The following is a 72,089-nucleotide window of genomic DNA, read 5'->3' as shown; positions in this document are numbered from 1 at the left end:
ATCGAAAAAATCCGATTTTGACCAAAGTTAACACCCTTATACAGCTTTACAAGTGCATTTTAGAAATTTTTCTTACTACTCTATCAAAACGGTCCGTCGAACAAAATCACCAGTAAGTTTTTGATTAGACAGGTGTGCGTTCGAAATTAATGTTTTATTTAGAGCGCAGTTGAAGCATGATACTTGACTTTTGCATTTTAAAATTTAACTTGAGCCATTGTATAGAAATAATTTTATAAAATCAACAGTAGGTTCTCTACAGTGCAATCTAGACTACAATATATTGTGGACGAAGTCACTGCCGAGATCTGCCCAGTGCTCCACAGTGGGTCACCGACTAGAGCAGGCAATCACTCGACGATTTATTTGAAAACTTGGCGTTTTCGTCGATTTCGAAGACAATAAAAGTATTGGAATTCTAGAACATGCGTTGATCTACATTGAATTCCGGGCAACGTTGCGTTTTCCTTCTAGTTACTTATATATGGATAGATACTTTTTATATATATATATATATATATATATATATATATATATATGAGCGATTTAATGACCGCAAGTTCCTCTATTACAATGGAAAGACAATTATTCGACAAGATGTGCTGAACAAAGTGCACTTTTTTACTCCGTTTCTGAAATGCATTTTTTCTTAGGGGTTGTTCATTTATTTGCTTCGTAAAACACAAAAAATGTATATTGCAATTCATCAAAATCGAACCATACAAGTTGTGACCAGAAGGAAAATAGTAAAAGTCGACTTGCTCTTAATGTTCCTCTTAAAAGTATCCGTTCCTGAGGAAAAAACAAGAGAATATGAAAACAAAGAAATGATCTTAGAACTTAAAACGATGCCCCATTGTTGTATTCGTAACCGACCTCTTCGTTTCCGTACATTGCAATGAGGCGACCTCTAGCGACGATTGCTCTTTACTTATGACTTAATGGATTCACCTTACGTTTTGCGAAAATATTTCAATGGAGTCGATGGGGCCGATGCGGAAACGAGCTTGTTGCAACGACGTGTTTTCTTCTTTTCTTTCTCTCAACATTGTCGCATCTTTGAGATACATTTGATTCTAGCCATTAACTAACAAACGATGCTTACTTAGCCGCGATGTCTGGTCGGTGCATGGAAGACGACAATAAATCTCGCATTTAATCGCCGACAAAAAGGTTTTCTTTTTTTCGTTTTTGACATGCGTCCAAGCATTTCGACAAGAGATTCTGTTGTCGCTTGATTAGCCCTCTCTGACTGTCTGTCACGCATGTTTGAAATAGAATCTTCAATTTTAAACGCGCTGAGTGAATGTGCCTATTTTATTTCAGAAGCGTCCAAGCGATACATGATAACCCCCACCCCTGATTGGAAGTCTAAATGTCTCACGAATCATATTCAGTAAAAAAAATACACGGTTTATATACTTATATTATGAACTAGCGGGAACTATCATTATAACTGCACAGTCCGACTTTTCCTCGTGTCTTACCCTTCGCTACGATTGAGACATCTGCGATTCATGTTTCAGAACAGCACGAGGAAATGAAAAGACTAACGATTTGAAAAGTGGACGGATTTATGCAAGTTGCTCTAGACAAGGCATGAAGCCACTTGATATAAGGAGCTACGACGAACGAAATACTATTATTACAAAAACAGGAGTTACCGATTTGCCTTAGTTTTGAAAAAGACTACGGATATAAGTAGGAAGAAAGCAGCCAACGGGAAGAGAGTTTCACAAGCCTGTAGTTTTTGAAAAGAAATTATTGGAATAGGAAGCTGGATTACAATGAGGTATCAAAACAGCGAATTGATGGAGACCACTATACCAACGAATCAATTTAACTAGAATAAAAAAGTAAAAAATAAATCAGACAATTCTAAAGAAAACATGTCATAAAAATATTTATAGAAAGGGCTGAGATTAGCAACATTATGTCTGTAAGAAAGAGAGAGAGGGGGGGAGAGGTTGCAAAGTAGAGCCAATCAAATTACAGATACATTTCAACATCTTATTAAAAATCTTCAAACAGGATAAGGATTCACCAACTCAGCTATACATGGTTTGGTCGTAGGTTTGGATAGATAATGAATAGAGTTAGCTGCGAGAAAGCTTTTAGAACGACCGAGAGAATCGGATTTACGAGAATCCGAAAGAGCAATTGATATAATATGTGAACTTTTGTTGATGTTCCGGTTGTAACAGGATCACTGACGCTTGTAGCATCCTTAACAAGATATGCAAATGACCAAGCCGGCTTCAAGAAGTAACGTCACGGCAAAAAGGACGTGTGACCGTAGAAGCAGAGATGTTCAAAGAAAAGATGTTCGTCAAAGCAGGTGTTCGGAGAAGTACTTTTGGAAACATGACAAGCGAAACACGTGTTCGAGACACGTGAGTGACATCACAGCAGGAACGAAAAGTCACCTGAGGCCGGAGGAGAAATGAACTGTTTAAACATCTTTTTTTAAAAAAAAATACGTTGTTGAAAAGACCAGAAAAAAGTGAGTCGAGTTTTTTTTTTTCTGTTTCCTTGCAGCGGGATCTACAACGTGTTTGGTCTGTAAACTTTAAGGATGCCGTTGAAAAAAGGTATACAAAGTTATAGTGTGGCCTTCTCTCTTTCAGCTGGTGGTGGTGCCTTCCAAAATTGCGGATCATTTAGCGTCCTTAAACCCTAAATTCATTGTCGATGTCCAGACATTATCTACACATTATAAGCTTCTGGTACACCGAAGGTTGAGCTGAAGCTTATTTCCTTTTATCCTGAACTTACAAAAATTATACTTTTCCAATATCTGACACCAGCATTTATATAAGAGGATTTGTCGGTTGGTTGAGTTGTCGGTAAATCGCACTGATTTATTTTACAACTAGCGGGGGTACCCGGCGTTGCCCGAGTGTTTGTTTCCGGGACGGGGGGGGAGTTTTAAAAAATGTTATGGTAGGTAAGTAGGAAGGATCAAACCCGGAGTCATGAGTAAAAGTAGGAAAATAAAGTGTGAAAAAAAACAAAAAAATAAACATCTGCAACGTTAACAGTTCGGCCACCAAGAAAAGTCCATTCCAGTTGTTTAGAAAAAAAAAAAAAAAAAAAAAAACGAATACGGTAGGTCGGCGCGAACGTGAAAATAAAATGTGAATTGTCCAGCACGCTAACCACTACGCCACAGAGCACTGCAGCTTAGTTTAGTGATTTTAAATAACTTTACATGAAAGAACTACGAAGCCAAACCGGTGTTCTCTTCTCAACTGTTCCTTGTGAACGATCCCCAAACGGTGTTAAGTGGTGGCAGGGGGATGAGGAATTTTTTACAGAGAAAAGATTTTACTACTTCCATTGATCTTAACCGATTTTGGCCGTGACTTCTCAGCAGAAAAAGTATAGAAATCTAAGATTATCGAGGAATTTGAGAAATAATAAGCCTATAACACAGCTCAGATATTGTTCTGCCGTTTGTGCATATTATATTTGCATGAAATATCTTGATTTTTAATCCTATTAATGTCAAAATCAAACGGGAAAAAATGAGTTCATTTTATTTATATAATAATAAATATATATATAAATATAATAATAATAATAAAATATATATATATATATATTTTGTGTACAGAAAGTTGTTAGTTGAGACAGGTCATTGGTACCGTCGGTTTCAAGCCCGATAATAAGGCCCGTTTAAGGTATCCTTATCAAGCTCTCTTCAGCCAATATTCGTCTATCTTATAACCGGAAGTGTGAAGTATATATACCTCGCGAATCCACGTTCAAATCTCGTTTTGTTTAATCCCCCCCCCCTTTTTTTTTTTATATATCTATCTATATATATATATATATATATATATATATATATATCGGGTAATGTAATACCTAATTTTCAACTTTGAATTATTTAAATTTAAGATCTAATTTCGAAAAAATTTTTTTTTTTTGTTTTTTTTTTTTTTTTTATATGAATCGATTTTAATTTGAACCCCATTTAATTTTAAAATCTCTTTCCTTATGTATAAAAACTTAAAAATCTGTATTGGTATCGGTTAAAAACTTAAAAATTTGTTTAATTATATCGAACATTTAAAAATTTCCAAAAATACGTTTAAAGTTTTAAAAAATATATTTTTAATTATATCGAATCACGTTTAAAAATTTCGAAATACGTTTAAAAATTATTTTTTAAAAATCCAAATCTTTCAAGGTTTGGGGAAGTGAGTATTTATCTATTCTAAGTGATTTCCCTATTTTATTAACATTATTATATTTTTCTATAGTTTTAAATTCGAAATAGATTATAAATTACATTTATAAAATATAATTTATATATATATATATATATATGACATTAATTAAAAATCTGTAATACAATTGCGATTAAAATCCAAGTTTACCGACTAATTATTTATGTATTTACAATTTGTTTTCCTTATATATATATATATATATATATATATATATATATATATATAAACAACATCTAAGTGTTGTTCTTTTCATTGATCCAATTTATTAGGAGCCCCTTCCTTCTATGTATGCAACTTTTCAAAGCTTCACTCCTCACATTTAAACATTTTATTTTTGGGTCATGAATGGACCGGAGGATGTAGTATTTCTCTGCGTTACAGAGTGAGCATTGACTTAATTCCGGGACGTATGCTGGTCTATGCTCTATTTTTCTCCATTTTATGGAAAAGGGTGTATTTTTTTCTTTAAGCTCCCACACGCGGGTAGCTAATGCTGTATTCATCCTTGTTTTAGCTCTAAAGGAGCTCATATGTGCATAATATCTTTGTTTAAATTAGCCTTTTGTCATACCTATATATATTTCCGGTATATTTGTGGATTGTTCCGTTACTGTGGCCTCATAGACAAGGGATTCAGCTTTACAATTACCCTCCAATGGACAGCTATTTTTGGTCCTGCAAGAGCAGCCTGCGTTATCTATCTTTTTTGGTTCTTTGGATATTATCGACTTTATTGATGGAGCTGTCGAGTAACTAACTTTCAACGTGTTTCTATTAAAAAGTTTATGTAGTCTATGTGTTCTTGGAAAATGTTTGTCTAGAAGGCTAAGAAAACAATGCCCTACTCTAGTTTTAGTGTTCAATGAAAACGGAGGTAAGAACCAGATTATTTTCCGTTTCCTCTTTCGTTTTATATTTTCTTTATTCTGGGTTTGTTGAAATTTTATGTTTTCATTGAACCCACTTTGATGCAGTGCGTCATTATAATATGGTGCTGCTTTCTCGAACACTTCAGCGTTCGAAGAAAGCCGTGAAATCCTTTGGCTAATGTTCGCTACCATATTTTTAAACACTGTGGGTGGGTGGCATGAACCCTTATTTATATACATGAGTTTTTCATTTAGTTTGTGAAAGGGTTTGTGTATTTTCTTCTCGAGATCTAGAGTGGCATCTAAAAAAATCTACTCTATCTAAATTTGTCTGTATTATTATTTTAAAGCCTAGTTCCTTAAAAAATTCAGTTAGGTCTTTTCTAAGCCTGTCTAGTGCACATCCATTGTAGTCACGCGATAGGCAAAGTCCATCATCTCTATATAATCCAAAAAAGTGATCTGGGAATTTATATTTCATGGTCTCCAGTAGAAAAAGTCCAACCAGATCGCAGATATCCGCACTGTCATACGCCCCCATCGCGACGTCAAAGGGGTCTTCGGGGTTTGATTTTTTGACCCACGTTTTATCGTCAAAAAATAAAAGGGTCTGTCGAGCTTGCATGATTGTTTCCTTATCGAGCTCACTAATCTTTCTATATTTTGATGCGAAGATCAACGATTTTTCTAGGATTTCCTTAGTGATTGAAGGGTAAAAATCGACGATATCCAGTTGTGTAAACTTACATTTGTGTGGTTCAGTTATGTTTTTAAACCAGTCCAGTACCGCGCTAGTGTCTGCCCACAAATTAAGATTTGATTTCCTTTTTATCTCTTTTACTATTTCTCTAATTATAGACTTGCTAGCTAGACCGATTTCGCTTTTAGCCGGGTTTATTAACCTGCAGGTTGGCCTATTATTAAAATTTTCCTTGTGGTCTTTTAAAGTTATAAACACATTTTTCTTTGCTAACCTATTTACTCTGTATTCTATACCTAATTTTGTAGCAACTTCTGTAGCCTCTTGGTTAATAGATTTATAAGTATCTTTTCTTGCTACCTGGTATTTTTCTGTAATTGAGTTTAGTACAAGTTGTTTTTTCTGTTCCTTTTCCATTTTATATAAATTTTTCGTTTTATCTGAGAAAACAATCGTCTCATTTTCTCTTTTTATTTTTTTGATATCAGCTGTCATTGTTTTTTGAAATTGATTTGATCTATGTTTAAATTCAAGCTTAGCGATAATGTCTAGTAAATCTTTTTCAAAATTTTCTAATTCTTCCACTTTACTCGGGTATTTTATAGATTTTAATCCAAAATTGTTTTTCACATTCTCTTGGATGCTTGTTTCGTTTATAACCTTCCATCGCATCCTCTGAATTACATCTTCAATTTTCGATAGTAGGATTCTTGTATACAGCTGGTTACTTGGTGTTGGTATATTTTTAGTGGAGTAATTTAAGGTATATTGTTCCATCTCCGGTTGTTTTTAAAGAAGGTGGTCTTTACTTCCTGTTTTGTGGTGTTCTTTCCCGATAGTGCTCAACCACTAGGCTATTGGTATTTACCGTAAATTCCTGGTGGGGGCGAATATGATTAGTTTTTTTTGGAAAAAGAATTCCAGCAGAGTGCTCAATTAAAAGGAAAATCCAAATTTTAAGAGCGTACTTATATTTTGTGTACAGAAAGTTGTTAGTTGAGACAGGTCATTGGTACCGTCGGTTTCAAGCCCGATAATAAGGCCCGTTTAAGGTATCCTTATCAAGCTCTCTTCAGCCAATATTCGTCTATCTTATAACCGGAAGTGTGAAGTATATATACCTCGCGAATCCACGTTCAAATCTCGTTTTGTTTAATCCCCCCCTTTTTTTTTTTTTTTTTTATATATCTATATCTATATATATATATATATATATATATATATATATCGGGTAATGTAATACCTAATTTTCAACTTTGAATTATTTAAATTTAAGATCTAATTTCGAAAAAATTTTTTTTTTTTTTTTTTTTTTTTATATGAATCGATTTTAATTTGAACCCCATTTAATTTTAAAATCTCTTTCCTTATGTATAAAAACTTAAAAATCTGTATTGGTATCGGTTAAAAACTTAAAAATTCGTTTAATTATATCGAACATTTAAAAATTTCCAAAAATACGTTTAAAGTTTTAAAAAATATATTTTTAATTATATCGAATCACGTTTAAAATCATGTTTAAAAATTTCGAAATACGTTTAAAAATTATTTTTTAAAAATCCAAATCTTTCAAGGTTTGGGGAAGTGAGTATTTATCTAGCTGTCCATTGGAGGGTAATTGTAAAGCTGAATCCCTTGTCTATGAGGCCACAGTAACGGAACAATCCACCAATATACCGGAAATATATATAGGTATGACAAAAGGCTAATTTAAACAAAGATATTATGCACATATGAGCTCCTTTAGAGCTAAAACAAGGATGAATACAGCATTAGCTACCCGCGTGTGGGAGCTTAAAGAAAAAAATACACCCTTTTCCATAAAATGGAGAAAAATAGAGCATAGACCAGCATACGTCCCGGAATTAAGTCAATGCTCACTCTGTAACGCAGAGAAATACTACATCCTCCGGTCCATTCATGACCCAAAAATAAAATGTTTAAATGTGAGGAGTGAAGCTTTGAAAAGTTGCATACATAGAAGGAAGGGGCTCCTAATAAATTGGATCAATGAAAAGAACAACACTTAGATGTTGTTTATATATATATATATATATATATATATATAAGGAAAACAAATTGTAAATACATAAATAATTAGTCGGTAAACTTGGATTTTAATCGCAATTGTATTACAGATTTTTAATTAATGTCATATATATATATATATATATATATATAAATTATATTTTATAAATGTAATTTATAATCTATTTCGAATTTAAAACTATAGAAAAATATAATAATGTTAATAAAATAGGGAAATCACTTAGAATAGATAAATACTCACTTCCCCAAACCTTGAAAGATTTGGATTTTTAAAAAATAATTTTTAAACGTATTTCGAAATTTTTAAACGTGATTCGATATAATTAAAAATATATTTTTTAAAACTTTAAACGTATTTTTGGAAATTTTTAAATGTTCGATATAATTAAACGAATTTTTAAGTTTTTAACCGATACCAATACAGATTTTTAAGTTTTTATACATAAGGAAAGAGATTTTAAAATTAAATGGGGTTCAAATTAAAATCGATTCATATAAAAAAAAAAAAAAAAAAAAAATTTTTTCGAAATTAGATCTTAAATTTAAATAATTCAAAGTTGAAAATTAGGTATTACATTACCCGATATATATATATATATATATATAAAAAGGGGGGGGATTAAACAAAACGAGATTTGAACGTGGATTCGCGAGGTATATATACTTCACACTTCCGGTTATAAGATAGACGAATATTGGCTGAAGAGAGCTTGATAAGGATACCTTAAACGGGCCTTATTATCGGGCTTGAAACCGACGGTACCAATGACCTGTCTCAACTAACAACTTTCTGTACACAAAATATAAGTACGCTCTTAAAATTTGGATTTTCCTTTTAATTGAGCACTCTGCTGGAATTCTTTTTCCAAAAAAAACTAATCATATATATATATATATATATATAGAGAGAGAGAGAGAGAAGATAAATATTCAAAGTTACCACGTTGGTAAGTTCTCTCCTCTAAAAAAATTGAGAATCTTATTTGTGTTTACATTTAAAACACATGGTGTATTTCTCTCATATTTTAAGCTGTCATTTTTACGACAAGCTGATGGAAGGAAGTTGGGGTTCATAAAACTTGGTTTCATGGTTTGAGTCGATCATATTGCCAAGCATAAAACGATGCGTCTATGGAAATATTTAGTAATTATATATTAAATAATAATCGTTGAGCTGTGGTAAATTAAGTTCTTTGTGAGGAATTAAATTGATGACGTTGCTAGATTTTCTATCTTTGGGACATCGGACACCGTTCGAATCTTTTGTATTATTATTAATATTTGCTTTTGTATTATTATTAATATTTGCGTTTAAAATGTGTATTTCGCATTTTAAAACTTGCTTGTCACCACAAGAGAAGATAGGAAAAGTGCATTGAGAACGTTTGTAAGTATGTAGAAAAATAAATTTCTGGAGCACAAAAGGGCGCTGGTTTTAATGGTGCCACTTCCGTCTTTATACATCTTCAATGTTCCAGTTTTTTTAGTTATAAATAAGAGGTTTTACTTTTGGAACGAATCTCGTATGTTGTAACATTTTCTGCTCACCACGCGGGATTCGACTCGTTTATCAATGTCTTTTTTATTGTTTTTTTTTTTTTTTTTTTTTTTTCATTGTTTCGCACGAATTTACTGTTCTTGGAACTTCATGATAAGATTTTCTATCCAAACTTTTAATTAGTAAACAAATTATGAATGTGAAGGGGTGATTAGATCCCTTCTTGTTAGGCCACGATTCGTTCAGTGGCGAGTGGGATGTTGTGTTGTCATGCTCAAAACAAACAATTCACGTATTCTACGCGTGTTAGTTTCGTGCTATCAAGACACGTATTTCATCATGTTTAGCCTCGTGTCAAGAACTCGGTTCACATTGTAATTCGTTTGGTTTGTTCTCACACAAAACTAGTTAATTGGCACAGGAAACAGTCGAAACATTTTGAGCACGAAATAATTAAAACAAAAAATTCTTAAATCGCGCCCATTTAATCTGCGCGATTAAGAATAAAAATGCTGTTCAAAACTTATACATGCAAAACTAATAATATGCTAAACTAATACAATGCTATTTTACGCTTAGGTTGGGACTGACTGATCGGCCGATACTTGAACATATCTATCACTTTATAATAAAGAGCAATGTGTATGTATATGTAGATATTTATATCCGTCTCGTCACACAAGTCTAGCTATCAAATAAGAAAAATGAAAACGCAAATCTATTTCAATAATAAACTGCTTTCTTTCTTCGTATTATTTGGAGTATTCGAACTACTATTCTTATCTTGTGTGTTATTTTCCAAACGTTTCGGCCGATGTAAGCTCCGACTTTTTTCAGGGAATTTTTCTGTCAAACTTGATCATTTGAACAGAATTTCGAACGGAACTCTTTATTTAATACGGGTGGAGGGGGTAATATTCTCTCGTTATGCCAGTCATGGTCGGATTGAAGTTCTAAGTATTTCGCAATTGTATTCTAAGTATCGTCCACAGTGATGAATTAAACCTCCAGTCTTTAGAAGAGTGCTACTTACAACTGAATTTGACCAATTATCCGTGTCATAGTGGATAAAAGTATTTGGTAATGGCTGTCTAAACGAGAGCCTACAGTCTCGTGGATTAAATAAAGGTTTCCGTTCGAAATTTCATGTAGATTCCTGAGTTTGACAAGGTACACCACAAGAAGGTTGGAGGTTACATCGGCCAAAATGTTGTGAAAACAATACTCAACATGAGAACAGTTGGTAGAATTATCCAAATAATACGAATTTTCAATCCTCGTCTCTAAAAGTTTTCTTTCTTTTCATGTATTATGTAATCCCTATTTTGAAGCACGTATTCACATCCTCTACCGATCCTATAGTTTAACTTCGTAAACAGATATATAAATGGTGCAAAATTGTTCTATTCGAGGAATTAATTTTCTATGCCAATTTTAGTTTTCTTTTTCTCTGATTAAAAAAAAAAAAAAAAAACTTTTAGGTTCCTTTCTTATTTCTATTTAAAACTTCACTGTCGCTCTTTATGTAAAGTTTGGTGTTAATTTTACGTCTACCTCCACCACAAAAACTTAAAGGAAACAAAAAATCAGAAGCAAAGGTTATTTTTTTTTTCTGCTTTAAATAACTTTTTTCCTTGAAATGCTAGCCTTTGGAATACTCTCCCTGCTCCCTGTTTCCACATCTGCACCGACATTCAGAAATTTAAATGTAACGTAAACAAACATCTCGTTGCTTCATTTCTCACTCATCATGCTTCTTATAAATGTGGCCCCTTACCCATAGCATCCCTTTTATGTGTCAGTGGCAATTTGTTTGATTTGAAATCAATTGAAGCAAAAAAATAAAAAGGTAATCGGAAATGATATTTTTTTTTTTATAAAAGTGAAAATGTGTGTGACGACATTCTCAACCTGAATACTCGACGAATCTTTTGATCTACTGACATGAAATTTGGTATATAGGATATTCAGGCAGGTGGAAAACTTTTTAATCAGTATTCATATGCAAATAAAAAAGGGTTGCTAAGTGGCCAAAATTGAAAAACTGTTACTGGAGAGGTTATCGGATTTTTATGTGTTTGTCAACAGCTCCAGGACTGCACATAAACGATTGTGAAACATGACAGCAAACCTCATGTTAAGAATAAATAGGTTTGAAAACACCCGTGTCAAGCTAGTATAATGGTTATCGTACATGACTTAATGTCTTTAGATTTTAGTTTCAATTTCAACACTAGTATTTTTTTAATTTTACTTACAAGAAGTGAACTGTTTAGAGAAAAAAAACATAATACTTGCATGCACGTGTCTTAGTTTCTGTATCAATTAAAATATAATATTTATGCGTATTTGAGGATCGAGCAGCGCCGGACGGCCTGCTAGTATGTAATAAAATCAAATCTCTTAATTATCTGGTATAGGTCTAAGTTTTTTTTTTTTTTTTCATGAATATTACTGCGAACATTTGCGAAGTATATTTTTACGTCAATTTTTGACGGATGGTATATACTAGTTTACAATAATATGTATCTATTCATTTTAGCGATTAAATGTTATTTCAAATTTTGGCGTAAAAGGCTAACTATAAGCGTAAAATTATATTTTAGCTTAGGTGTGGACAGACTTCTCAACGGACGAATCTTCTCAGAAAAAATCGTGAACACAAAAATTTAAGATTCAGAATCAATTTTAAACAAACAATAATTATTTACTAGCCGGACCTGTGGAAATTCCACAGGGGACTCATTCGTATATAATATATTGATGTTGGCATTCTGTAGATGTTCAGTGTAAATGGAGACGCTCTGATATTATTGCAGCTTTTTTGTTAAAACTGCAAAAGTATTTATCTAAGCTAGCACGAACTCCCGGCAAAGCCCTGTCATAAAGTACGCTTAAACATGATATTTTAATTCTTGCAGATTTCGTATATATTATTATAGAGTTAATGTTCTATCGATTTATATATATTATGTTGGGATTTCAAAAATATTATATATGTATATATATATATATATATATATATATATATATATATATATCGATGTGACTTGGGGGCATTAGCTTGAATCGAAAATGAAATAAAAACTTATGAAAAAAATATATGTATATATATATATACACATATGCATACACACACACACACACACACACACACACACACACACACACACACACATATATATATATATATATATATATATATATATATATATATATATAACTTAAATTCCTTCAGCCATAATCGAAACAAACTTATGAAGAATTCTTGGTAAAATTATTTATGACAAGAAATAGAAGTACAGAATAATTAAACGGTCCGATGTAAGCGTGACACAGAAAATAACACACACGCTATCGTATTAATATATATATGAACTGTCTATTTTATGTCGTTTAAATTATTTATCCGGCGAATTATATTCGTGCACTGTTTGCTATTGTTAGTCTATCTATATACAGTAGAACCATGGGATACGGCACTAAAAATTAGTAACACAATACAGTACAGTATATAATACACATGCATATAATCAAATAACATTATAAATAACACCGAAAGGCGGGGCTAATACCGTAAGCAGGGGCCGGAAAAAGAACATTGTATTTCACATCGTAACCTGAAAAAACGTATCCTAGGGCCACCATATCCCGGGGTTCTACTGTACTATTAAAACTTATGATGTTTTTGGAGTTTGCCTGTTCCATACAAACTGAAATATGCAATTCCTTGGCAAAAAGTGAGTAGGTAGAGTACGCATTAATAAGGCAGTATGACGTTTTGTAATTTTTTAGATCAGGATTGGTTATTCGTATTATTTGGATTCATCGGATATTGTTCTTATCTTGAGTGTGATTTTCACAACGTTTCGGTCGATGTAACCTCCGACCTTCGTGTACCTTGTCAAACTCAGGAATGTTTCTATCAAACTTAGAAATGTGGACAGAAATTCGAACGGAACCTTTTTATTTACTTCACGGGATAGCGTGCTCTCGTTCCGTCAGCCATGACTGGATAGAGGTCCTAAGTAATTTGCAATTGTATTTTTCGGTCACTCATATTGAGGATTGAACCTTCAACCTCCAAGAGGACATCTCTTTTTACAACTGATTTTTCCAAGTTCTATAACCACTGCGCCACGGGAATTTCCGAGTTCGACAGAAACTTTCCCGAGTTCGACAAGATACACCTAAAGAAGGTCGGATGTTACATCGTCCAAAACGTTGTGAAAATCACACTCAAGATGAGAACAGTAGTCCTATGAATCCAAATAATACGAATATGGCAGTAATTATTACGAATATCAAATCGTCGACTTTTTTACACTTTCGATACTAGAGTAAACACTTCACGCAAGTCTAAAGATTCTGTTTATCTTGATACGCGTTTTATAAATTAACACAAGCCTAAAAGAATACCACAAGACATTGGATAAATACTTTTTAATTAAGTTAAATCTTTTGGATAAAAATACGAAAAAGTTCAGATACCTCCGATTTTTTGTGAAATTCGAACAATATGTAATAAACATCAATTAGTAAATATTCATTAAATTTCAGTTTCTGGGGAAAATTTCTTCCTACTTGAATATTTTTTTTTTACACAGTGATCACCACTTATCAAGGCCCGGAAGCCACTCAGGGATAAGGGTTATTACAAGTACATTACGTTAGTGTGGAGATTTGATGAAGTTTTTACTTAAGGGGCGGTTCATTAGGAATTTGTTAACATTGGACTTGAAGACATCCAAGTTGTAGTCCGGTGGGAAGCAGGCAGACAGAACAGAGTTCCACAGGCGTGCAGTTCTAAGAAAGAAGCTTTGTTCATGGAATCCGCGTTTTGATTTAGGCACAGATATAGAGTGGGGTGAATTTTTCACAGTGGATTCAGCTAGACGGGTGTTTTTCGTGAAAGATTGGCGAGGGGGGACCAGAGATTGGAGTTCAGACGAGCATCTGCCATGGAAATAACGATAAAACAAGGATAGGCTCGCAACGTCTCTTCTGTGGGAGAGAGGTTGCAGGGTAGAGAAAAGAGCATCCCCCACTAAGCCACGAAGTCTATTTTGTACTCTGTCAAGGCAGGATAGGCTGTTTTTAGCAGCTCCTGTCCAGATATGGCAGCAGTATTCCATCCTTGGACGTACTTGGCTTTTATATAGATAGAGAATTGCATCAGTAGTGAGATATCTTCTGGAGCGGTAGAAGGATCCCACCATCTTTCCAGCGACCTTGGCAACAGACTTGATGTACGTGTTCCATTTCAAATCAGGAGTAAAGGTCAAACCCAGAAGCTTGTCAAAACACGGGACCTCACCCAGACGAGAGCCATCCATCGCAATTGCTGCCAGCTGGGGATCAGAGCGTTGATGATGTAAGGATAGGAGTTTGGTTTTGGATGCATTAAAGGTAACCAGCCACATCTTCCCCCACTGAACCACGCGCTCGAGCTCAGAGGAGAGAGAATCAGAGAGAACTTTGTCATTTACAGCCTTTGATGTGTTGCTGTAGATGGTCGTGTCATCAGCATAGATGTCAACGAATGATTTAAGTATGTGTTTAGGGAGGTCATTGATGTAGATCAAGAAGAGAGTTGGGCCTAGGATTGACTCCTGGGGGACTCCTGCATTAAAATATTTCAGATTTGCATTAAATACGATCCATAATCTATAGACACCAATTAGGCCAGATGTCTTGCATTTCAAATTCTTCTTAAGACTCCTTAAGCTGAAGCGTTAAAGTTTAGGCATTTTATAGAACCAAAGACATATACATGGATTTTAATCAAAATTAGAATAAGGATTCTATGATTAAAGTTTAGCACCATTATATATATGATCCTCACAAGTGGGGCATAAATGTAATACTAAACTTCTGTTTGGTAAGTTAATTCTAGCCACCATATGACAAACATTCCTTCTAGTGGCGTAATATTTAGATAAGGAAAGTAAATTAGAAATGCGATAAAACAGTATGTCGGCATTTAAAGTCGGAAATGATCAGGAGAAAATCTGTGTAAAAAGACGTCAACTGGTTTTTTAAAAAATGTCTGCGGTTGACGTACGAAAGTATGAAGTCGTACAATTTGGCATTGATGGATTACTTTCCTATAAGACCGAGGTCGAGATCGCAAAGGTCATTTTATGTAGAGCGGGAAAATGAATAACCGTGTAAGCTTGCCAAAAACGTATTCCTAGAAATGCCAATATATAACAACGTGGGTTATGTTATCGGTAAATGATCATGTTTCTCCCTCTTTCACGCCACACACGTTGACTCAGCTGTTTATCCGCAGGTTCTTTCTGAGGTCAGTTTTATTTCCTCTGAAACATTCCTCGTCAGACGCTTCATAAATGAGCGCAATTTTATCATTACTAAATATACTTGTGCTTTCTTCTATGTTCGATGCAAAAATTAAGTTACATAAATTCGCAAAATCGATCAGTATCTGATTGGTGCAGATTACAACGAACGGCTCTGGACTTTTCATTGGAGCTTCAGATTGAGAGTCGGCTCTCGGCTTTCAATGCAACGCGGAATGATTTTACATACAGCACATGTTTTTTTTTTCAAAATAGGCCCCCACATGCGTACTACCTGTCCATTTCGCCCCTTAACTTCGGTGATGTTGCGGAAACCAGCGTGTTAACGCGATTATAGCAATTTATGATTTGCAAATATCATTTCATTCAAAAGCGATAAATACAGTGAAATCTAATAATATACAGGGTAAAATTCGCAAAACAAAATGATATAAATATATGTGTGTGTCTACGTGTGCGTGTATCAGTATATATAATTATTTGTGTGTGTCGGTGTATGTTGTTATTTGTGTGTGTCGAAAAAACTACGAAATAAAATCCAATCTACCTTTACAAAGGCGTCTTCGATTGTCCTTCCAACCAAACACCTACGCAACATTCCAGTCCAATATAAAACTACGATAAACGTGTCACAGAATTATTTACATTTTTGAATGACTCAAGGATTTCGAAGCGATAAGTATTTCACGACGAGAGATAAGAGCGTATGCCCATCGCGCAATTGCCTTGACAGGAGCACAAAATAAAGAAATGAAGACAATAACCCTCAAGAACTCTGTATGTACAGAGTACAAGTTGAGAAGCATCAGAATATGTTTCCGTCTATTATACCCTTAGATGATATTACCGAAGTACCCAATAAAAGTATAATTTAATAGCAAATCTACAAATAACAAGAGTTTCATATATATATATATGTATATATATATATATGTGTGTGTGTGTGTGCGTGTGTGTACATACACATATAAATATATATATATAGGTATATGTATATATATATATATATATATATATATATATTATTTTTAAAACAGTAATCTAAACAGTATAGTAATATACATCCAAACAAATTAAAGGGCGACTTTCTAAGTAAAAAAAAAAAGAAAAGAAAAATTAGCTTCGAGGGAGAGCCAATATTAACCGTATTTATCGTTTGAAAAAACAACAAATCTCTCTCTCTCTCTCTCTCTCTCTATATATATATATATATATATATATATATATATATATATATATATATATATATATATATATATATATATATATATATATATAGTGGGTAGAAAAAAGTTTTGGTACATTGATTTTTTCGTATTTCTCCAAAGAATATCAAGTTAATTTGAATGAATCTTACACTCTATCTAAAAGTAAAAGAGAAACTGGAATATATATACTTGACAAATATTTATTAACGAAAAATCAAATTATCCATATGCAAAAGTTATTAACACATTTACTAATATTTAGTTGTATATCCTCTGTTCTGCCTTACAGCCTCCAAACGCTGTCCCTAACTGCCTACTAGTTTCTTATAAGCAATTGTTGGTAGTTTTAGTCATTATTCTTCGCAAAATTTCTTTAATTCCTTGATATTCTTGGGATCGCTTTTATGCACCATTTACTTAAAAGTTTTCTATAGATTTTCAATGGGATTTAGGTTGGGTGACTAGATAGGCCACCGTAGAACACTAACCCATTATCCTTAAACTATTTCATAGTTATTTTAGCCTTGTTATTAGGCTTGCTGGAAAATAAAGTTACGGCTTAATCCTAAATCTGCGGCACTCTGCAAAAGATGTGTTGATAAATTCTTCTGTATTTTGCTGCATTCATTTTTCCATTCTATGTTTTCCATTTTCCCAATTCCATTTGCAGAAAAGAAATCCCAAATCATGAAACTTCCACTTTCGAATTTTATAGTGGGAATGGTATTAGTTGGTTTAAATATTGTGCCCTTTTTCCTCCATAAACTGGTGCGCATGTTCCATTCGAAAAGCTCAATATTTGTTTTATCTGATCAAATAATTTTTTTCCAGAAGTTATTCGATACACATTGATATTTATGAACAAATTTTAAACGATCTTTCACATGTCTAAGACTCAACAATGCAGTCTTTATTGGTGATCTAGAATACAGGTCTGTACAATTCAACGATCTCTTGATTGTGTCCTTGCTTACTTCAATAACCGTTTCTTGGAAATCATTCTGCATTTCCGAAAGAGTCAGACATGTTTTTTTCTTGACGTTACGAGCAATGTAACATCATTTTATTTACGTGGCCGAACATTTCTAGTAGATTTTAGTATTACCACCACATGTTTTTAACTTTCTCACGACAGCCCCAAATACATTTACCACCACATTTAGTTCTGAAGCTATTCTCCTATACCCCATTTCCATCTTTATGCGTTGCTATGATTACCTAGCGCACATCATTAGATAAGTCCTTTGTTTTAACCATTTTAAAACAGTAATGAAAGAGACAATCAGCGCAGTCTGAGAGTTCTGGGGTGCATTCTAATTGGTTGTAATATTTTTACAAGTCGAAATGACTGCTTAAGAATGAAATTTCTGATTTGTTGAAATATTGTAGAAAATGAAATGACTGCTAAAGAATTAAATTTCTGATTGGTTGAAATATTGAAGCAAGATGAAATGACTGCTAAAGAATGAAATTTCTGATTGGTTGAAATATTGAAGCAAGGTGAAATGACTGCTTAAGAATGAAATTCCTGAGTGGTTGAAATATTGAAGCAAGATGAAATGACTGTTTAAGAATGAAATTTCTGATTGGTTGAAATATTGTAGCAAGATTAAATGACTGCTTAAGAATTAAATTTCTGATTGGTTGAAATATTGTAGAAAATGAAATGACTGCTAAAGAATGTAATTTCTGATTGGTTGAAATATTGAAGCAAGATGAAATGACTGCTTAAGAATGAAATTTTTGATTGGTTGAAATATTGTAGCAAGATTAAATGACTGCTAAAGAATGAAATTTCTGATTGGTTGAAATATTGTAGCAAGATGAAATGACTGCTAAAGAATGAAATTTCTGATTGGTTGAAATATTGTAGCAAGATGAAATGACTGCTAAAGAATGAAATTTCTGATTGGTTGAAATATTTTAGAAAATGTAATGACTGCTTAGGAATTAAATTTCTGATTGGTTGAAATATTGAAGCAAGATGAAATGACTGCTTAAGAATGAAATTTCTGATTGGTTGAAATATTGTAGCAAGATGAAATGACTGCTAAAGAATGAAATTTCTGATTGGTTGAAATATTGTAGCAAGATTGAATGACTGCTAAAGAATGAAATTTCTGATTGGTTGAAATATTGTAGCAAGATGAAATGACTGCTTAAGAATGAAATTTCTGATTGGTTGAAATATTGAAGCAAGATGAAATGACTGCTAAAGAATGAAATTTCTGATTGGTTGAAATATTGTAGCAAGATTGAATGACTGCTTAAGAATGAAATTTCTGATTTGTTGAGATATTGTAGAAAATGAAATGACTGCTTAAGAATGAAATTTCTGATTGGTTGAAATATTGTAGCAAGATTGAATGACTGCTTAAGAATGAAATTTCTGATTTGTTGAGATATTGTAGAAAATGAAATGACTGCTAAAGAATGAAATTTCTGATTGGTTGAAATATTGTAGCAAGATTGAATGACTGCTTAAGAATGAAATTTCTGATTGGTTGAAATATTGTAGAAAATGAAATGACTGCTTAAGAATGAAATTTCTGATTGGTTGAGATATTGTAGAAAATGAAATGACTGCTAAAGAATGAAATTTCTGATTGGTTGAAATATTGAAGTAAGATGAAATGACTGCTTAAGAATGAAATTTCTGATTGGTTGAAATATCGTAGAAAATGAAATGACTGCTTAAGAATGAAATTTCTGATTTGTTGAGATATTGTAGAAAATGAAATGACTGCTAAAGAATGAAATTTCTGATTGGTTGAAATATTGTAGCAAGATTGAATGACTGCTTAAGAATGAAATTTCTGATTGGTTGAAATATTGTAGAAAATGAAATGACTGCTTAAGAATGAAATTTCTGATTGGTTGAGATATTGTAGAAAATGAAATGACTGCTTAAGAATGAAATTTCTGATTGGTTGAGATATTGTAGAAAATGAAATGACTGCTTAAGAATGAAATTTCTGATTGGTTGAAATATTGAAGTAAGATGAAATGACTGCTTAAGAATGAAATTTCTGATTGGTTGAAATATCGTAGAAAATGAAATGACTGCTTAGGAATTAAATTTCTGATTGGTTGATATATTGTAGCAAGATGAAATGACTGCTTAAGAATGAAATATCTGATTGGTTGAGATATTATAGAAAATTTAATTACTGCTTAAGAATGAAATTTCTGATTGGTTGAAATATTGTAGCAAGATGAAATGACTGCTTAATAATTAAATTTGTGATTGGTTGAAATATTGTAGAAAATGAAATGACTGCTTAAGAATGAAATTTCTGATTGGTTGAGATATTATAGAAAATTTAATTACTGCTTAAGAATGAAATTTCTGATTGGTTGAAATATTGTAGAAAATGAAATGACTGCTTAAGAATTAAATTTCTGATTGGTTGAAATATTGAAGCAAGATTAAATGACTGCTTTAGAATGAAATCACTGATTGGTTGAAATATTGTAGCAAGATTAAATGACTGCTTAAGAATGAAATTTCTGATTGGTTGAGATATTGTAGAAAATTAAATGACTGCTTAAGAATGAAATTTCTGATTGGTTGAAATATTGAAGCAAGATGAAATGACTGCTTAAGAATGAAATTTCTGATTGGTTTAAATATTGTAACAAGATGAAATGACTGCTTTAGAATGAAATTTCTGATTGGTTGAAATATTGTAGAAAATGAAATGACTGCTTAAGAATGAAATTTCTGATTGGTTGAAATATTGTAGCAAGATGAAATGACTGCTTAAGAATTAAATTTGACAGTATGTTAAATACTTTTGCATATGAGTAATTATATTTTCTGTTATTGAATATATGTCAACTAAGTATATATCATTTCGGTTTTAGTTTTAGATAGATAATATTTGATTAAAGATTGACTGTAATTTTCCTTCGAATTAACTTGATATTTCTTGGGAAATACGAAAAAAAGTAATGTACCAAATACATTTGCTACCCACTGTATATACAGTCCTGGTCAAAATCATAAGACCACTTAAAAATAAGCGTTTACACATATTATCGAATTTTTAATCAAACAAATGATTGAAACCATTGCCAAAAGGGAAAATATAATGGAAAAAGTGAATCTACTTCATTCGGAACCTTAACACTAATCTAATAATTATTTAAAAAAACAAACATTTTCACCTGGTCAAAATGATAAGACCACTTTAATAAAATCGGCTAGTTTTGAAAAAATGAATACGAAAAGCTTTCTATGTTACTAAAAGCAACTTTTTAGTGGATAAAAAAAACATCTTACTAAATTATAAATGGCAAAAGGGAAACCATTATCAGAGTTTGAGAGAGGAAGGATCTTTGAGCTTAATAAGGGTGGACTCTCCCATAGATCCATTGCAAACGAAGTGAATCGTAGCAAAACGGCCATCAGAATTTTTTTAAGAAATCCAGATTAATATGGGTACAAAAAGTGTCCAGGTTGACCAAAAAAAAAAAAAAATAACCCCATCACTGGATCGCCGTATCAGAAGAAGTTTTTAAAAAACTCCAGTATGAGCTCAAGTCGATTGAAAAGCCAAACAGCAGCAGAATGTTGTCCTAAAACCATCAGAAGGCATCTGAAAATGAAGGGTTTCAATCATTTAAAGCGACTGCAGAAACCACGTCTTCTTGAACAGCACAAAACTAACCGACCTAAATATGCCGCCAAATACCAGGCTTGGGATGGAGAGAAGTGGGAAAATGTAATTTTCTCCAATAAGAAAAAGTTTAATCTAGATGGTCCAGATGGATTTCAACACTATTGGCATGATAAAAGTTTGCCCAAAGAGACTTTTTCAACTCGGCATAGTGGAGGAGGGTATTTAATGATCTGGGGTGCTTTCTCGTCAGCTGGGACCCTAAAGTTGCAAGTAGTGAAAGGCCAGCAAACATCATTGAAGTACATTTCAATGTTTGAAAATGCTTCTATTTTCCCTTTTGGCAATGATTTCAACCATTTGTTTGATTAAAAATTCGATAATATGCGTAAACACTTACTTTCTTAAGTGGTCTTATGATTTTGACCAGGACTGTATATATATATATATATATATATATATATATATATATATATATATATATATATATATATATATATATATATATATATATATATATACACACATATATATATATATATATATATATATATATATGTGTGTGTGTGTGTGTGTGTGTGTGTGTGTGTGTGTGTGTGTGCACGCAAGAAAATTTATGAAAAATAAATATGAAGAGTATGGAAGTATATAACTGTTCTTTATTTGTGTTCTGTTGGCGATATGCAGGCATACAAAATATTATTATGAAACAAGAACATGATTTTTGACCGTACCTTCAGTCTTTCTTATTGTAACGAAGTAGATGCGCATGTATGGGGGAAGAGGAAGAAAGAAGAGAAAGGAGGATATCAGCCTTAAATGTCAGCCTTAAATGCATATATGTATAAGCCCGCACATACACACATGCACACACTACATGTATACATAAAAAAAGAAAAATCAACAGTAGCTAGAAATAAAAACACACACATTCAACTGTCTTACATTTTAAATCCTAACGACAATATTTATTCATGGAGATGCGCCGATATATAATGCATGCTCACTACCGATTCAAGTTATGACAAGACAATTTCCAGCACCATGAAAGTGCAAATCTGGACGATTAAACGCTTGAGGGCACAGCTCAGCGAATTTTCCCGCCACAGTTATGGTTTTGGAGTGGTTTCAAGTGAGAGCCACATCATGCCACCTCACATATTGAAAGTCGGTTTGAAAGTCAACACCAAAGTGTATCTGGATGTACTGAAGAGCGTGGTGATCCCCTGGTACAATCAGGTGGCCGCTGGCAGAGATTGAGTGGGGTAGCAGGACTCAGTGCCGGACCACAAGTCCTCCGGCACTTGTGGAAAATGTATGCTCCCAGTTCCGGACCTGTATCGAGGCGATGATTGAGGCTGAAAGCGGTTCCATTGAATATATGTCAGCTCTGCTAAATAATCAGGTTACCTGAATCGATTTTTCAATAAAGGTTTTAAAATAAAGATGTAGTATTGTTTTTAGGGCGACAAATTTATCGTTCCACCCTGTACATACATATACACATAAACACACACACACACACACACACACACACACACACACACACATATATATATATATATATATATATATATATATATATATATATATATATATTCAGGTTTTCTTATTTCCGTTTTCCTTGCTGCGGATTTACTTTATCATTTCTGTTTTGTCTATTTGTTGCAATTTATAAACATCTATTTGCCTCTGATGAGTTGTTTGATGACACAATATGCAATATCTCCCATCAATACAATGAACCACGTTACAACATATAGATATTCGCCTAAAAGTATAATGAATTGGAAAAAAAATAAGTATAAAATAAATAATAGTTATGATTGTGAATTTATTTTGTTTTTATGTCATTGACATGTAACTCACTACTATGTATATATGTGTATATATATATATATATGTGTGTATATATGTGTGTGTATATATGTGTGTTTCGCTATATCATAGTGCATCAGTGTGGCTAGAATAGCAACTATCTCAAGCCAGGTTTAAAACTCGATTGTTTAGGCGACATCGGCGCTCCTAATTGTTCAAACATTTTATATATATATATATATATATATATATATATATATATATATATATGTATATAGTAGTAGGAGTAGTAAGTTATAAAAATACATATGGCATATTTTATAACTTACTACCTGGCTCTACTATGTATTGAGCACTGTTGAAGTGAATACTTAATGTTTACGCATAAAATTATAATTTCGTATATTAATTTATGTGAGTAAATGAAGTAGTCATATATGTGTGTGTGTGTGTGTGTGTGTGTGTGTGTGTGTGTGTGTGTGTGGAGATATGTATGCGTGTTCGTAACAAATAAATGATAAAAATGAATTCGAAGGTATAAATTTCAATCGACAAATAGGCGACCTGTATTCGACCTTTTACACAAAAGCTTCGTATTTTATTTAATTCTTATATATATATATATATATATATATATATATATATATATATATATATATATATATGTAAATTATTTTATATCTATGATTTCTCTCCGTCGCATGATATATGGAAAAGTAAAGCCATTGACTTTATGGGAAAGAGAAAAAATATAGCCAGAGAAGGTGAAGAGTAAGACGCTTCAAAAAAGCAGAGCACAGGTTAAACGTCATTTTGTAACACGTGAGGACCATTAATTATAAATTATATATAAGATTACCATTAATATATATGTGTGTGTGTGTGTGTGTGTGTGTTTATATGTAATTACTCTACTTAAGTAGTAATAACATATAAATAAATAACATAAAGTTTTATATTTAGATAGCTCAATAGTGCAATACTTGAGCAATAAATATTTCTTAAAGTACCACGTTATAAGAATAGACGCTGATACAGTTACTTGTTATATATATATATATATATATATATATATATATATATATATATATATATATATATATATATATAGGGAGACCCAACGTTGCTCCGGATTAAATGATGATCAACGAATATTTCACACTCCTATGTTTTTATTCTTATCGAAATCCATGAAATTGCCAGGGAGGAAGCTTCACATGCCTTCAAGCACGAACTTTAGTTAAAAATATATGTTATTCTACATTGCATTTTAGAGAACCTACTGTTTTTTTTATAATCTTTTTATATAAACTTTACAGCTAACGAAAACAAAAACAATAAGAAAGTTACGTGTGTAGGTTGAACCTACAGACCACGACATGCAAAAAAAAAAAAATACAAATAAAAAATTTAAAAAAAAAACACGTAAATTTTCAAGTCTTATAAAATCGTTTGAAGTTAATGAAAAAAAAAAGAAATTTATGTGCGGAGTTTGAACCTACAGATAACGTCATGCAAAAAAAAAATGCTATCAACTTACCCACAGTAGAATTTTCACGGCCCGTTGTTCTATCATTGTTGCTAAATGACGACATGGACAAAATAACGTTACCGATAATAAATTAAAATAATGGTTTCGATTATTGATTAACGGTAATTATCGGGGGTATTCTAGGACAAAACATAACTAATATCACCCCCAGACTTATACATTAAAGTTCTGTAAATTTTGAAGAAAATCTGTTCGGCCGTTTCGGAGTCTATAAGGAACGAACTTACACACACATACGAAGTTGTATATATATATATATATATATATATATATATATATATATATATATATATATATATATATATATATATGTGGGGGGGGATAGATTGCTGCCTATATGTTCTAAGACACTTCACAGAAAAACTATACTAGGTTGAATAAGTTCAGTTTAAAATTGTCGGCAAGGACCCGCGGCGTAACGGATAAAGTTCTAAGTATAATCAGTGACGGTGATACTATGAATACAATTATGGATTAGCACCATTGGTTAAATAAAATGTTCGGTTCGAAATTCTGTACAAATCGATGAGTTTGACAAAATACACCTCAAGCGGGTGGAGCTTACATGTGCTTATAGTATACATATTAGGAAGCAATATCCATTTTACGCGTTTTGAATTGGTTCGCCTCTTATTCTACAAGGTTGTATTGTACAAAGGCGCTTTATCTAAACGACGGTAGTTGACAATCGCTCGGTGGTTAACTATAAGAACTGACAATGTGGGTATGCCCAGTTCGAATCCAGTTTGTTCCACAGGAACATTTTCACTTTGAATGTTGGTCCTTTCCGCAAGTGCCCGATTTCTTTCTAGAAAGAATTCCGACTAGAAAGATATCGGAAAACAAACATCAACAATAGAATTATTTGGTTCATACGAAATAAATGCATCAATCAAAACGAGACAATCCAAATACGTTAATCTATAGAGTAAACGAGAATATATAGTGACAACAAGCGAACATGACTAGGACAACATAAAAGATAACAAGCATCTGTGGACTTCTTTTTTTTTCTGTTGAGTATCGGGAAAAACTAAGATTACTTTTTCAGCTATCTCGATTAAAAGTAAACATTATTACGATCTTTCTTTGTACTATGTCATAAAATGGGGATAACGAAGATAACTCCGTGTCGGCCTGATTGGTCAGAAGTAAACAGTATTACTTACATTCAACTTTCTTTGTATTAGTGTTGGGACGATTGATCTGAATCAAGAATCGGAAAAATAAAACATTTAGTGAGTATCGGACTCATTATCGGAATCGGGAAAAAATGTGTCTATTTTTTCGATACCCAAATCGATTCTTTTAATTTTATTTGTTTATTTATTATTATTATTATTATTATTATTATTATTATTATTATTATTATTATTATTATTATTATTATTTTATTTTATTTTATTTATTTATTTTTTGCTTTTGTTTTAACTTTTATTTTCCACTGCTGGTACAAATGATAAAATAATAAATATTAATTGATTCTTAAAGTACTAATAAAATTAACATCTACAGATCGACACCGACAAATGTATTTGTACGTTTGCAAAATTATTTGCATATATAACATGCGTTTTTACAGTAATCTGAAAGAAACCTCTATAGTTAAATATTGAAACTTTTAAAGGAATCGGAATCGATCTTTGTATCGGAATCGGGAATTTAGGACGGAATTGTTAATTGTATCAGAGTCAGAAAAAATATTGAAATCGACCCATCATTACTTTATTTAATTTTGTACTAGATAACCTAGTAATGGCCGGTGGTTGGAAAGAACTAGGTTTATGACAATAAATAGCAAGTGATTATCCAACGATATCGTACGGGTATCAACACAGGCATAAAAGAAATAAATAAACATAAATAGTGAAAACTAGTGTCAGATCAACTTCGGCGAGATTTATTGCTTATCTCCCCTTTCTCATGAATTGGATAATCACTCGGTTCACAATGGAAAGTAGGGAAAGTAGAATACCGATGTTTGCGGTGATGTTACGCTAATTAACGTCACATTCTGATTAATCTTTAATATGGCTCATTTCAATATCTGAAAATAATGTTGTTTTGTCACATATTTTACTTCTATATATGATTTCTAAATTAATTTATTGATATATATATATATGTATGTGTGTGTGTGTGTGTGTGTGTGTGTGTAACCATGTTATACATCATTTTGAAGCGCTTTTTTCATTCTATCGAATCGTGTCATTTGTTACCGTTCTTAATCTCTTCATTCTTTTCGACAGCATAGACAAAATTCAAATCCAAACGATTTTTTTGTTCCAGTTCAGACTAGGCCAAATAGCTGCAGAGACAGCTCGTGATATCAATCGTGCGTTTGGCCCGGGAACTAATAACGAACATGTGGCACAACACGTGTGGTTCAAGAAATCTCGTAATGGTGACGAGAGTCTGGAAGATGAAGACGATCGCAACCGGCCGACTGCGGTTGATAACGAACATTTGAAAGCCTTAATTGGAGCCGATCCTCGCAAAACCACATGAGAAGCTGCTGTTGAACTCGAAGTCGACTATTCAACAGTCGTTTACCATCTAAAACAAATAGGGAAGTCAACAACTTGGATAAATGAGTGTCGTATGAATTGAACGATATTCCATAAAAAGTCGTCGTTTTGAGGTATCTTCTACACTCCTTCTGTGCAACAAAAATGACCCTTTTCTCAAGCGACTGTGACGTATGATAAGAAGTGGATCCTCTCCGGCAACCGGGACATTCGGCGCAGTAGTTGGATGCCGCACAACACTTCCCGAAGATGAAATTGTAACCAAAAAAGGTTATGGTGGACTGCGGCCCGTCTCATCCATCAGTTTTTTGAATGCGGGCAAAACGATCACGGCGGAGAAATACTGCCGACAAATTGACGAAATGCACCAGAAGCTCCAACGTATGTGCCTGAGATTAGTCAATATGAAGGGACCAATTCTCCTCCATGAGAACGCTCGCCTGCATGTTCTTAACTGACCCTGAACGAATTGGGCTACGAGACTCTGCTTCATCCGCCATATTCACCGAACCTCTCGCCCACCGATTATCACATTTTCAAGCATTTCGACAACTTCCTGCGCGAAAAATGCTCCAAAAGCCGAGATAATGCTGAATCGGCCTTCAAGGACTTCATCGCTTCCAGAACTCCGTATTTTTATGCTAATGGGATAAATAAACTTGTTTTTCGTTGGCAAAAATGTGTCGAGTCTAATGGTTCTTATTTCGATGAATAAAGTTTATTATGAAAGGGGCTATGATCTTTTGAAGTGTAACACCAAAAACTGATATTATTTTTGCACCAACCTAATATATTGATACATGAAACACAAAAACAATGTCAATGAGTATTGTTTGGATTGTTATTCTCATCTTGAGTTTTTTTCTGACAACGTTTCGGCCGATGTAACCTCTGACCCTTATATATATATATATATATATATATATATATATATATATATATATATATATATATATACAGAAAGAGAGAGAGAGTTAGAGAGAGAGAGACAGACTGACAGACTGACAGATAGACAGATTGAGAGAGAAAATAAGAAGATAAAGCGTAAAGTTACATAGGAATTTTAATGCATTATCAAGTCAATAAGTGTTACAGAAAGAGGAATAAGGGAGAAACCGCTTTAGGCCATGAAGTATCGAAGCTAAATGCTTCTCGTCAGAAGATGATAAAAATTCAACATTGTACAAAATAACGGTAAAAAAACAAAATCGGCTTTGAAAACATTCAGATTAGAAATGGAAAAAAACATTCCATTAGAATTGGAAAATATTTTATAAGGGGGCGATACAATGGGGATAAAAGAGAGTAGAACAATAAATGCTAAAACAATATACAAAACAATATATAACAAAATTAAATACTAAGAAAAAATTTTCATCACTATAATTTCATAGATGTAAATCTACTGCAACTCCGGTGTGAAAGTGCTCTATGACAAGTAGAGTATAGCTATAGTATGTTTATTAATACAAACATTATTGGTTATGTATGTGCATACAAGAATTGCAGTGGCACATATGTGGCCACTTATTTTTTATAAATAAACATACTATTATATATGCATATATATCATTATATATATATATATATATATACATATATACGAATATATATTTATCTTAATTACCAAAAATATATTTTCATAACTTACTATATGCATATACAAACACACGCGCACACACACGCACGCACACACACACATACACACACACACATATATATATATATATATATATATATGTTAACAATTATATCTTAAAAGCTTATAATGTATTTCATCATCAATAAATAATTTTCAATGATTTAATTTGTTTATCTTGTTTAAGTAATTAAACTGCCAAAAGGTCATTAATAATGATATTTTTCATAAGCAAGAATGTCGCGCATATCTTCTTGCAATAACTATATTTGATGAAACAGTAACTATTACTACTTTTTTTACCGCAAAAACCCGGGTTCTTTTTCCCTTCACAATGGCAATATCCTGTTTGTATGAGTTGAGCCGATATTCGTATTTCAGAAATTAAGGATTTTCTAGACATTTTAAAAATGTATCACATATCACATTAATCATCATATCGATTTCTAAATCGACAATGACACATACATCTCTTTATTGTTCTATTTATTAATATAAACAGCTATGAGTGCGTTGACACATCGATTCCCGCGAGATCATCGAAATGAAACGACGTTGCGCCTGACCATTAGTTAGATTGTTGACCATTTGGGAATATGAGGTGTTGTACATAAGACCTGTTTGCAAGTCGATGGCTAGTTACCAATCAGCAACTATAACAAACAGCCATGAGGTGTCGATGACAGATCGATTTCAGATTATGAAACGAGTATCATTCTACCCTCCTCAAAAAAAAAGAAAAGAAACACATATATAACTCTTCAATTATAAGCCCGGCCTCACACAGATTAATTACTAAAGCATTTATATTATGTGTAAACTTAAACTGATGCTGTTGTTTATTTGTTTACATTTTTGGCGATGCTGTTGAATGAATTCAATTATGTATGTAAAAGTAATTTTATCTTAATACTAGTTGGGAATATTTTCCCTTTCGTCAATGTGATATCTTCAGACGAGCAGCAATTATATATATATAGTAATTTATAAAATATATATGGCGATTAAGCTACACTGAATATTCTGCGTTTCATCCACTATAGGATTCGTCAGGCTTATGCGCATAAGCCTGACGAATCCTATAGTGGATGAAACGCAGAATATTCAGTGTAGCTTAATCGCCATATATTTTATAAATTACTAACTAGCTCTACCTACGTATTGAGCACTTTTGAAGTAAATACTTAAAGTTTACGCATAAATCTATACTTTCGTATATTAATTTTATGTGAGTAAATGAAGTATATATATATATATATATATATATATATATATATATATATATATATATATATATATATATGGGCTGTGTTTATTTGCTCTCCCACTGAGAAAATTAGGTATACGGCCGTTTTTAATGTGAAGAGGGGGATGGGAAGGGAAAAGGGGACCAGCTCTTGAGAGGTGGGAAATGGGAGATGGATAGTGAGAGCTTTTTGGTTTATAGAGTTGCCCCTACATGGACCAGGAGCTCATTGCCAATGGGACTATGGTCTCTGATTGTTGTCGGAACAGATACTACACTTTGATCGACAAAGCAACCTAAGCAACATAGCCAATTTGAAATTGGGCGCTGGCGTAAGTTGAATTTCATAATCTGTTCTCTCTTCTGCAAACCAACGGATAATGTCAACCGGAGACAGAATGGAAGATGCTTAAATCTGCTACCATCGACTTGACTCACAAGTAACTTAATGTTATGAACTGCCGTCATCGGCACTGGATAACAGAGGAAACTCTCCAGCGTGTAGAGCAAGCGCGGGAAGCATGAGTGATGAGTGATGAGTGCGCCAAACTCTCTGTTATTCCGTGTTACTCGGTCAATCCGCGCTGATAGAATTATGTAATGTCGAGAGTTTGTAGAAGAAAACGAGCTGTCCATAACACAAGAAGCCTCCTGGTGAAAATGGAATACCGGTAGAAATCTACAAAGCCCTGCGTACGGTGTTTGTCCCGTTGATTCTACGAGTCTACGGGAAAATTTGGCGCACTGAAACGTCCCTCCTCTGATTGGAATGAGGCCGTGCTTCTCCCATTCTTTAAAAAGAGCGACAGAAAAATCTCCTCAAATTACGGCGGAATAAGCTTCATTAATATTGTGGCAAAGTCTTTTGTTGTTCTTCCACTGCGCCAATTCTAAAGCGTGTGCGACTTCCCGCACACACTCATCGACCAGAGTTTTATACCGATCAGATCTTCAACCTTCAGCTCACCCTTGAAAATTGCTGGTCGTTTCAACAACCCACAGTCCTCTGCTATGTTAACTCTGTAACTGATTCTTCCGTTGATCGAGGCTCAATTTGGCGAATCAAGCAGTAGATGGTATGGCATCAGAACTTTGTGGATTGTTGAAACCTACCATTGGTCTGCATGTACGGGCCTATGATGAAGAGTCAGAGGAGTTTGAGGTGAGTTCAGGCGTTCGTTAGAGCTGTGCTCTCTCTACCACTCGTTCAACTACGCGATCAGTTATATTCATTACGAGAGGGTTGCGGTTGAGAGAATTTGAGGAGGAGCAAGCTGTGCTAAACCGAGTGCAGACAGCCATAGGGATGAAGATCAATGACTCCAAAACAAATATATACTCACTGATTGACAAGAGTACCAAGTAGTACCCCACGTCAGACCGAATTCAGCTAGAAAATGAGATTTCTCCGTCTCCCTTGGCTCTACTATCACACCGACTGGTCAGTCAGTGGCTAAGAATAGACGACGAATAAGAGCAGAACGGTTCGCATTCTTCCGTCTAAACCGGTCTCTGTGGTTCCATGCGAAATAAACTTGGACACAAAGGGATTTATCTGTTAAGTGATGGTAAGGACCATCCTTTTCTATGACTGCGAGACGCAAACTGGAGGTTTTAAACTATGACTGGCTTCGCAGCATTCTGTGTTGTTACTGTGTAAATCGGGTTGCGTTAACTCCTCTCCGCGAAGATTAAACACGCTCCTGCCGTCCGTCCTTCTTCAATGACGTCTTCGGTCGTTCTGACATGCACGTAGCTTGTCGACATAAAGGGGAGCTCATTCACAAGGTCTTCTTTGCTCCTTGCTGCCTAGCTGGTCTAGACGTGCCAGTGAGTAACGACAATTAAAGATGATCTGGCGGTACTATCGGATCAACAAGTAGTTCTTCTGCAGCGTTGAAATCTGGAGTGGTTAGCCATATCCTGCGACCTACACTGAACTGTGATGGTTTAAGATCCTATTCGTGCTTAGGAGGCAGCTAGCTCAATCCAATAAAAATGATAGCCACTACAAGTGCAATTATAAGCAATACAAAAAATGGACATTAAAAAAAAACGAACGGATCAAATATTTACTTAATTTGTGCCACACAAATTTTACTATGAATTAAATTTATCAAATTTCTCTTACTTTTCACCTTAGTCCGCATTCTTAATTGAATTCCCTTTTCTCGTTGTTTTAAACACTCTTAAATATTTCTTGCTTATTTATATTTAAATCTCAAGGTCAGCGTTATCGAAAACAGAATAGAAAATACTGAAAAAAAAATATGAGAATTCCAAAACAAAACCGGAACCGTTCTTGATATGCGTCCATTCAATTTGCCCGCTTAGTGATAAAGATGTTATTTAAAAACTTAAGCGTGACAGAGAAACACAAATTATTTTAGACAAATGTGAGTTCAACGAAAATGTTATTTCAAACAAAAATATATGAGACAAACAAATATGTTAGTTTAATCTTAATATGGCAGGCCAACTTAGCTAAGTTCAAATAGTAGTATCTGTTCTGAAACAACACTTCGCCTTTTCTGTTCTGAAACAACACTTCACCTTTTCTGTTCTGGACAGCGAAAAAGAAACCATTCTAGAGGTAATTTTTATTTTTGTTCCAATTCTGAATGTGTCATGCGTCTAAATCTGCTCTAATCGTGTCTAAATTTTCACGAAAAAAAAAACGCGCTTTTTACCTTTTTTGTATAAAACTAAGCATAATTCACATTTTCACCCCTTAAGCATAGCATCGGTATTCCAAAATATTTCTAACATCAGTTAATTAGTTTAGGAGTGAATCATATACACCCAATTGTACAAACATACCTTACTTTATAGATACAGAGATTAGACGAATCTGAATTAAAATACGCCGATGTAACTTACGCGTTTAGCAATGGAAATGCTATTTAAAATTTTAGCGTCACACTCACCCAAGACGACTATTTTACATAATTTCATATGATATGCTAATTGGTTGGCGCACGAACACATTTAAAGATCTTTTTATGCACTCAAAAAATTGCGGCCATTCAATCTGCGTATTTAGCGATTAAACTTTTATCTCAAACTGACACGCGAAGCTCGACCGACTGACGGACCAAATATTTTATCTCGGTGTAAGGACGGTATTGAAAGAAACGTAAATTAAAAAAAAAAACGGTGAATTCTATTAAAGTAAATTTTGTTAACAAGACAGCTGGGGCACGATATTGATTGGTGCCTGAGAGTGATAGTTGAACTCAGGGGGTGGGCTGGTTTGTGGAACGGTGATAAAAGGAAAGCATGGGTTAGAAATAGGAAATTTCATTCATTTTATACGAGGAGTTTAACCACAAGGAAGAAAAACCGACACACACTGAATTTTATACGTTATAATCATGGTATTACCTAACCTACGCAAACCTATCACACACACACATACACACACACACACACACATATATATATATATATATATATATATATATATATATATATATATATATATTAGTATATTTAAGCAGCATTTTTAGTTTTATGCATGTTTCATTAAATAGCACAGATAACTCTTGCTTGTTTTTTCTTGTAATCCTCCTCGACACCGATAAATTTACTACTCACCCATACAAAAAAAAAACTACCAGTAAGGAATCATGTCTTCTTAATTACAAAAGCGAATGCCCTGATAGATACAAAATAGCCGTCGTAAAAAATCTCATCTACAGAACTAAACGTAATTCCTCCACTAACGAAATATTCTATAAATCACTTTCGGACGTAAAACAAACTTTAATTAATAACGGCTTCCCAAACTACATAGTTGACCAGCAGATTAGACCCTTTTTAACTACCATTAATAATAATAATAATAATAATAATAATAATAATAATAATAATAATAATAATCACGATAGCATCAATAATAACATTGACATATATTATTGTAACCAGATGCATGAGAATTACAAATTAGATGAAAAAATAATAAAAGATATTGTACACAAACATGTCGTAACCACAGAAAAAAACTCTAAAATAAGATTTATTATTTATTACAAAAAAATTTAAAAACTAGCCAATTATTAATAAAAAAATAACCCTACATCCGATGGCAGTATGCTGAAAACGAGAAATGCCGTGTACATCTTTAAATGTCCCATAGGAGAATGTGTCTCCAAAAATAATTCGTACATTGGCATGACTCGAACCAGCATCTCCCGTCGTTTAACATGTCACCTGTCTTCCCCGAATAGTTCAATCTATCAGCACCTCATAGCACACCACACCCCTAAAAATGAGTTTAGAGACATATTAATAAATAACACCGCCATTTTAATTGTCTCATATTTCGAGGTGCGCCTCCCGATCTTTGAGGCATTGTTAATCCACATTAATAAACCAACGATTAACCAGACTCACAACGAAACGGAGGGCACGCTGAAGTGCTTTTGAGGAATTTAGTGATTTTAAGCGATTTTAATCGTCTTTTAATCATCTTTTAGTCGTCTTTTCATTTCATCTCGCTACTTTCATTTTTCAATTTCATTTTTTATTTTTTACTACTCGCCTGAGGATGACCAATGGAGGTCGAAAACGTTCGCGATTATGGGAAATTTCTTTTTTCACTCGGATAAAACGTTCGGAAAATGGAGATTACAAGAAAAACAAGCAAGAGTTATCTGTGCTATTTAATGAAACATATATATATATATATATATATATATATATATATAGAGAGAGAGAGAGAAAGAAAGAGAGAGCTGCTCAAGCTCCTACATCGTATCCTTGCAACTTATGTCCCTGATAGTAGCCCCATTACATCAAAGTGGCACTGGGCCTTGTTTGGGGTGAAAATGGAATTAAAAAAAATAAAAAGGAATAAACCGAGTTATGCGTTTATCAAGGTTTCGTCTTTATTTCGAGACTTTCTCTCTCTCTCTCTCTCTCTCTCTCTCTCGCTCGCTCTCTCTCTCTCTCTCTCTCTATATATATATATATATATACATATATATATAGGATTGATATGTAGTTAGCTTGAAGCATTGTGTGGGATAGGTGTGTAAAAGAGATTTAGAAGGCTGTCACAATGCGAGGAATGAATTATAGTCGCTGTTGGTAAGAGGAGACGAGAACAAGTGGCGATTTACATTCATCCAGCATGCTTTGAATCGACCTGTTACGCACACCATTTGAAAAGGGAAAATTTTCCGAAATTAATAATGGAATACGTAGCATAGAATTACAAGTAAGACATTTTACCATACAACTGAATATATATATATATATATATATATATATATATATATGTGTACTTATTGATTTGTAAATCGCCACTTGTTCTCGTCTCCTCTTACCAACAGCGACTATAATTCATTCCTCGCATTGTGACAGCCTTCTAAATCTCTTTTACACACACACACACACACACACACACACACACACACACACACACACATATATATATATATATATATATATATATATATATATATATATATAGTTTAACAGAAACGAATTCATCAGAATTAACATAAACTCACAAGAACTTTAATTTCGCCCATCGCCACACATGGCAACTTTTCTCCCCTCCAAATTTGAAAAGGTTCAACACCTTTTCAGTTTTTGTACCTTAATTTTTCTTGCCTGATGATATCTAATATGCTTGAAACGGTCTGCACATCATAGCAAAATATGACTGTATTTACATTAAAAAAATTATATATATACTAGCTGTACCCTGCCACGCGTTGCTGTGGCTCAAATTGGCGCAATGGAAAAAGTTCCAAAATGAGAAAAAGCATGTTTCTTATAGGTTTAATTTTCCATTTTGCATGGGTACACAGTTTTTGTTGTTCCATTTTCTTAGCTGATATAGAGATTTTCCGGTTTGGTGACTCTTGAATACGTAATATAAATTGCCCATGTGAAAAAACAGTCAGTGTGTAACTGTAAGGCCCACAATTGTAAAGATTGTTCCCTGTGCTTTGTTGATGGTTATTGCAAATGACAATAAAATTGGAAAGTTCAATTTCCTAAAGTGTAATGATGTATCCGGTGGAATCATAGGAATGCATGGAATGAAGATATATTAATCTGTGAAAGGTCCTGTTAAGATTGTTGTTTCTATGATATTGTTTGTTAATTTTTTTTTTACTGCAAGCTGTGTGCCATTGCAAAGCTTGGATTGGTTTATATTTCACAACATGATAATTAGTACACCAAATTTCAGTTGCAATACATGTCGTGGCATCCCTGGCAAATATAGCTGTTGGATAATTAACCACTTTGTCTGCTTTCACAACAGTGTTTTTTTGTTTTTTTAGATTAGGTCCACCTTGGAATCACCCTCCCCCCAACCTCCTCATCTTAAGAACAGCTTCCGGAATAAACACCACTTTTGGAGGGGGGGGGCTATTTGCAAAATTTAACTGATATTTGTTGTCAGCATACCCACCCGAAAATACTATTAAAAAAAAAGGAGGGGTTCAGTGCCCGTGGGGGAGAAGTAGATTTATTTATCAATAAAAGTTGTGGAGAAGTAAATTTTGCGTACCATTGTGCATTCATCCTAAACAATAAGTTTGCATTTCTGCAATATTTTTCCCCATATTGGATGTTTTAGAGATGTCGAACATGAGATTTTTGAAAAATTGAATGTTTTAAAGTAGAATAAATAATTCTTCTACTTGGCAGCAAGGTCGCAGGTATTCCTCATGCAGCAAGGGCTAAGGCTATGTCATTTTGTTACCAAATGGCTGCCAAAATCAATTTAATTAGAAAGGTTTTACCAGTTACTTCTGGTGCTGTTCAAGGTAGCAGTAATTTCCAAATAATTTCTATTCTCACAGTCAGTAAATTAGGTGACTAAAATAGGATTTATCCATGTTTTGACAATGCCCTATTCACTGTAATTAATTTAAGAGACTAAAATAGGATGAGGGATTAGAGATGGACAGATAGAGAGGAAGATATATAGATAGAAAAGAGAAAGTGAGAGGAAAATAGAGAAAGAGAAGGAGATAGAGAGATAAAGGGATTGATAGATAAACAGAGAGAGGGGGAGAGTTAGAAACAGAGAGGGATGAGACAGAGGAAAGGAGAGAGATAGAGGGAGTTAGAGAGAGAAAGGGGCTCAAAGAGAGATGGAGAGGGTGATATAGAGAGAAAGATAGATTGAGAGAGGGAAAGGGAGAGATGGATAGAGAGAGATATTAAGAGAGGAAGAGAGAGGAGGAGAGAAACAGAAGGTGAACTACACTTCACCGTTTGTTTCCTCGTTCAGTAGAGAAGAAATCTTTCGAGACTGGGGCAATTTTAATGTTTTGTTATTATCCAGAGTACCCCTTTTTTTGGGGGGGGGCTAGATTTTCCTCACGACCGAGTTATCTGTACTTTCACTTAACAAATTAATAAAAGAAAAACATATTGTAAAATTTGAATTTAACATGAAAATACTATTTTAAAAAATAGCACGATAACATAAGTGCATAAGTGCCACGGCGACCAGCATAGTTATTTAATGGTCGCTCCCTTAGCCCCCACCCTAGCAAGGCTAATGCATGCGCACGTAACATTTTTTTATTTACTGACGTTGGCTTAGTAACTAAACGATTTATTGATAATTTCGTAACCCTTAAACGCATGCCGGAAGATTTAAATTGGTTCATTATTGTTGTACTGAAAAAAAAAAGTTTCATTCAACACAAAACCAAAAACACATATTAATGATAAATGATTAATTATTGTATTCATTGAAATTTACTAATTTTTAAATAAAAAGTAAAAAAAAATGTTAATAAAAAAATAGCTGCTTATGTGCGCATAAAAAACTTCTTTTTTTTTTTTAGATTAGGTCCACCTTGGAATCACCCCCCCCAACCTCCTGATCTTAAGAACAGCTTCCGGAATAAACACCACTTTTGGAGGGGGGGGGCTATTTGCAAAATTTAACTGATATTTGTTGTCAGCATACCCACCCGAAAATACTATTAAAAAAAAAGGAGGGGTTCAGTGCCCGTGGCAGAGAAGTAGATTTATTTATCAATAAAAGTTGCGGAGAAGTAAATTTATTTATCAATAAAAGACGTCATTTAAAAAAGAAAATTTTGGAGGTGGACCTAAATGTAAATATTTACCCAAAAAATTATCCTGAAGTTTATTGCAAAAACGTTTTGCTTTCGCACTATTCAACAATTTGTTCATCCGCGCATGTAAATTAAAAAATATTTGTAAAAGTGAGAAGTTATCAGAAGTTATCAGTAAATGATTTAGTTTTTTTTTAAATTTATTTATTTATTTATTTATTTTTTTACATTAGGTCCACCTCCACAAATGTTAAGAACGACTTTCAGAATAAACACCCTCAACCTCTCCATGTTAACAACGGATTTCGGAATAAACACCATTGGGGGGGAGTATTTTTTTAAAAAAGTCGATAAAAGTCGTCATTTAAAAAGAAATTTAAAATCAAATGTTTGTAAAAGTGAGAAATTATTAATTTGATAATTATTAATAAATGTTTAGTAACATTTTTCGGTGCTAATGCAGAGAGTGATCCGCGCTATTTTTTAAATCGTGTTTTTTTTTATTCCAACCAATCTTATATCGAAAAACAAAAAAAAAAAATCAAAAAGCAAGCGACAAACTTTTTTTTTTTTTGGCCTTATATAATAAAGAAAAAATGTGTAAATTAAAAAATTTGGAAGATAAACAAATGAATTATGTTTTTTTTTTACTTACTAAACAGAAAATGAAATCTTTCGTCAATTCGTGGCTGTGAAATGAATCGAACCGGAAGTTCAGTTTTATCAACAGAACAGATTCGCACCACGGTTAAAAAAAATATATTTATTTTATTTAATATTTTAATAATTCGCGAGGAAAATTTATTTTAATAACATAAAAACATGCCTCGACTCTAAAGATGGGTTGTCTGAAAATTTCAAATAAATTGGTAACGTAGAAATATGGTTTTATTCATTTGGAACGAACCAAATTTACATTTATATATATATTTATATATATATATATATATATATATATATATATATATATATACCGAGACGTAGAAAGTTCCAGTTTGGTATCTGAGGGCGCGTTTAATTCACTGGGAGTAGTGCACCCTCAGTCTTCGTTAAGACATGCATTTAGCAGTAGGAAAACTCTTATAAAATCTTAGGTCTACTATATGTTCTGTCTTGTTGCAGTCATTGCATCGACGAAGATCAGCAGTTGTAACTAAAAAGTATAGTTTGTTCTGCACAAAGCCTTTACCACTATAAATAAATCATCTGTGTGGATTTTTTAACTACTTAGTTGTTGTGACGGAATTCATACGTCAAAATCGACGAGAGGGTCAATCTCTTCTCTCTCTCTCTCTCTCTCTCTCGCTCTCTCTCTCTCTCTCTCTATCTATCTATCTATCTCTATCTCTCTCTCACTATATATATATATATATATATATATATATATATATATATATGAGTGGAAATGTATAAAAAAAGAATACGAAAAGTATAAAAGCTTATAACTTTTCTTTATTCGTTTTCAATTGGTGACATGCACGAATACAAGATAATATTATGAAAAAAAATTAAAAAACTTTTTTTACAGGTACATAATTTTCGACCGATCCTTCAGTCTTAATCGGTGTATATACATAAGGGTACGGTTAGTATTTCATTTTTTTTTAATATCATAAAGTATAGTGTGCCAAAAGTATATATCTATTAAATATTGATATTCATATTTATATTTTTATTGATATAAATTGCAAATTTGTTTATATTTTTAAAAATATATATATTATATATATACTATATAGTATATACTATATACTATATTTATACATGGGTAGTTTACATTCCAAATGTAAATATATGTTTAGATTTTTCCTTTCATATTGTATTTTGTCTTACTCGTGTTTTGTTGAATTGCGTACGAATACCAAATAACTCATAAGAGACGGTTAATATATTCCTTAGAAGAAAACAAAGAGTCCCCGAGACCTGATGCAGTCTTAACTAAATAATTTAAGTATACGTTTAGTAGACTTTTAAATTAACACTCTTAAGAAAAATAGGATAAAAATATTTGGAGTTTGAAGAGGGCTCTGTCATAATGGGTTACTTAAAGGTGCTTCACACACACACACACACACACACACACACACAAACATATATATATTTATATATGATGATTGCAACGCCTTGTCACAAAAGTGTCACTCACCCACTCACTTGGCGTTTATGTGCCCGAAGATGACTTTTCAGTCCAGCCAGGGACTTGCATACCCTAAAGTAAACATGACATCAATGGCGGTCATTGGTTTAGATGAAACCAACAGCAATGGGACTTTTATTTATTTATTTTTTTTTAATTTTCTTCCTTTGAAGATTGTAATGCTAGGTATGGGCATCTAAACCAGCTGCCAACATTGCCCTGCTTTTTATTGAAACCAACCGAGAGCTCTTTTTAGTATCCTCGCTGTTCCTTTAAGTGCAATTGTCTGGATCTCTATTGCACTTGGTTCACCAGGAATATTAGTTAGGTAGGACTTCAGGTTCTTCATAAGCCCTGTGGCACCTATAGTAACTGGTATGATTGATATCTCCTTAAGATTCCAGTTTCTTTTCATGTCATACATGAGACCTTGGTATTTTGTCTGTTTCTCTCTTTCAGCTCTGTTTAGGCCGCCATCCGTAGGGACACACTTTCTTTCACTTATTCCATATTACTATGTCAGGTTTCACGGCAGCATTTTCGAGGTAGGTGGCTGTAGGGATTAAATGGTCGTAATGTATGTATACAAGTCATTTCCAACTGTTCTTTCAGGTTGATGTTCCCAAGACTTGCTGCTACACTGGATGTTTAATTTTTTACAGATGGTCCAGCGGAAGTACTTACATACTCCATTATGCCTCGCTGTATAGTAGTCATCTCCTAAAAGAACCTTGCAACTTGATATCAGATGACTCACACTTTCCAATTCTGTATGGCAGAACCTACATTTGTTGTCATTAGTGTGACCTGCCATTTTCTTGATTGCATTGGTCATCAATCCCTGGTCTTGAGCAGCCATTATAACCCTTTCCTGATCGTAGTGGAGGGCTCCCTTTTGAGCCAGTGCAAGGAAGCTTCTTTGTCTATGTATTCCTGGGAGAGTCCCCCCCCCCAATGCTTTGCACGTTGATGTTGCTCCCATTCTTTAAGGTTCATCCTTTGGAAGATCTCGGTATATTTCTGCCGGCTCTTTAATGCTATTTCTGTGGCAGGCTTGTTTTGGTGCTTTATATTCATCTGAGAGACAGCCCTGACCAAAATGCTTGGCCAGCTGGGTGATTGATGTTGTTCTGCTGGCTCTTGTCTCTTGCTGTTCGTATACAATTGAGAGGGTGTGGTTCTGGGAGCTTCTTAGATACTGACCGGTGCTCACAATAGTTGCCCTATGTTGATGATTGATCTCTGAGAGTCCCAGACCTCCTTCTCCCCTGGGCAAATACAGTCTTGGTAGACACTGATTTCTATATATTATTTTATGAAGCGTTAGCAGCTTCTGTGTCTTTATATCTAGCCGGTTGATGTATTTTTGTGGCCAGTCAATGATACCAAATCTGTATGTTATTACTGGCATAGCAAGCTGGTTGATGGCAGTAATTTTATTTTTATTGGTGAGCTGTGTTTTACATATTCTTTACTAATCTTCTCCCTCATCTTGGCATGCTGTATGTTCTCGCTTTCCTCAATGCCAAGGTACTTATAAGGCTCGTGCTCTTCTAGATCCCTGATGTCGATGTCTTCATTAAACTACATATTTTCTGTGTGGGTCTTCTTTCCAGCTCTGAGTGTACACTTGGCACATTTATCCAGGCCAAACTTCATTCCGATGTCATTGGAGAATGTGTGTACTACCTGTAGAAGCTGGTGCAGATCTGTGTCAGAGCTGGCATACAGTTTAAGGTCATCCATGAAGAGCAGATGGTTTACTCTCTTGCGTGTATCTCGATGGCGTCCCTGACTCAAATTATAGGTGCTGTGGTTGTTATTCAGTAGCTTGCTGAGTGGGTCTATTGCCATACAGAAGAGTAAGGGAGATAAATTGTCACCTTGGAATATTCCCCTCTTGATCTTTACTTCAGGGATAATGGTCTTTCCTTCATTGTGATTTAATGATATTGTGGTTTTTTCACATCTGAGCTGCCAGTATTTGTCTAATTATCGGGTGGATCTTGTATAACTGAAGGCACTGAAGTAACCATGAGTGTGGCACGATGTCAAATGCCTTTTGGTAATCGATCCATGCTATGCTCAGGTTTCTTTGCCTCTTCCTACAGTCTTCTAAGATGGTCTTGTTGATCAATAGCTGGTCTTTGGTACCGAAGGATTTTCTTCTGCGCTCTGTTTGCTCTTTTTCAAGGTAGGTCCCAGAAGATAGGTGGTCATATATATCGTCGGCTATCAGACCAGTGAAAAGCTTGTAGATAGTTGTTAGACAGCATATTGGCCTGTATTTATTTGGGCGTTGTGTCTCCTTGGTCTTGAGTATGAGGCTGGTGTCCCCCTGTGTCAGCCAGGTTGGTATTGCTTCTTCATCTCTTAGCATCCTGCTTAAGCTATCACTGCATTGGTAGTGGAGTGCAGTCAATTGTTTCAGCCAAAAGTTTTGGACATTGTCGAGGCCAGGTGGTTTGTGGTTGGATAATTGTGCCAGTTTTTTTGTTACCGTACCAGGAGTTATGACTGGTTCTGGCATCTGAGGCTTGGTTTCGTTGAGTCTAATACTATTCTCAATCCACTGGGCTTTTTGATTGTATTTGCCCTCTGTTTCAAATAGAGGCCTTCAGTAGTTTTCTCTCAAGCTGTTCCACATGTGACCGGTACAGGGTCAATGTTTCAGAGGCATAGAGTTGGAATGGCAATACACATGTCTTATATACTGACATTTTAGTTGTCAGAGTTAAAACATCATCCTGTAACCCTCCAAATGCAGTTGATGCCTTGCTGATTTTTTGTCTTATTTTCGCATCAAGTGTACCATCATTTGATACAGTACTACCAAGATAGACAAATTTTTTTACAACTTCAAGACGCTTTCCATAGACGAGGATATTAGGTTCCACAGTCTGATCACCAGGAGTGGAAGCGTACATGACCTTAGTCTTCTTAATGCTAAAAGTCAGTCCAAAGCAGGTACAAGCATTCATGAAGAGATCCACCACCAACTGCATATCTACCTGGAAGTGTGTCACCAGGTCAGCATCATCAGCATACCACGGCTCCCTAACAAATCCGTCATTACCAAGTGTTTGGGCTTGGATCTTCAGAGGTTGATCCCATTTCCAGCCGTTTATAATCTTATATAAACACCCACATCACAGTCACGGAAACCATACCAGAGCACAGCAATCAGATAGAGCGAAAACAATGTCAGTGCAGGTATATCACCCTGCTTCCCTTTATTATCAATGGGAAATTCTTTCGATAGCTGACTATTAAAGTTGATACGACCTTTTATACCATGATGAAGTTTCCTTTTCTTAAAAGCAGGTGTCGAGTCAAATTTTCCCAGCACTTTTCAGAGAGTCCCACGGTTGACTGTGTCAAATACTTTTTTTAAGCTCACAAACACCTGGAAAAGAGGCATACGCTGCTCTAAAACCAGATTGGGACTCTGGAAGGATATCAGGGCAGATATACTTCTCCAATGGTTGAGTGAGAGTTGTGCAAATACTTTTCCAACCGCAGTCAGCAGCGAGATACCTCGATAGTTCCCACAATCAGACCTTGCACCTTTTCCTTTGTACAACATAATCAGGATGGCATCTATCCAGTCTTGGGAAACCGGGTCACCCTGCCATACTGACAGTATAAAAGAGTAGAAAGCACAATGTACATTGACACCACAATGTTTGAACAGCTCCATAGAAATGCCATCCAGTCCAGGGGCTTTGTTCGAGTTGATCTGATTTATACAGTCAACCGTTTCCACGAGAGTTGGCTCATCATCAAGTTCCAGACGAAAGGAACACTGAGGGATACTTTCTATTGCAACAACATCAAAATTGGATGGGTCGTGAAAGAGATCACGAAAGTGTTCATGCCATCGATGCATAATTTCATCTGAAACTTTTAACAAGGAGTGGTGTAGTTGAAGAGGATTTTGGACTATAGGCCTGACGAAGCAAAGTGCAAAAAGTAAAAAAGAGGGAGAGGGGCTTCACACACACACACACACACACACATATATATATATATAAATATATATATATATATATATATATATATATATATAGAGAGAGAGAGAGAGAGAGAGAGAAGAAGAAAGAAAGGGAAAGGAAGAAAGAGTAGGGTAATGTAAAGATTTTGAACTACTTACAGCGAATAATACAATTTAAATGTATTTTTCTATGAGAAATCAAGAAATTAATTTTGGAGATAAAGATTTGGATAACTCAGACTACTATTTTTTATCTTCTCACAATGTTTCGACTTTCGTCTAGTGCATCTTGTTTAACTAAGGAATTATTATAAATTTGGAATGTCTACAGAATTTTGAAATGTATTGCCTTTACTAAGGACAGATGTTAATGAATGTAAGGTGATAGTGTACTAATCAGTAATTGTGAAAATTGCATAGAATTTGATTATTTAAGTGGACGGTGCAACAAGAACTTGTTTACATTGGACTTGAAATCTAAAATTTTGTAATCAGGTAGAAAGCAGGCCAGCAGAACAAAGCTCCACAGGCAAAAAGAAAGAAACTTAATTTTCAATGTTATGAAATCTGCATTTTGATTTAAGTAAAATAAGAGAGTGACGTGATTGTCGATAGTAGTCGTAGCTAGTCGAGTATTTTTTGTGACAGTTTGGTAAGAAGGGGGCCATAGGTTTGAGCTCAGACAAGCACTTGCCATGAAAATAAGTATAGAGTAGAGACAGGCTCGCAAAGTTTCTTCTGTGGGAGAGAAGTTGCATGTAAGAGAAAAGGACATCACTTATTTGATTTCGAAGCTGGTTTTGAAATTTATTAAGGCAGGATAGGGAACACCGAGCAGCTTCTGCCCAGATGTGACAACAGTACTCCATTTTAGTAGGTACTTGGCTCTTATACAGGTGGAGGATTTCACCGGCGTTTGGAACGGTAGAATGATCTCAACATATTTTGCGGCCATCTTGGCAACAGATTTGATGTATGTGTTCGATTTTAGTTTGTGAGGGTCAACTTCAGAAGTTTGTCAAAACATGGTGCTTCCCCAAGACGATAACTATTCATTTCAATTGCGGCCAGATAGGGGGGTCAGAGCGTTGATTATGAAAAGAGAGAAGCTTAGCTTTAGATACATTAAAATTAAACAGCCACCTTTTCCCTCATTTCACCATGTGCTCAAGATGAGGAGAGGAAGAATCAGAAAGATCTTGGTTATTACTTGCCTTTGAAATGTTGCCATAGATGGTAGTATACGGCATAATCATGTTGACACACTGGTTCCCATCAGATCACCGAAGTTAAGCAACGTTGAGCCTGGTCATTACTAAAATGAGTGACCAATTTGGGAAGTCTAGGTACTGTATGTAGGAGGACGTCAACACCACCCTGAAAAAAGTTGCAAAACCCTAACATCGTCATCTCCCCTAACGGGGATACACATGCAACTGGGGATGGCTTGTGAATTTCATACTCCCATGAAACTTCCTCCTTCGGAGGAAGCCAGTTAAACTCTGAATAGGGTTGGTGCTAACTCCGCACACATAGATGGTAGTGTCGTCTGCATAAATATCTACGAATGTGATTTGAGAGATCATTGATGAACATCAGGAAGAAATTTGGGCCCAAGATGGAACTCTGAGGGACGCCACATTTGATATTATGAGCTCTTGCTTTCTGCGTATCGACGACTAATCTTATAAGCCTATCAAAGAGAAAGGATTTAATAACTGAGCGGACATTTCCAGTTATTCAGTAGCTGGGAATCTTGTGAAGTATTTACGCTGTTTATATATATATATATATATATATATATATATATATATATATATATATATATATATATATATAAATCTTGATAAAAAAGAAGAGTGCAACTTTCATAAATACCTTTTTTTTGTATTTTTACATAGGCATCACTATTATCAAGGCCAAGAGGCCACTCGAAGATAAGGGTTAAAGAGTGTACAGTAGAAATTGAACAATATAGTAATTGTTAGTAATGGAGATTCGGTAAATTTGTTAACTTATATGGAACAGCTCATCAAAAACTTGTTTATGTTAGATTGAAGATAACCATATTGTAGTCAGCTGGAAAGCAGAAAAACGGAAGACAATTCCATAGGCATGCAGTTCTAAGAAAGAAGCTTTACTCATGGAATCTACGCTTAGGTTTAGGCACAGACAAAAAGTGGGGGAAACTAGTGATAGTATTTTCTGCTAGACGGGTGTTTCTTGTGAAAGTTTGGCGAGGGGGGACCATAGAATAGAGCTCAGCAGAGCACCTTCCATGAAAATAACAATAAAGCAGAGACGAACTAGCAACATCTCTTCTGTGAGATACAGGTTGCAGGGAAGAGAAAAGCACATCCTCCACAAGGCTACGAAGTCTATTATGAACTCTATCAAGGCAGGATAAGTCCTTTCTAGCAGCTCCTGCCCAGATGTGGCAACAGTACTCCATCCTTGGACGTACCTGGCTCTTATATAGATAGATATAGAATTGCATCAGCAGTGAGATATCTACTGAATCGATAGAAGGATCCCACCATTTTTCCAGCGACCTTGGCAACGGATTTAATGTATGTGTTCCATTTAAGATAAGGAGTAAAGGTCAAGCCCAGAAGCTTGTCAAAACGTGACGGCTCCCCAAGACAAGAGCCATTCATTTCAATTGATGCCAGATGGGGATCAGATTAATAATATAAAGATAAAAAGCTTGGTTTTAGATGCATTAAAAGTAACTAGCCACCTCTTTCCCCACTGTACCACTTGCTCAAGATCAGAGGAGAGAGAATCAGAAAGAACTTGGTCGTTTACGGTCTTAGATGTGCTACCATAGATAGTAGTGTCATCAGCATAGATGTCTACGAATGGTGTAAGGATGTGATTTGGAAGATCATTAATATAGATCAGGAACAGAGTTGGGCCCAGGATGGACCCATGAGGGGCTCCAGCATTAATACTAAGAGCTTCTGATTTCTACCCATCAACCACTACGCTTACAAACCTATCAGAGGGAAATGATTTAATAATTGAGAAGACATTTCCAGCTATACCGTAGCTGGAGATCTTGTGAAGTAAACCTTTATGCCATACTCTATCAAAGGCCTTTGATATGTCAAGAGCAATTGCCCTAGAAAGGTAGTCTCCATCGAGAAATTCGCTAATCCTATGAGATATAACTGTAAGCACAGCTGCTGTAGATCTAGCAGAATGGAAACCATATTGTGTGTCACTAAGAAGATTATTTTTGCTAAGATGGTTGATTACTTCTCTATTTAACACAGATTCCAGCAACTTATTCATGACGCACAGGAGACTTATTGGCCTGTACTGTGAGGGAAATGAGCGGTCACCTGAATTCTTAAATACAGGGCATACTGATAAGATTTTCCAGAGTGACGGAAAGCAATTCTCCTTAAGACGTTTAAACAGTTGTGAAAGGATGGGCGCAAGTTCTGGTTGAAGTCTTTTGAGTACAATAATTGGAATACCGTCAGGGCCGGTTGCTTTACTAGAATCAAGGTTTTTGATTAACTTGGCAACATCACGTACAGATATTTGTATATCACATAGCATGTTTTCTGATACAGGAGGAAATATTGGAGGTTGGAAGCCTTGGTTGCAAAGGGTAGAATTAGCTGCAAAGTTCTTGGCAAATAGTTTGGCTTTGTCTGATGCTGACGAGATTACCTCAAGTCCATTTATGAGAGTTGGGATGTAGCACATGCTTCTATTCAGGATTCTGTTTGCTATTTGCCAAAACTGGTAGGAACCAAGCCGCTACTCAGCTACTTTGGACTTGACGGACTGAGCATACAACTCTCTTGCGTTCTTTATTACTTTTTTACAGTGGTTGCTGGCAGTTTTGAAAGCGACTTTAGTTTCAGTACATCTATTACGTTGGAAGCAATGGAAAAAGTGATTTCTATGCGCAATGGAACCAGCACATTCCGGAGAGAACCACAGCTGGCTGTTAGGTTTTTGCTGGAATTTTTTTGAGGGTATGAAACGGTCTATACCTACAATTAACCATTCTGTCAGGTTTGATACTATAGAGGACACATCCTTTTCAAACATGGAACGCAGATGTAGATCTGATATAAATGTGTGGAAGCTATCCCAGTCAGCCATAGAGTATCGATATACAGTACGATAGAGAGGTACATCTGAGGACTTATTACAATTCATTTTTGTCTTAACTGATACAACTGAGTGGTTGGAAGACCCAAGTAGAGACAGAACATAAGCTGAACACAGTTCAGGGCAAGTTGTGAAAAAGAGGTCTAGGAGACTTGCATACTGGCCGTCAGTATCGGGAACACGGGTGGGTTCGTGAACAATCTGAGTGAGGTCATAAGCAATGGAGAAATCATGACAGAAACTCCCCTCATCATCAGTTTTGTTTGAGTGAGTTAACCATTCCACATTGTGAACATTGAAGTCTCCATAGACATGAATATTAGCTGAAGGATAAGTAGATAGGGCGTGGTCAATTTTCTAAATATCAGATACGTTTGTGGGTCTTTCCATTTGGGGCTTTTCCTTATCGTTGTTCTTTTTTTATTTAAAACTAACAACGCTAATACTAACGATAATGTTTTTTGTGTTTAACGGTTTCACAGGAAATTATGTTGTCTTTTTTTATACTATTCATACTCTTCGGCGTATATGTGTGCTGATAATGTTCTTATTTCTGTTAAGCGTCAGGGATTTTTCGTTATTATTGTGTCTCTCTATTAACAGCCGCGGGTAAGAAAGACAGAAAAATAAAATGGAATAGCATCACAATTTACTCTAAAGTTGAAGAAAGAAAGAAAAAGAGAAAAGGAGAAGGTTGGAAACGACGGAGGTTATAGCGAGCAAAAACAGAATAATTTTGTATTTTATTTTATTACTAATTTACAAGCAAAGAATTACCAACCATCAACGTATCTAACTATTCGTGGAAATACCTAACTTGCATTTTATATATATATATATATATATATATATATATATATATATATATCATTTATATAATATTTTGGTGGCAGAAATTCTCCTCTGTACCAGATTACCGTAGAATGATGGCACATACAAATTTATTATGTCTATAGCATTACCCCCCCCATCTTATATACCTTTTAAATGCTACCTACACATTTACTCGTGCTATTAAAATGCTACATTCCATCCGCGGAGAACAACCATCACAATCGCAGCATTATAAGATGAAGAAGTCCGTACTTTTCTCTCTCTAAATCTAGTCGTACCACTGCTACCAGTCGTAGCCGGGTACTATTCTGCATTTCTTTACTACAGTGCTAATACACCCTTTGTAACTATATGATTGCATATATATACATGATATGCTCTTCCCGACTTACAAATCAATTTTACACAATTTTATAATGTAAATTACAGAATTTTATAATGTATATTAAAGAATTGTATAATGCAAATTACAGAATTTTATAATGTAAATTACAAAATTTTATAATGTAAATTACAGAATTTTATAATGTAAATTACAGAATTTTATAATGTAAATTACAAAATTTTATAATGTAAATTACAGACTTTTATAATGTAAATTACAGAATTTTATAATGTAAATTACAGAATTTTATAATGTAAATTACAGACTTTTATAATGTAAATTACAGACTTTTATAATGTAAATTACAGACTTTTATAATGTAAATTACAGAATTTTATAATGCAAATTACAGAATTTTATAATGCAAATTACAGAATTTTATAATGCAAATTACAGAATTTTATAATGCAAATTACAGAATTTTATAGCCGGGTACTATTCTGCATTTCTTTACTACAGTGCTAATACACCCTTTGTAACTATATGATTGCATATATATACATGATATGCTCTTCCCGACTTACAAATCAATTTTACACAATTTTATAATGTAAATTACAGAATTTTATAATGTATATTAAAGAATTGTATAATGCAAATTACAGAATTTTATAATGTAAATTACAAAATTTTATAATGTAAATTACAGAATTTTATAATGTAAATTACAGAATTTTATAATGTAAATTACAGACTTTTCTAATGTAAATTACAGATTTTTATAATGTAAATTACAGACTTTTATAATGTAAATTACAGAATTTTATAATATAAATTACAGACTTTTATAATGTAAATTACAGACTTTTATAATGAAATAAAATGGAGGTGGAAGGACCTGGATACTCAACGTTTCGCCCGATTTATGCGGGCTTCTTCAAGAGGGATGGTCAATGACCATCCCTCTTGAAGAAGCCCGCATAAATCGGGCGAAACGTTGAGTATCCAGGTCCTTCCACCTCCATTTTATTTCATATCGTCGGATTTAATCCAGCTCAACAATCAGACTTTTATAATGTAAATTACAGAATTTTATAATGCAAATTACAGACTTTTATAATGTAAATTACAGACTTTTAAAATGTAAATTACAGACTTTTATAATGCAAATTACAGACTTTTATCATGCAAATTACAGAATTTTATAATGCAAATTACAGAATTTTATAATGCAAATTACAGAATTTTATAAAGCAAATTACAGAATTTTATAATGTAAATTACAGAATTTTATAATGTAAATTACAGAATTTTATAATGCAAATTACAGAATTTTATAATGTAAATTACAGACCTTTATAATGTAAATTACAGAATTTTATGATGCAAATTACCGCATTTTATAATGTAAATTACAGAATTTTATAATGTAAATTACAGAATTTTATAATGTAAATTACAGAATTTTATAATGTAGATTACAGAATTTTATAATGCAAATTACAGAATTTTATAATGTAAATTACAGAATTTTATGATGCAAATTACCGCATTTTATAATGAAAATTACAGAATTTTATAATGTAAATTACAGAATTTTATAATGTAAATTACACAATTTTATAATGCAAATTACAGAATTTTATAATGTAAATTACAGAATTTTATAATGCAAATTACAGAATTGTATAATGCAAATTACAGAATTTTATAATGTAAATTACAGAATTTTATAATGCAAATTACAGAATTTTATGATGCAAATTACAGAATTTTATAATGTAAATTACAGAATTTTATAATGCAAATTACAGAATTTTATAATGCACATTACAGAATTTTATAATGTAAATTACAGAATTTTATAATGTAAATTACAGAATTTTATAATGTAAATTACAGAATTTTATAATGTAAATTACAGAATTTTATAATGCAAATTACAGACTTTTATGATGTAAATAAACTAAAATCGTGTTCGGCTTTGTTGTATGTTTCTGTTGATAAATTGTTCGTTAGAAAATAATTTTACTACATGTTCTTTCTTTGAATTGAGTGCATTAGGATTTTAAATGTTTTCTGTTGAAAAAATTAACTCACTTCTTGTTCCTTTTAGTTGTCTTATTTGAATTGAATTGATATATGTTGCAGAGAAGTCAACAAACGGAAAAGGTGTCAAAAAATGCAATAAATAAATTTTACATTTCAACCTAGATAGCTCATTATTTTTTAGTATTTATTTTTTTTAGAAATAATTACGCAACAATTTAAATTTAAATCAATTTATTCACACGGTCCTTTGGAAAAGAAATATGTAAAATAAAGTGGTGGTTATGCACTTGTGTTACCGTGCTATTTTTTCAATAGTATTTTCAAGTTAAATTCAAGTTTTGCAATAACTTCTTGTTTATTAAATTGTTAGGTGAAAGTACAGAATAGTTACAATACACCCGCCAGTTCGGTAACATAAGTGCGCGCAACTGAAAGTAATTTTTTTTATAATTACAAATTTAAATCATAAATTGATTCAAACGGTCCTTTATCTCACTAAGTCACCCCCTCCCCCCAAAAAATATAATAAAATGATTATATATATATATATATATATATATATATATATATATATATATATATGTATATGTATATATATATATATATATATATATAAAGTTTTACGATATATTTTTTGTTTATTAATTTGTTCCGTGAAAGTACAGAATAGTTGCAAAACATCCGCCCGCCCGGTAACATAACTGCATATGTACAAATAAAGTGATTTTTTTAATATCGTATTTAGTTAAATCCATTACAAGTGGCACTTGAATGAATGGTTTATTTTATTGATGCTACATCGCAATCACGTGATTAAAATTTTAGCAGACGAAAAATTGGGAGCAAAAAATATCACGAGTTCCCTTTTTTATTAAATTGTTAGGTGGAAGCACAGAATAGTTACAAAACACTCCCCCCCCATGTTAAAAATGGCCTCCAAAATAATAATGTCTGATGAAAACACAGATTAGTTACAAAACACTCTTCCCTTCCCAGGCGCCGTCCCCCTCCAATGTAAACAGAATTTTTGTGAAATATAAAACGGTTCTTTTGCTAGCTTAATGTCGGTGTGTTACTTATGGACAAACGGTTAATTAAACTGCAGAAGCACCTGTTAAACACTATATCTATAATTGATTAGTCCACTCAAAAAAAAAAAAAAAAAAAGAAAACGAAAAACAAAAGTATGTTTTGTGAACAGTTCGTGAAAACTTTCGGTGCTTGAGCACTTTTGCTAACGCGCTATTTTTAAATAGTTTCCAGGTTAAATTCAAGCTTCACAATATCTTTTTTATTAAATTGTTAGGTGGAAGCATAGATTATTTACAAACCAATCTCCCCACCGCGTGTTAAAAATGGCCTTCAAAATAATAAATGTATTTCAGCACGGTGGCAAAAGTGCACAAGCAACAATCTTAGTGACAGCTTATTAGCGTCCTAAATTATGAGATAAAAAATTAACAAATCTCTTAGTAAAAGAGATTTGTCACGCTAAGAATAATGACAAATATTAAAACAGCGTCCTTCTATCTAATGATTAATTATAAACTCAAATGACCTTGTAACAGGTGTTGTAACCCAAGATCCGGTTTTCGACTTCCGGTTGCGCATGCGTACATAAACAAATAATCAACGCGACAATAAAACGTATTGTTTAACTGAGTAAGCTTTCAGCGTACCATTTTTCTTTTCGTTTAAATTATCCAAATAAACAATTGTTAATACTTTCTGCATCTTTTTTTACATCGTTCATTTCCGTATTAAGTTATTTTAACGCAATTTTCTTATAAATAAATCTACTTTAACCCGTTGACAATCATAAGAGAATTTTACAACGACGATTTACCCACCGCCTTCATTTCCTTTTAAAATTAATTCTCCATTTTGTAATACACCTTTCTTTAAAGCATTCATACATTTTTTCTACACTACCAACATAAATAAATAACCCCGAAAATATTTTTTATTTGCGTTACAAATAAATAATCAACGCGCCAATAAAACGTATTGTTTTACTGTATACGTTTTCAGCGTTCCAATTGTTTTTTGCGTTTAAATTAAATGATATATAAAAATTTGAATTTAACTTTAAGTATTATGGTATCTGTTAAGTGCACATTTACCTATAAGTATGGCAAACCACTTATAATTCAATGGCTGTACGTTTTATTTTCAAAAATAGACAATTATAAATAGAACGACTCATAGAAATCTATATTTTTATCATTTTAATATACTTTCACAGAAATGTTTCTGTTATCTCACAAAAAACTATTCCCTTTACGTCACAAGTGTCACGCTCATGCATTAATTCTTTAGCTAATATAACATACTGACACAACGGGTCACGTGTAGTCTAGTTTCATATAAAAACGAGATCGTGAGGCTTGCATTTAACCTGATTAAACTATTTAAAAATAGCGAGGTGGCAAAATTGCACAATTAACAAAACATATTCACGGTTTAAACTTTTACATTACCTCCACCTCCATATTTTGCGTTAGCTTGACCTATCCTGAATATGAAAATATTCATATTTTGCGCAGACAAGTGCTTCTAGAGATATAAACACATGTATTCTGCACTGTAATTCAATGCTTGCCAGATTTGTACTCGGGCGCGATACAAAAATCCAGTTCTCTCCTATCGACACTGTCACTAACCATATCATTTGCGGGTGGATATGATTTTCAGTTAAATTTGGGGGATTTTTTATCTACAACCTCGAACTAAAAAGGGGGTGCTCTGCTCCTATATACGTTCTTTACATGGGGATGTTGGGGAGGTCTCTTCCGAGGAGAGGTTCGTGGTGTCTATTCCGAAAGCCGTTCTTAAAATTCTAAACAGTCCATATACAGTGAGAATCCCTACATTCTAAAAAATCTCTTTATACTTTCTATTCTTATTCTAATGGACCATAATTCTTAATTGTGTTATTCCATACGGACTTATGCATTCCATTATTTGCTTTTTCAAGATTCAAACATTACCTGCAGGTTATCAACAACTGTAGTTTACGTTTTGGCGAGGGGGGATGAGCTTCCACCGGGAAACGCCAGTTAACGGGTCCTGCTAGTTTTATATAATTTTGTTGTAATTTTAAAAAACTAATATTATTCATTTAAATTAGGTATTATGAAAATATATATTATATATTACTCCAGGAAATTTTTAGTAAGTTATCCAGTAATTTATTTAATAAAATCACTTTTATTAATTACTGTTATTATCGAGAAAATATTTGCACGGGAAAATAGGTCAATAAACTTACAAATGGATTGTAACGTTTCGTGGCGTTACAAACAAAGGAAAAAGTAAATAAAAATCCGGGTCGGCTTTTTTTTTTCTTTTTAACATAATCATTTATTGCCGTTACTCTCCCGTCTCGACACTTCTTTAAAAAATCTCTCGCTGCCACATGTCCATTTACCAGGTTCCGCGCTTCTTCCTCCGACCGCACCCCGGCCACAACCGGCTTATTTTCGCCTTCACTTTACACGTCCGTCTCCTTCAGTGCGACTTTGTTTCTCCGCTGCGACCACACCTCGACCGTAATCAGCCATTTCTCATCTTTCACTTTACACGTCATTTTCTTCGACGTCGACCTTTTTCCCTCCAACCACGTGGTGTCCTTTTTATCCTTTTCTTTTTTGCGTTAACACGCGCACACTGTCTAATTTCCATACGAGTTCAAACGTTGCTCCTGCTTCTAATAATAATATAATACAATCGCTTGCCATCCAGTTTTCGACTGTTGCTGATATTTCCATACGCACTCATGTGCACTCTGTTACAGAATAGCATCAAAAATTAATTTATAAAGGAAAAACGCTTAAAATAATTATGCAAATAAGGCGTACAAGTATCTGTGCTTGAATCGTTGATCTCCACTGTATATATACATGATTTCAAAATGCATTGTTATATTATGTATTAAAATAAGAATAAGCGTTGACAGGATTATATATATATATATATATATATATACATATATATATATATATATATATACATATATATATATATATATACTAGCAGAAGTACCCGTCGTTGACTGGGTTACAAAAACAGCCTACAGAAAATGGACTGTGATTGATGAAAGTATGGTAGGTTATGAAAAGGAGGGGGTTGTAAAGAAATAGGTTTTGATACTCAAAAATTTTACCCTAAACAAAATATGATGAAAGTAAAGATAATTTTCGTGGAAAGCTAAACGGAGGCCATCTAGAACATATGCTGTAGAACGGAGAAAAAAAAGGCCAAGGACCCTTGTGTTTTGATGTGATGTTTTGTATATAATAAACTAGTTATGACCAAAGTTTCATTTCATTCGGACAAACCACTAAGAAACAGGTTCTAGTTAGAGTTGGGGCCCGTTTTAGACGGTCACCCTGTATATATGCTAACACGCTGCCTGACGTTGCCGGGCCGCAAAATACGCTTAAATATTTTATTTTAATTTATGCAGATTTCGTATTTCTTATTATAGAGCCAATTCGCTATTGATTATTATAGTGTATCATTTAATTGATTATTCGCTATTTTTTAAGATGTAAAAAAAAGTACTAATACCAAAACAGAAATGTGTATTCTTAAGATGTGCCTATTCAGTTTGAGCGTGTAACAATCGTGATTTCAAAAGTTTTAAAAAGCAATATGACTTGGGTGCCATCAGCTAGAATCGTTACAAAAACACTTAGCTATTAGATAAGTAACGTATTTAAACACTAATGTATTAGTTACTACATTGAATCTAATGATTTTGTACAGTAAAATTGCGCAGCCGTCTTATCGCTCTGTATATATCTCTCTCTCATATATATATATATATATATATATATATATATATATATATACATATATATATATATATATATATATGCGTGCGTGCGTGTATAGAGGACCCAAGCAGTCACTGGAGGGTTGAAAACCTTTGTCATTTTACCATTAATTATTATTTTTTCTCTATTTCTCTATTTCAGATATTTTACAAATAATATTTTGGAAATTAATTACGGACAATTATGGATAGCATTGAACAACACACGCAAGGTGTTAAATTGTTTTACCAAACCTTATGGTCAAGTTCAGTAACTTTTTGGACATTCCATATATAAAGACGGATGGAGTTGCACACACACACACACACACACACACACACACACACTCATACGCGCGCACACACAGCCATATATATATATAGAGAGAGAGAGAGAGAGATAGAGATAGAGATAGAGAGAGAGAGGGGGGAGAGAGAAAATTCAAGCAAGCAAGGACGGTTCACAGAGTTTTATGATTATTAATATATACGCTAGATCAGCGGTTAAATAAAGTTGAGCTTAATCAGTACCAGATGAGTGACCATTTTGGAATACCAGGTGATGAGTGTAGGAGTATGACGATGCCTCCCTCCAAGAACTAACGTTGTCATCTCCCCTGACAGAAAGATACAAGCGATCGATCAGCGCTAGCGAATTTAATATTCCCAGAAAATGTTCTATTTCGGAAGAAAGCCGGTTCAACCAGCCTCAATAGTGTCACAAAAACGCTACCGTACAGTTAATACAGGTTTGATAAATAACATAAAAAAAAACTTTTGCATTTATTAATTTGCATATTTAATTGCCTTTACAAACTCACATTTTCTTTATTCAAACAATTAAACTCAGAATTAACAAATGGAACAATGATCATAGTGTGTCCATAAAATCCGTGTGCGATTGTAAAATAAATTGTTCCAAAATCGAATTCTTTTTACGGATTATTTCTATTTCTATTGCAATATGAAGTTATAAATATTTTTATGTGCACATATACACACACACACACACACACACACACACACACATATATATATATATATATATATATATATATATATATATATATATACTAGCAGGGAGACCCGACGTTGCCCGGGATAGAATGATGATCAACGAATATTTCACACTCCTATATTTTTATTTTCAATCAAAATCCATGAACTCACCCGGGAGGAAGCTTCACATGCCTCCATGCAGTAACTTAGTCCAAAATATATGTTATTCTACATTGCACTCTAGAGAACCTACTGTTTCTTTTATAAAACTATTTTATACGAACTTCTTTCCAGTTAACCAAAAAAAACATTAAGAAATTTGAAAAACAGAACACGTAAATTTTCAAGTCTTATAAAATTCTTTACTGTTAATGAAAAAAAAAAAAAGAAGAAATTTACGTGCGGAGTTTGAACCTACAGATCACGTCATGCTAAAAAAAAAAACAAAAAAAACACGCTATCAACTTACCTATAGGGACAGTCCATTTTACAAGAGTAAATTTTCACGTCCCCTTGTTCTATCATTGTTGCTAAGCGACGGCGTGGAAAAAATGGCTTTACCGATGATAGATAAATTAAAATAACGGTTTCAGTTATCGATTATCGGTAATTATCGGAGGGTATTCTGAGACAAAACTTAACTAATATCACTCCCAGCCTTATGCACTAAATTCTGTAAATTAAAAAAAAAATCTGTTCAGCCGTTTCGGAGTCTATAAGGAGCGAACTCACACAGACCAAGTTGCATATATATGCGTGGATATTATAAGAAAGTACCAATACTCACTATGTCTATTTTTTTTTTTTTTTTTGCTTGAATGTTGATAAATTCCGATATTTAATCAAATCAAATCAGTTGGCAATCTTAGTTCTTGGCAAAAACTACGACTCCCGCATTATCGTTTTACTCTTTTACTAACATTCTCCTCCCTTTCTCTCTCACTTAAATGAACATATGCATAGTCTCTCTGTTTTTCTCTCTACCTCTCTCTAGTACACACTCTCACTTCTCTCTCTCTCTCTCTATCTATCTATCTATCTATCTCTTCTGCCTTTTTTATTTTTGTCGCTTACACCTATATATTTCTCATTCAATCAAATTTGTCTATTTGGCGCGTTTTTCACCGTTTCAAAACTAAAGATAGTTCTTGGAACGTAAAATTGAAATTAGATGCATCGTCTCTCCGTGAAACGACCATCGGGATAATACTTAGCCGACGAAAAACTGAAGTCATTTTGTTAGATTTTAAAAGTATTAATACCAAAACAGGAACGTGTATTCTTAAGATGTGCCTATTCAGCCTGCGCGTTTAACGATGAAAACGTTATTTAAAACTTCAGTGTGACAGATAAAAGGACATGCTATTTGAAACTCTTTTTCTCACACGATATAGGTTTGGTCTTTTTTTAGGTTAACTTCAATAGGAATTTCTTGCGATAATCGTCCTTGATAGTATCTTACATCAAGTCGCTTCATGCGTTGTCCGGAGTGATTTTAATAGAAAGACAAATCAACACAGCAGGCTAAATAACGTGTTATTTAACAGTTAAAATGCTCATATCAAAGAAAATTCTATTGGCATTAGTTGGACAAGTGTTTTCATCTTGAATGTCGTTTTTACTTTTGCGAGAATAACACTCAAGATGAAAATACTAGTCCAAATAATACAAATTATCACCTTCTCAAAAATTCAGAATCATAAAGAAAATCTTATTTCAAACTTGATACTAGAACAAAACCTGTATCATCCCATTAACACATATACATGCGTAAACAAAAGAAATTCTTCAAATCTCTTGGGTTGATCTCACACAATTCTGAACACATATTTAAGTCTGCACGTGGCACAATTGTCTCTCTTGCGCAGACGCTTCGTTTCAACACTAGTGAGAGTCTTGATCACATGATAGGTCCCATTGGAGGTCATGTCAGAATCTTCCTGAAAATCAAGGCCCCGCTCTTTTCTGAGCAACACGTTTCAAGAACGATCGCAAATTCTGCAGGCTACCATTCACAAAACGTCACTTTTTCTCCATTATGATTAGCATCTTGCTTGGTCTGACACAAACGTTTATTATTATTTTATGTACATTTAAATTGTATTCGGATATTTATATTTTATTGTTGTTGTAGTAATGTGTTTCATCATCATCATCATCATCATCTTCATCATCATCATCATCATCGTCTTTATCATCATCATCATCATCATCATCATCATCATCATCATTGCTGTTTACAACCGATCTTCAGTCATGTCTCTCAGTACACCTACCTCCAAAAATACTGATATTTTTCTCGATGTCATTTCAAGTTAGAATTCAAATAGTTATTTAAAGTCTTTATTCATTTAGTCGAACCATGCCATCTTTGGCACTTTTCTCGTCTTTCGGTAGATTTTATGAATGCTTGCCGTGCAGTCTTCTTTTCGGTATAATAGAAACCTATGGTTTTGCTCTGCGTAATTTTCGCAACTATATACGTATGTCTTTGTTCGAGGCTGTCATTAGCCAACTGACTTGGGTGACTCTTCTCACTTGCTTTCTTTGAAAAACATTAGCGCTTTGTTATATTAAATGGTATTCGATTACCTATGTCTGACATCTGTATACTTTTTCTCTCTCTCTCTCTATCTCTCTCTCTCACACACACACACACACACACACACATCGTACATTAAGAGATTGTGTTTCAAGGATATACTAATGCAAATAGTGAGTACTAAAAAGCAATGCTTCTCTATTTACCACGGATAACTGGTAGTACTATGCTCTTTTATATGACTTTGTCATAATCAAAAAACAATTTTTGTAACGTTTAATCTCATAGTATTTTATGTTAAAATTTAATGGAATAAGACTTACGACTGGCAAGCAATAACGATTATTCTTTAGCTATTTCTATTATTTTGCTTTTGCGATTCAACACACGTGCAACAACTTGTCAAAATGTTGACAACGGAAGGCACTTTTGCGGTTATAAAATGTTTACTTCAGGTACTTAACAACTAATAATGATAATAATAATAATAATAATAATAATAATAATAATAATAATAATAATAAGTGAGAGCAAACTGCCAAGTAGAGTCAAGGAGGAAGGAAAGACCGTGGAGAGAGCACTGACCAGATCTCCGTTGGATAAGTGCGAAGAGAACTGGGACCTTGAAAAGGCGATTGCCACTCAAATTCTAGTCAAGACCAATAGCGGCTGTCAACGAGAAATCAATGGCAAGCAGCTGTTGCGATAATGCAAATTTATTTGCAAATACTATCAAAAGAGGTGGAGACTACTGGACATCTGGGGAGACTTGTTGTCAGTCTACTTCCAGGGAACATCAGAGGCTGTTTTCAAGAAGAAATCTTTGATAACCTGTGTGAAAGCTCCTTGTGAGCCGCCAATAATAATAATAATAATGATAATAATAATAATAATAATAATAATAATAATAATAATAATAATAATAATAATAATAATCTCTGGCTAGTTCTGTGTATTTGCTTCGTTTCTCCTTTTCTTTCATACTCACCCTGTGGTCAGCTGGGACAGCAAAGTTTACGATTTGACAGGATTTCCCTTTTTTTTCTTTTTTTGTTAATTAACCGCAATTATAACCGCAAAAGTACCTTCTGTTGTCAACATTTTGACAAGTTGTTGCACGTGTGTTGAATCGCAAAAGCAAAATAATAGAAATAGCTAAATCCTGTCAAATCGTAGACTTTGCTGTCCCAGCTGACCACAGGGTGAGTATGAAAGAAAAGGAGAAACGAAACAAATACACAGAACTAGCCAGAGAGTTAAAAGGGATTTGGATGATGAAGAAAATCAAAATAGTACCGATAATAGTAGGAGCACTAGGAACAATCCCGAAAAAACTGGGAAAAAGAATGGCAGAAATTGGAATCAGAGGAATAGCTGCAAAAAATACAATGCCTAACGATAATGAAAACGGCTGAAATTAATGAAAACCCTTGAATGCGGAGAATAACACAAGACAATATAATGAAAAAGCATTACAGGGAATGAAGAACACCGAAGCTGCAGAACTACATGTTCTACACCCCCATCATGCATCCCCTCCATTGTTTCACCACCGTTCCCCCAATAGAAAAGTGATACCAAAGAGCCGAGAAGGGTCAAGGAGGATGGAAAGACCGAGGAGGGAGCACTGGCCAGACTTCCGTTGGACAAGTGTGAAGAGAACTGGGATCTTGGGGAGGCTTAGTGCCACTCAAATTCTAGTATAAACCAATAACCACTGCCAGCGAGAAATCAATGGTAAGCGGCTGTTGCGATGATGCAAATTTATTTACAAATGCTATCGAAGGAGGAGGAGGAGAGAGCTGGACGTCTGGGGAGATTTGTTGTCACTCAGCTTCCAGAGAACACCACATGTCTCCAATCAGATCGTTTGTTGACTTGTGTGAAAGCTCCATTTGAGCCAATAATAATAATAACCCACTATGTTAACACACTGTGATAACACACTGTGATAACATCAGCCTCGAGTAAGAGATGATTGTGAAGATCAAAGTGAATGGAAAGACCGAGAATGGAAAGCACCAACCAGACCTCCACTGAAAGGGTGCGGGTAGTAATAGGACCTTTGGTTAGCTTATTTGCCACTAAAATCTAAGAAAACCAATGGTCGTTGACACCGAGAAGCAGTCGGTAATTACCGACTGCTGTGATAACTCCAAATAATTGGCAATGCTTGTGGAAAGAAACGGATGTTAGTGAAAATCTATGGGTGGGGGACTGACACCATTCAGACTCCAGAGAACAGTACCGGTTTTTGTCTGTGAACAATCACTGATGACGAACTGTGAAAACTCCCAGTTTACCTCCTTTGTATATTTGAAAAAAAAAATTCTGTGATTACAAATATTTGGCTGGGAATGGAAGCCGCGTTACGCCAGTTATTCTAGCTCTAATTGAAAAAAAAAGCTTTAACGCTTCGAAATAATCATTCTTCTTTGACCACTTGCAAACTGGATCTTTCTACAGATTTGAATTGCGTATATTTTGGATTTTTAATTTGGATCTATTTGTCAACATTGTAAATCCGACTACTTATTATGAGAACATTGATTCTTATGATCATTTCGCCTTTGAAAATACCAAACCACTGCATATCCTTTCATGTGCATTTTTAATATATTTAATTTACTTTTATCGTTTATTTTTGTCATTTCATAAACGCCTTACACTGACTTTGTTTTTTGCATATAAGACTAGTTTTTTTTAATGCATTTTACATTTATGCCAGTACCAGCAACTTCATAGCTTCACTATAATTATAACTTGCTAACATCTTTCCTTTGATGAAAAGAACGCCTTCTTTGAAAATTCGCAGATTAAGGGAATCTTAATATTTCTTTTTTGAGTATCCTGTCGAAGAACAAATACTTGTAAATTATAATTTACAGTCTTTAATTGTGTTCTTTAATGACAAACTCTATTTCCTATTTTGATTGTATATAGCTTTTTTATTTGGTTGGGATTACTATATAAATATTAATATTTATATTCACTTTAATTTTACAGAAGCTTTTGGCTTGTAAACTTTATTTTTACCGCTTGATTATATATATATATATATATATATATATATATATATATATATACTAGCAGGGGTGCCCGGCGTTGCTCGGGTGTTTGGAGGTGTATGCTGTGCAAAAAAAGCAAAACAAAAACAAAAAAAAAATGGTTAATTTTTTAAAACTTTGACCCCTATTATGACCCCTTAAAATTTATTGTTTCGGGCTCAAATCACTTTATTAAGTTAGATCCATGTTCAAGGAACCTAAATCTAAAATTTCAAGTGTCTAGACCCAAAATTGTCGGAGGAGTTTGGTAGAGTTCTTAAAGGTCAAATCGTTGAAATTTGACCCCTTAACAGCCAAATTTCTGGCTGACACCCGTCACATCGATTTTCCCAAATCTCAGTACCCGGTATTTCAAATTTCGAGTCTATAGACTAAAAATTGACAGAGTTATTGCGTATGGAAATGTACACAGACAGACAGACACACAGACAGACACACAGACAGACACGTTCACTTTTATAGATATAATATATATATATATATATATATATATATATATATATATATATATATATATATATATATATCCCTCTGTAATCGAAACTCCAGATGCCGACAACCAGGGAAGTAGTGAATCGTGAAATTCATCCGCTCACACTTGACTTTTATCTAATTAAAGCCACGAACAATGGATGTTTGAAATTCATGACCCGATGTGAGGATATTCTTCTACTAAGGTCGTTTTGTAGTAGCGTCTACTAATCTTTATAATAAGTATCTATCGCTCCTCTCTCTCTGTCGGTCTGTCGTGTTTAAAATAACATCCTAGTCGCTGAACGAAAAATCAGTGAGAATCGGTGAAAGTCTACAAGAAGTTCATGAGATGCGTCCACATATATATGCAAGAGACTCTGTGTGCCTGTTTGCCAATCGGTTCTTCTGTCGTTCTGTCACGTTTATGTTTGAAATGTCATCTTCAGTTTTATTTTTACTTATTTTCCCCTAAAACAAGTATAACAGGGGACTTAGGGAAGTTAAGTAACGACATGTGTTCACATTACAGTGAAACATATGAACGTTAGTACAGTCAGGGAAGCAGGAAACAGGGACGCAATTCCAAAGTCTAGCAGTTTGATGAAAGAAGTTATTAGAGTAGAAGACTTTCCGATATCTAGGGACTCTAGCAGTAAAGGGGTGGGATTTGCTGCTTGTAGAGTTAGTAGGGAGTATATGCGTCGAGGGGCGCAAGTGCTATGAGTTAATCAGAACACATTACATTAAAGTACTTGTAGAACAGGCACAGGATGCGACATTGCGGTGATGGGACAGAGATTGGAGCCTGTCCGATATTAGATTTACGACTCTTATTAGTGTCCTGTCTAAGAGTTAGCGAATATTGGTAGATTCTCTAGCACAGATGTGAAATCAGTACACCATGTGTGGGCGTATTGTGGCTTCGTAAAGATATGGGATGTTCATCTGTAAACTGGTGCTTTTATATGCGCTCACGCATCTCTACAAGTGATTCAGTAAGTCCGCCGGTGTGCCACGCGCAGCTAGAACGGACGCGTCTTAGGGATACCAACACTTGTTATATTACAAAGCTTCTTGCTCGCGTTATTGATAATTAATGGAATTCTTCATGCGCATCGAGAGGGAAATTTCAGATAATTCATATAAAAAGGACAAGTTTTCACTCCAAGAAATTCCAGATTACAAAGCTTTATCAACGATAATAATAATAATAATAATAATAATAATAATAATAATAATAATAATAATTATAATAATAATAATAATAATAATAATAAGTATAACAATAATAATAATAAGTATAATAAGTATATTAATTATAATAATAAGTATAATGATAAGTTACTATTATTATTATTATTATTATTGTTATTATTATTATTATCATTATTATTATTAGAGGAAGAAGAAGAAAAAGAAGAAGAACAACAACAATAACAAGGAGTGAGAGGAGGAGGAGGAGGAGGAGGAGGAGAAATATAATATAATAATAAACCTTTTCTTCTTAGTACTTGAATTGGCCAGAACTGAAAGAGCGTCAATATGAAAGAAAACCCCTCGAACAATTTGCATTGAATAGCAACCTATTCGTTCCTTTTCGACAGAGAAACAAACGACATGTTTATTAAATCTTTGATATATCAGGATATTAATAAACGGCTTTTATTGAATAGGTGCGGACAGATTGAACCAAATCCTTGTAGCCTCGTAAGAAACAGGAAGTCAATATTCTCTAATAGAAATCAAAGATGGAGTTATTGCGTATTATCTAAGATATACTACTGTTTTATATAATATATGTTTATATTATAAAATAATATATCCTTTATATACTACTATACGCACTCAACAGAAATGACGGGAAAAATTATGCTTCCCCACTGTTCGCACTAATATATTTATATATATTTAGAAAGTGAGAATGTGTGTGCGGACACTTTTCAACCTATAAACTAAACGATTTTTTAATCTTCAGACTTTAAATTTGGTATATAGTGTAACCAAACATATAGAAACCTTTTTTAATCGGTTTTTATCCGAAACATATATTTGACGACTATGAAGTATTTGTTCACATTATTTGTATATCAGTACTGTTGTTGTTGTCGTTGTTGTTGTCATCTTCGTTGCCTTGTTTGTGTTGTACTCTCCGTTCTTTTTCAGTGCCATATGTCGATGTCGATTCTATTTTATTTTATTTTTCCATTATTTGAAAATGTGATATAAAGCTGGTTTTAATGCGGCAAAAATCCAACTCAACACAAAATATTCTGAAAAGTTTCCTATGCATTCCTACTGAGGAGGCAAGCAATCCGAAAGGTATGCACAATGTCCGAGAAGATGGCTTCAAGGGGAAAGAAGGTATTATATTTTAATTGCAGCCAAAACAATCGGAAAGTGTGTTCTGAGAACTTTGAAGTTAACTTATTATATAATCCACTTTGCGTAGCACACCATGTCTTTTAGATCCCTAATAACAGTCTAAAATATGCCGACTCTTGTGGAATGGACTGTTCCATGCGATGACAAGATAATATCTAATAACAAGGGAGATAACTATGTTATTGTGATTGAGTGTTGCAAAGATTTTTTAATTATACATCGGATATGGTAAATTGGTTTTGGACAAGTTATGAATAACAAAAAGAGGGGAAAGATATTCTTAAGATGTGTCCATTCAATCTGCGTGTTTAATGATGAAAATGTTATTTTAACTTAATTGTGACAAACAAAAAACATGTTAGTTTAAACACAAGTGTGACAGACTGAAAGAAAGTATACTTCAAATACAAGCGTGAAAGAGAAATCTCAGACATCAGTGTGACAAATGTATAGAAATGCTGTACCACAACAACAATGATGACGTCACATGTTATATTGGAATTACAAGCGTTGCTATCCCGAATTCGTGTCAGAAAATGCCATCAGATGACATGGCATCGCATTTTAAGTACAGGGATACGATGGCCCTAGGAAACGGTTTTTCCTGGTTACGGAATTTGCCCCGCCTTACGGTGTTATAAATAACAATAATATTTGATTATATATATGTGTATTATATACTGTACTGTATTTTGTTACTAATCTTTAATGCCGTATCACGGGGTTCTACTATACTTGAACGCATCTCAAATAAGAATTTCTGAATTTCTGCGTTTAATGATTGAAATTGTTTTTCTCATTTTTTTTTTTCAAATTGAAGTGTGACAGACAGATATGAATGTCATTTCAAACTGAAGCGTGACAGCTGGATCGACGGACAAAATCTTTTATGGAGATTCATGGACGCATTTTAAAAATATTCAATCTGCATATTATGAAATAAAATAGGTAAAGTTTCTCATAAAGACGCGAATACACAGCTAAATAAGGGTAGGTAGTAGTGGTGGTAGTTATTAATCAGAGTCCAACGTGGTTGGCGATCTGAGCGTGCGAAGTTTGAATCTTATCTGTTCCATAACACCGATTTCGCCACGTATATTGACGAACCTCCTGTATTTTTGTGCTTCTTTTGAACAAGGGGATATCTTTATTTATTAACTAAAATCAAACGAAACTTCCATGAACAGCGTTTCTGTCGAAAAACATCCCATCCATGGAGCATCAAGATTGCTTCCTTGTTGAATACAACATAGTCCTATTCAATTCCAATTTTAACAAATACTTGTTGAGTCCATTCCAGCCAGCCTTTCCAGTATTTTTTATAAAACCCATACCCTAGAGTGGCTTTTAAATTTGGTAAATGGTGACTCATTAGTATAAAAAGGAAAACTTTGGAAACGAATACGAACAACAGGATCGAATCGGTTAGACGTATTCACGCGGATTTATATTATCAACAAACACATACCAATCACATTAGGCCGATATAACCTCCAATCTTTTTCGGGTATATTTTGTCGAACTCAGCAATCTTTCTGAGCTCGGGAATCTCTACGGAATTCTGTCAGCAAGAACTCGTGGCGTAACTTATAATATAATGAGTAAAATTCAGTTCTAAGCGACACTCATCTTAAAGTTTAAGGTTCAATCCTCAATACGGGCAATACTCAGAATACAATTGCATATTACTTAATTCTTCTGACAAAACCAGAGAATGCTGGCCCCATGGATTAAGTAACGGGCAATGTTCGAAATTCTGTATGGATTCCCGAGTTCGGCAGAAATATTTCCGAGTCTGACAAGATACACTTGAAGAAGGCCGGAGATTACATAGGATGAAACGTTGTGAGATAACACTCAACTCATCTTGACTAGTAGTTCAAATAATCTAATAAATACAAATTATTAATTTGCTCCTCAAAAATTCAGAAAGATAATTATTTTCTTGTGGGTTATTTTTTTTAAGAATTTTTCACGTCTTGAAGTAGTTTGGTTTTTCTCCTGTGTTGATCGAACCACAGAATAATTGTTCGCCTCTTGACGAACATCTCCAGAGAAATACACTTTCTTCCTCCGTCGTGGGATGTTAAATAAACAAAACGGATATTTGACATTTTTATTCTTTAGCATAAATCGTTTCTGACAATTGTTTATAACCTTTCTTTCCGGAATGTTTCTCGAACATTTCATCCCTTTAGACTCTTCATCCGTTACTCGTTATATTGCTTGGTCGTGTTGGCACGGGAACATTAAAGCTTATGGTGATCTTCTGATATACGATCTATCGAATGATTTTTAACCAATATATTGTTAGCTATCAGGGATGCTACGTTGATTAAGTTAGTTATGAATTTTGACACGGGTCACAGAAAGTACATGATAATCCAGATCTGTAAAACTGAATCATTCCCAAGGTTGAATGAAAGGTGAGTAACAAAGTTGAGGAAGAGGTCAGAGGTCAGAGGTCAAACGCCATAGAAAAAGAGAGAGATGATGACGATTGATAACACGTTTTTGAACGGAGGGAAATCTAAGGCTTTTCAAATCAGTCTCTCAATGGAAGCCGTACGAACAAGACACCGCCAATAATGTAGGAAACTATGGCGAATGTTACTTCGATGTCTGTCCTTGCGCGCCACTCAGTTGGGTGAGTGTTGATAAATGATAAGCTGCCGTAAGTTTAGACGTGAAATTACACTAAAGACACTTTCTATATTATTACTGAAAAAGGCACGAATACCATGTTATATATATCCTTTTCGAATGAGTGAATAAAATAGTATTAAGTTGGTGCAAAAATAATGTTTTTTGACATGAAATTGAACGTTAATAAACGACATTATTTTTGCACCAACCTTGTAGGATAGACTAGAACCTCCAAATCTTCGCAAAGCGACTAGTGTGTGTGAAAAAGGACTACGAAATATCCCCTGTCCTTCTGCGCTTATTCCAGTGAAAAACTATGAATATTTTGCATCATAGTTTTTTTTTACGCTTTTAGCGATGCGTGATCGGATATATATTTCCTGAACATAGAGTCGCCATTTTCCGTATTGTGTTATCATATAAAATATATGCGTGTGTCAGAAGAAAGAAAAAATAATCGTAAAGAAGCAGTTATGTTCACGTGAACATGCATATAGTAATATATAAACATGTTTACAAAGACACATATAAACTAGGGATACTAAACATGTAAGATTATACGCAATATATTATATAAGGAAAAACAACAGAAATAAGTACTAAAGTAGGAACACATTACGTTTCCAATTACGATCAGTAAGTAGACATTTTCAGGGCTTGTTACAATGAACAAGTAAATGTTACTTTGTATTATTATGTAGTTGGTCCGAGCAACGCCAAGTTAGCTGGACGATGATTATTATGATCATATATATATATATATATATATATATATATATATATATATATATATATATATATAAGCGAAAATGTGTGTGTATGTATGTTCACTTTTAATGTATGTCCACGAAAGGCGTTTTTTTCCGAGAAGCGGTCAGTCGGCTCACAACTTTTTAAAACTTTTTATATCACATATAAATCATAATATCTACGCGTTAACAATAGAGTCGCCTGTATATTTAATTTGCTCGACTTCGAAAAGATAATTTTTTTTTTACACTGTGGTCACCACTTATCAAGGCCCGGAAGCCACTCAGGGATAAGGGTTATTGCAAGTACAGCACGTTAGTGTGGAGATTTGATGAAGTGTTTACTTAAGGGGGCGGTTCATTAGGAATTTGTTAACGTTGGACTTGAAGACATCCAAGTTGTAGTCAGGTGGGAAGCAGGTAGACGGAAGAGAGTTCCACAGGCGTGCAGTTCTAAGAAAGAAGCTTTGTTCATGGAATCCACGTTTAGATTTAGGCACAGATAAAGGTTGGGGGAAATTTTTCACAGTGGATTCAGCTAGACGGGTGTTTTTCGTGAAAGATTGGCGAGGGGGGACCAGAGATTGGAGTTCAGATGAGCACCTGCCATGGAACTAACGATAAAACAAGGATAGGCTCGCAACGTCTCTTCTGTGGGAGAGAGATTGCAGGGTATAGAAAAGGGCATCCCCCACTAAGCCACGAAGTCTATTTTGTACTCTGTCAAGGCGTGACTAAGGTGGATCATCCGATTTGTGTATTTGGTTACGTGAAGTTAATAATGTAATGTAAGAGTTCGCAGTCAGAGTTAGAAGACACAATCGGGAGTTGGAGAAACATAGACGGTGCACGGATCGTAATGACCCCGAGTAGGGGAGACTATCGGAAAATGTCGAGAGTAAAAATCTGAGATCAGCGTGCAGTTTTACAATAGGGAAATTGGTAAATAAGGCTGCTGTAAATACAACTACGACTTCGGGTTGTCCAGATCTCCATTTGCAGCTTTGAATGTTCTACTTGATGCGTATTTTATTTTATCAAAATTAAATCAATGTTTCTATTATGAAACTCACACACTTGACGTTAATCTCGCGTTGCCAACGCACAGTATCAACATTTCAAAAGACAACCGCTGAGAGACAACGCGCGGATCTTTACAAACATACTTTCCTTTCTCCAACTTTACGGCATGGCAAGAAAGAAGAAGAGAAAAAAGGAAAAAAGAAAGAAAACAACATACTGAGGATGGAGTTTGGCTCCGAAATATATTTAAATGATAATTTTTTAGCAAGTAAAATATTTGTTTATTTTCCCAACATTGCGTTGTGGTTTGTTTTTCAAGTGCAGTTAATGCGTATTTTATTTTATTCAAATTAAATAAACGTTTCTGTAATGGAACTCACACCCTTGATGTTTTTTTTTTAATTCTAAAATAATTTTTTTAGTTTTAACACTTATTGTGTTATCACGAAACCAAAAACATATTTTTTTTTTACGTTTCTTTAAATAAGGTTGCTTTTTGTTTTGTTTTTTGTTTGTTTGTTTTTGTTTTTTTTTAACAATTTTGTATTATTACAAAACAAATACAGGAAATTTTTATTTGTACATTTCTATAAATGAGTTTTTTAAAAAAATAATATAAGCATTTTTTTACACTTCTTGAATTTACACTTTTCTATTATATATTATATTTATACTAATATTATGATATAATATATAAAATGTCTATTATACAGAATTTGGTTTTGTATTTCGTTTTATGCTTAGTGACTTCCGTTCCGTATTTACATCTACCGTATCTATTTCCATCATCTTTTTTGGGGGGAGGACGTTGGTTGGAGATTGCCAAGACTTTTATCCGGTTGGCTGGCAGAACAAGAACAACCTATATCTTTCGAGTAAGTAAAGTATTCAGTTTATAATCTCATAACGGTTCATGAGTTCGACAAGACGCCTCTGAAGATGATCGGGTGTGTGAGAATAATATTTCGGATTATAATAGAAGTTTGAATAATCCAAATAATATACAGTGCCAATCTTTAGTCTTTTAAATGCACCAATTCCTTCTTATTCTTGGCAAAACAGACTTTATTATCTTGAATATTGCCCAATAGAACACCTAAATTTAAATACTGACAAAATCATTCTTTTTTATTATTTATTTAATGTTGGGTATTTTTTCCCCGTGGGGAGGCGAAGACAGGCGGAAGTACGCCATCAAAATATCTGTCTTCTTCATTTTCTATTTCTCGTGGCGTTCTCGCTTTTGATTAGAATTAGTTTTTCGAAATTTTTCCCCCTAGTTTGCCTTCTATGCTTTTGCTTTTGATGGGAATTCAATCGAAAAAGGAAGGGGTTTTCTATTTATTTTTTAATTAAAAAGGAGAAAAACGAATTCTCTCCCGAAGCACATTTAATTACCATCGATATTCACGAAGAAGACAACGAGATTTGCTTCGAGTAGAAATTAGAGCCATTTTTTAATTATAGTTTGTTTGCAGTGTTGTAGAATTTAATCAACTTTCGCAAAACCAATGGCCGAAGCATAAGCGAAGAAGACAACAATTCCTTAAAAAAGACTTGA

General features: G+C 33.9%; 1 protein-coding gene across 1 annotated transcript; it reads right to left on the bottom strand.

Moving 5' to 3' along the window:
• Nucleotides 1-43,090: 43,090 nt before the first annotated feature.
• LOC145292301 (uncharacterized) lies at nt 43,091-43,492 on the bottom strand. Its single transcript, XM_080138629.1, has one exon. The coding sequence runs from the start codon at nt 43,490-43,492 to the stop codon at nt 43,091-43,093; it is 402 nt and encodes a 133-aa protein (XP_079994755.1).
• Nucleotides 43,493-72,089: the final 28,597 nt, after the last annotated feature.

Source organism: Euprymna scolopes, chromosome 13 (genome assembly GCF_053919585.1).
Source record: "Euprymna scolopes isolate OS-2025 chromosome 13, ASM5391958v1, whole genome shotgun sequence".
In the NCBI taxonomy this organism is placed as follows: Eukaryota; Metazoa; Mollusca; class Cephalopoda; order Sepiida; family Sepiolidae; genus Euprymna; species Euprymna scolopes.
This window is presented reverse-complemented; position numbering and strand designations above follow the sequence as displayed.

What these genes read in the sequence shown, in the direction of transcription:
- LOC145292301 (XM_080138629.1), bottom strand. Translation starts at nt 43,492, where the DNA reads ATGCAGTTGGTGGTGGATCTCTTCATGAATGCTTGTACCTGCTTTGGA.